This window comes from Benincasa hispida, chromosome 12 (genome assembly GCF_027475165.1).
Source record: "Benincasa hispida cultivar pf3 chromosome 12, pf3_genome.v1.1, whole genome shotgun sequence".
In the NCBI taxonomy this organism is placed as follows: domain Eukaryota; kingdom Viridiplantae; phylum Streptophyta; class Magnoliopsida; order Cucurbitales; family Cucurbitaceae; genus Benincasa; species Benincasa hispida.
This window is the reverse complement of record NC_143489.1, coordinates 10,098,561-10,170,649: the sequence shown is the minus strand read 5'-3', so window position 1 is coordinate 10,170,649 and position 72,089 is coordinate 10,098,561. Positions and strand designations below refer to the sequence as shown.

Sequence of the window (72,089 nt, the reverse complement as noted above, 5' to 3'; positions counted from 1 at the left end):
ATTTCACAGTGATCGAAACACAAATGACATATATTCAATACATACAGTTATGGATCTAAAACGCATTATCGGCATGTTAATAATACAATAATTAACAGGGAAAAAGGTTCATACCAAATGAAGACTCTCTTCGTATGTCTAAACCTTAAGCAGCGGAAAACCTCCCATAGATTTACCAGCACTCGGCGAGTATGTCGACTGCAACAGCACGATTCGAACGTACATGAACAATGCAATGGGGGCGACACCACCACAAGAGAAACCCAGGTATCCTCGGTGTCAAAAACCCAAAGAGTGGGCTTTGGTGAGTTTGGTAGAGGACGGAGGAGAAGGTGTCGTGTAGCGATAAGCAATTGGGAGATGAAACTCTACTATCATATGACAGAAATGCTTATCGTATAGTAAAGCTACACGATCATGTTGGAAAGACTGAACGATCGTTTAGGAAAAACGTATATGATTGTTTACAGAACACGTGAGGTAGACGATCGTTTAGACAGACGAGCTTCTATCCTATAGGCTCTCGTCGCTTTCATGGATCCTTTTTGGGTGCGCGATAATATGAATGCACGAAATTGATCAAAATGAAAACTATTTTCATTGTTTTAATCCGCCGAATACCATAACCATTGCAGCCCCATTTCCCACATCCGTGATAACTTATAGAAATACAAGTTATTTATGCTACCTATTCTGGATATTGCAGCCAAAAGAGAAGGAATATGCGTCGATTGTATGAAAAGTAGCTCAGAAATACAATAATTAAGAATTATCGCAATTGCACACACTAACATCATCAAGATGATAGAAGAGGATATTTTTACTATTTTGCAGGAAACCAAGTCACCGCTTGCGATCAAGGCTCAACGAGAAATTGAACAATGCATCTCTGTCACATTGCGCCCGTCAAACCACAATGAGGAAACGATTAACGCAATGACAGCTCAATGCAATAGTCGATCCAAAGCTGATTTTCAACCGCATGCGGAAATAAAAACAACACCGCATGCGAGCAATTGATCGAAAGATGTAGCTGAGCAACGCAAACGTAGAGGATTGTGACACGTGTACAACTAACCATTGTGCAGATTTGACGGTTTGATTGCATAACAGAAAGAATATTTATCCCTCCATCTTCGGAATTTCCATAACAAGAAATGGGGTCCACAAGCAAAGAGTCAAAACTTTTCACTTATAAATACCCCCATAGAATTCAGAGAAGATATACTTGATACGGGTATATTTGATAAAAGGCTAATTGATGCTAGATTATTGGGAGAAAAGCTGAGTTGAGTACTGATCGGAAGAAATCCAGGAAGAGAAGAGACAAGGCTGAGAGGTAAGTCTCAGTGCGAATTTGCTAGATCCCCGCCGTGAAGCTCTGTGCTTAGATCCCTACTACCAGTTGAGCAAGCCTGAGAGGGAAGCTCATCCATCCGTTCACTCCATCCACGCCGGCAAGCAAATCTCCATCCAGATCAGCATTAAGACATTGGCGCTTATTTGTATTTGTTTTTAACTCTGTTTCATCAAGTGTATTTCATCTTCTTAATCTCTTTATTCACAAATCATGTATCAGATGCTAAATAATTTTATTGAATGTCGCGATCATTTCCATTCCCACTTCTTTGTCTATTTTCGTTCCTCCATTAATCGTTTTCTCCATGAAGTTTTCTTAATATCTTGGTAATTAATATGGATTAAATGAGTAACTTAATCTGTGCTAAAGAGATAAATGTGTTTAGCTAAGGCATGCTAGACGACGTCTTCACATGTGAGAGCAGAAGTGAAGATGTCATTCTGATCTGTCGAGAGAAGCTTAGAAGAATGCGTTAACTAAAGCAAGTAGTACTTCCAGAGATGGAAGCAACCTTGCGTTCATTACGTTCATCCCTGTTTCAAAACAGAGATGTGGGAATGCTGTCGATCACCGAGAGATGTACGCCAAGGGAAAAGCGAAATAGTACTTATATCTTTAATGCAATTAAGGAACTTGCGCTGTTTATATTAGTTATCTTTTCTGTTTCTGCTTCGCACATAAGACTTGTCACCGCATTACACGATCTTTGCATAATCTTCACAGCCAGCCTTGACCTCAGTCTTTTGTATCATGAAACATGTATCTTGTATCATCTTAGCTTAGATTTACTTTACTGCAATTTATTTTAACGCAATTTATGTTATTATCGCATTTTTTACTTTATCACATGTTTAATTACCTGTACACAAAACTATTTTATAAATAAAAAAACCCTTGGTCTCATATATCACAAACATAACGCAATAACCTAAAATAGTCCCTGTGTTCGACCTTGAATCACATCGAGAAACTTGCGGTGAAATTATACTTGGTTTCAATGCAAGGAAACTTGTGACAACACACAACATATTACAAGAACATTCGTTAATAACGCATATCTAGAAGTAGTATCACATATCATCGCATAAAATCTATGTCAACAAGTTTATGGCATGGACTTGCATCATAGTATAAAGTCTGTGTTACAAGTTTATGGTGCCATTACCGAGGAATGGTTAACGATTTATTGTTTGAGCATGGTTTTGGTATTTTGTAGGACAGGTCTCTTTGTACTGGATGTTCAATGCGAAGAGCAGTCTGATGGCTTAAGAGTGCTGGAGTGATCCAGAAATTCTAAGTGGACCCAGAGATCAAGTGTATTATTCGCGCAAGAGTTCATCAGGGCCGAATTAAGTTGAGAAACATGGCTAATAATAATGAGGCTCGTACAGGGAATCAAAGGGAAAATAGGCCAGCACAAGGCTCCATATTTCTTACTACTGATCATGAAGTCCTAATGAGAGACCATGTGGCGCCAGATTTCAATAACTTCTCACCAAGAATCACAAGACAAACGGTTGAGGAGAATGTAAGCATTGAAATAAAACCAATTATGCTCCAGATGATTCAGAATATGGGTCAATTTAGAGGATTACAAGGAGAAGACCCACATGCACATTTAACGAAGTTTGTAGACATGTGCAGCGCATTCTCCATGGATGATGTGACTCAAGAAAGACTTAGGTTATATCTTTTCCTGTACACACTGCGGGATGAAGCAAAGAGAGGGGTCAGTCATTAGAGCCGAATGAGATTAAAGAATGGGAACAATTGGTTGATAGGTTCATGAACAGATTCTTCCTTCCAGCCGTCAACGCAAGGAGACGGAGGGATGTGCTGAATTTTGAGCAAAAGTGTTATGAAACCTTGAGCACCGCATGGGTACGATTCCGAGAGTTAGTGAAGAGTTGTCCGCATATCGGGATTCCCGATAGTATTTTGATGAAAGCCTTTTATAATGGCTTAGATCAATCAACGCAAGCAGTTGCCGATGCCGTCGCAGAAGGAGGATTAATGAACAGATCATATACGAAAGCAAAGAATATCTTAGATCGCATCTCGCGAAGTTCGGATGAGTGGATTGATACCGGGCTTAAGGTAAGAGGTCTAGAGCAAGAAATAGTAGAAAGTGTCGATGTGTCAACTGATACAATGAGTTCACTGGTCGATCAAATGATCACCGTGACCTCACTCCTCCAGATGATGGCTAACCAACAGAGAACTCTCTCTCAAGGATCAGCGCAAGTTAATGCGGTGACTCACATGGCTGCAATGAATTACATCCAAGGTGGAGAGGGACATCAAGTAGAAGTCTGCCCAGGGAATCAACAACCGGTATATTCTGTCTACGATGAATCGGTTGGCAACATCTGCAACCTTAGTTGGTGGGATCACCCAACTTCAAGTTAGGACGGGAATCACAACCAAGGGGGCCATAGTTTCTATCAGAACAATTATCAAGGGAATAGAGGCAACCCTCTAGTCTTCATTACTTCGGACTGTAACCGAGGTAATTCTTAAGGTATACCACCCTATGACCAACCGTTTTTATATGATACCTCTTGCGGCACCTCGTCTCTGAAGACATCGTTAAAAAAACACATTGAAAAGAGCGAGGCAATGAGACAAGTGCAAGCTGACTCCTTTAAAGAACTAGAAGAGCAGATAGATCAACTTACGAAGGAATTAAAAAAGAAAATTCCTAGTACGCGGAACAGCAACTCAGAAGCATCAAGGTAGCGAGGTAAAGAACAATGTCATGCAGTGACATGGAGAAGTAGCAAAATAGCAGCCTCTATGCCATCAGTACCAGATGCGACAACAAAACCAGTAGATTTGACTGTTGATGATGATCAATCAATTAATGGTGGAAAAATTACCAGTTAAGAAGCAAGTTCACCTACAAAAGATGAAGCTCTTCAAGGCTTGAATTCTCAATCAAAACAACCTTTAGATAATGAAACACAGCAAGAACATGACCTCAACAAACAACCAACGCAACAAAAAGTAAGGCAGGATCCTCCACCTTTCCCATCCAGGCTGAAGAAAAAAGATGATAGTAAGCAATTTCAGAAGTTCTTGGATGTTCTCCGACAGTGAACTTGTAGAAATACAAGTTATTTTTGCTCTCAAGTTGGAACAACTAAGGTTTTTAATGATAAATTCTCCTCATTTCTAGTAGAAACAAATGGAATTATTCAAACATTAGCAAACTCATACAAAAGAAGTTTTATTACTAAATATCGCAGCACTAACGCATTGTACTGCAGGATTTCAACACGAGAATTAACGCTAACGCATTAGAGAAGTGCAATAGGGAAAGCTCTAACGCATGGGCCATGCGTCGGAGGGAGTTCAACGCAGAGAAGATTCATTGATCCAGGCTGATTGAGTCATATCACCACTTGCAAGTATGAGCACCTGCAGCAGACAGCGTCTGAAAAGCTTCCAAGCAATAGGCGGCATCTGAAAATCTTCCGAGAGTCAAGCGGCTGATCGGGGCATGAACTTTAATGCTGACCAGGATATGAACTTTAATGCTACCCATTCATCAAGTGGACATGATTAATGCCTATAAATAGATGAAGTCCCTCTAGAGTTTGCAGTTAGAAAAATTATTCAGTTCAGAAATTATCAAGATTCTTACTCTGTGTAATTAGTGTAGTCGTAGTTTAAGCTGTGTTGTGGTGCTAAGACGATCAGAAGGTTTGAGAACCACCACCACTGCCGGTCAGGGAGCGGAGAAAGCCAAGCTTGAGGAAGACACTTCGTCCTCTTCCTATACAAGTGATTGTACACAACAAAATTGAGCCAAAGAGATACAAGAGATTGTACTCTGCGGCTTGACTCAGTTTTCTTCATCTCATTATCACTTTCATTTCACTTGATTGAATATTGTTTTTGTAAAGACAATTTGCTTCTTCATAAAATTCATGTATTTGATCCGTCACATTTTTTTGCCATTGTTTGTTTCTTGTTCATGTTGAATGCATTTATACTTTATGCAAAATCTCATTTCAAACGCTTAAGCCGACTTGATCAATTGGTAAAAGCATCTTTAACTTAGATTGTTTGAGAGAATAACTAAGCTGCATCAAGTAGGATGCCTAGTAAAGCTGGAGATAGCTTACTGGTGTTTATTGCATTATGTGTTAGACGCATGCATCCTAGAGATAGGCTTTGTATGTTATTCAGATTAAGAAATGTTGAGTAAAGTCTAACGCATGAAAAAAAGATAAGCAAATCATCCCATCTCATCCACATCACATTTTTGTTTGTGTACACTCATCTTAGAATGACGCATCCACTTACATTAAACTCCATTTTCGCATGACCCATCACTCACCACTCAACTCCTTTGTATCTTCTTGCACAAGCACATCACTTTAGTGTAAATAACACATTTCTCTTCATATATTTAGGAAAACCCATACAATAGATACAACGCAAGGTCTGCATTTGTTTAACTGGATCCCTAAGTTCGACCCTTGACTTGCCAGGAACCTAAATTAGATTTATACTTAGGTCTGATTTAGGAAAACTTGAACGTCATTAATAGGAGTGTCATGCATTCTGATTGCATATCTCTAACGCATCAATGCATTATAACTACTTAAATGCATCACAACATCAACGCACCATTTATACTTAGAATTTATTTTTCCGATCTGTTTTACACAATACATTCCCTGCTCGAATCATGTTAGCAACAAACAGACAGCTACACATTAACATTCCCTTAATAGAAGCACTAGAGAAAATGTCGAGTTATGTAAAATTTCTCAAGGATATCCTTGCCAATAAAAGAAAGATCGAGGAAAATGAAATAGTTGCGCTAACATATGAATGCAGCGCACTATTTCAAAACAATATCCCCATTAAAATGAAGGACCTTGGTGGTTTTACATTGCCCTACACGATAGGAGGGAAGATGGTCGGGAATGCGCTGTGCGATTTAAGGGCAAGCATAAATCTAATACCCTTGTCGATTTTTAAAAAGCTGGATATCGGCAACGCAAGACCAACCATGATCACATTACAGTTGGCCGATAGATCAATAAAGTATCTTGAGGGCAAGATAGAGGATGTACTCATGCAAGTGGACAAGTTTATCTTTCCAGTAGATTTTTTCATATTGGATTACGAAGCTGACAGAGAAGTCCCTATCATCTTGGGTCGCCCATTTCTCGCAACAGGGCGAGCACTGATCGATGTACAAAAAGGGGAATTGACCATCAGGGTCAATGATCAGGAAGTAAAATTCAACGTGTTCAATGCGTTGAAGTACCTAGGTGACATGGAAAACTGCCAATATATTGAGAAACTGTGGGAAGAACATTGGCACAAAACCCTGAAGGAGCTGGAGGAAGAAGATCTTGAAATCAGCGCAATATTGAATGAGAACTGCGCCACAATTCACACTGAATCAAATTTTGAACCACTCAAGATATCTGAACGGACATCACAACGCATTAAGCCATCTTTGGAAGAACCACCTGTGCTAGAGTTAAAGCTGTTGCCCGTGCACTGTAAGTATGCATACTTAGGAAGTAACAACACGCTGTCGGTTATCATTTCCGCATCACTGAGTAAGGAGAAAGAAGAGGCGCTCATACAGATCCTAAGAAATAATGCAAAGGGCTTAGGATGGACCTTAGCGAACATTCAAGGAATCAGTCCCTCATATTGTATGCACAAGATTCGTTTGGAAGAAGGAAAGACAGGATCGGTAGAAAGGCAACGCCGCTTGAATCTGGCTATGAGGGAGGTCATAAAAAAGGAAATAGTGAAGTGGCTGGATGCATGAGTCATCTACCCGATATTTGATAGTAGCTGGGTGAGCCTAGTGCAGCGTGCTCCAAAGAAGGGGGGATGACAGTTGTCATTAATGACAAGAACGAATTAATTCTCACAAAAACGACTACCGGGTGGAAAATTTGCATGGATAATCGCAAGTTAAACTTGGCCACTAAAAAGGACACTTTCCACTCCCGTTCATTGATCAGATGCTAGACAGACTTACAGGAAATGAATTTTTCTATTTTCTTAACGATTATTCAGGGTACAATCAAATTGCGATTGCACCGGAAGATCAAGATAAGACAACATTCACGTGCCCATTTGGTATGTTTGTATTCCGACGTATGGCATTTAGACTCTATAATGCGTCAGGCACTTTCCAACAATGCATGATGGCAATATTCTCAGATTACTTGGAGGAATCAGTCAAGGTATTCATGGATGATTTTTTAGTCTTCAGCAATAATTACACTCTTATTTATCTTACCTGGAAAAGGTCTTGAGGAGATGCATGGCAATAAATCTTGTTTTGAACTGGGAAAAATGCCACTTTATGGTGGAAGAAGGAATAGTTCTGAGTCACAAAATCTCTAAAGCAGGATTGGAAGTTGATCAGGCAAAAATTGACGCAATTTCCAAGTTACCCCCATTAGTGAACGTGAAAACACTTAGGAGCTTTCTGGGACACGCTGGATTTTATAGAAGATTTATTCGCAACTTCTCCCAGATCGCAAGGCCCCTAAGTGCACTCCTTGGAGCTGACCAAGAATATAATTTTGATGATGCATGCACCAAAGCATTCAACACATTAAAAGATGCGCTCGTCACCGCACCCATTCTGGTGGCACTGGACTAAACGCAACCATTTGCATTGATGTGCGACGCTAGAGGGTATGTTGTGGGCACAGTATTAAGCCAGCGCAAGGACAAGGTATTGCATCCTATTTATTATGCAAGGAAAACATTGAATGATGCGCAGGAGAACTATATAACCACTGAGAAGGAAATGCTCGCAGTGGTATTTACACTGGAAAAATACCGACAATATTTAATCGGAACGAACGTTGTGGTGTATACAGATCACTCTGTGATCAAGTATTTGATGACAAAGAAGGATGCAAAACCAAGGCTTATACGGTGGGTATTGCTACTACAAGAGTTTGATTTAGAGATCAAAGACCGGAAGGGCACCGAGAACTAAGTTGCGGATCATTTGTCAAGATTGGAGAATTGTGAGGTTCAAGGTAAAGGAAAAGATATTGAAGAAAGATTCCCCGATGAGCTGCTGATGTCAATAGGTATTAATGTTCCCTGGTATGCAGACATCGTGAATTTCATTGTTTGTGGTCAAATACCAGATGACTATACTTATCAGCAGAAGAAGAAGCTAAGACCTCAAATTTTATTTCTGGGATGACCCATTCCTATACCGACTCAGTCCTGATCATATATTACGTTGATGCGTTCCTGAGCACGAAGTCAAGCACATTCTGGAGATGTGTCATGAGTCCTCTTACGGAGGACACTTTGGGGGGCAGCGGACTGCCGCAAAGGTTCTACAGTGTGGCTATTTCTGGCTAACTCTGTTCAAGGATGCCCAAACTCACGTTGTGCAATGCGATAGATGTCAGAGAATGGGGAATATATCAAAGAGAAATGAAATGCCATTGACATCAATCTTGGAAGTAGAATTATTTGATGTTTGGGGAATTGACTTATGGGCCCATTTCCACCATCAGAAGGTCATCACTATATCCTGGTTGCGGTTGATTATGTATCAAAATGGGTTGAGGCTATCACATGTGCCAAGAATGATGCGGCTACAGTGGCGAAGTTTCTTGAGAAGAATATTTTTGCTCGATATGGGATGCCATGGGCCTTAATCAGCGATGAGGGCTCTCACTTTATCAACCGCATAATTGCCAACTTGTTGACTAAATTTAATGTCAGCCATCAAGTTTCAACTGCTTATCACCCGCAGACTAATGGGCATGCAGAGATTTCTAACCGAGAGATCAAAACTATCTTGGAGAAGGTAGTCAATACTTCCAGGAAGGATTGGCCACCCAAGCTTGATGAAGCACTGTGTGCATACAAGATCGCCTATAAAACACAAATTGGCATGTCTCCGTACGCCCTGGTCTTTGGAAAAGCTTGTCATCTGCCGCTCGAGTTGGAGCATAAGACGATGTGGGCATGCAAGAAGCTGAAGTTTGATTTAGCAAGTGCGGAGAAAGTTCGGAAGTTGCAACTGAATCAGTTGGTCGAATGAGGAAGGGACGCCTATGAAAATGCCAAGATCTATAAGGAGAAAACCAAAAAGTGGCATGATGACCGCATAAATGACCAGACATTCACTGAAGGTCAACAGGTATTACTATTTAACGCTCATTTCCGGTTGTTCCTAGGAAAGTTGAAATCTCGCTGGTCTGGGCCGTTCAAAATCAAGACTATCTTTCCTCACGGCGCAGTGGAACTAACAACTTTAGATGGGAACAACGCGTTAGTCAATGGTCAATGAACTAAACCGTACTACGGAGGCGACTTCAAGCGACGCATGGATACCATTGACTTAGGCAAGCAGGATTAAACCGCTTGCAGGGGAAGCGATTGCAGTAATTTTGAGAACTTCTTTAAATCAGCATCCCTATTTATGTTTACGTGCTTTCTTTACAGTTTTCTTTTACTGCTTTCTAAATCTTGTTATTTACTGCTTTTTAGGAGTAGCATTTAATGCTTTATGTAATTCTCTTCAATTTAATTTTTTTATGTGATGTTTAAATTCCTTTAATTTGTATACATTAGTAGCACTATTCTTTAATTTCTGTGAACGATTGGATGAAACATTAGACATCGCAAAGTCTTTTTGACTTGCGTTTTTCATAACTTAAAAAGAAGAAAAATTGGTATATAATGCGATGATGGGTGCATTGTGTATTAACAAGAGACACCTTGCATCCATTACACCCAAATGCAGTGCGTTGAGGGGTGTGTTGCGCACGTATGTGTTCTTTGCCCATCCTTAGTGAAAAGGCACTATGTTAAGGTAGTGATGCACTGGTAGAAATGTCGTGCACCTGATCCTCCAGAAATGAGTTGAATTAAGGGGTGTGTTGTGGGAGTGCATGCATTGTTGCCCATCCTCAGCAAAAAAATGTATTTGCATTATTAGAAGCGCGGTGTTAATTTTTAGTGTGCACCCATCTGAATCAAATTAAAAAAGATAACAACTCCATTCTTTGATTCTTTGTATAGGCAACAATTTTTGTATTGCATTAATTTTTAATTATTTGTATACTTTGTTAATATTCAATACAAGCGAAGTAAATATTCTCTTCTTTTTGCTTGTGCCTTTTCCTTTATCATCCTGTGTCAATATTTGCGATGTTCTGATCTTTTACTTTTGCGTTATTCATTGCGCTGCCATGGTGTAATATATGTTTATACTTAGAAACATTTCCCATACTTTATAAATTATGACCAACATTTAGTTAATTCTTAGTTTAGCAGTACTTTATCTTTTATCTTTCACAGTTCTGCTCAAACCTTCTTCTTGAAATTTTTATTCTAAGTGTTTGTCTAGTCTATCCAAATAATGCAATGAGGACCTTGCTCATCTTTAAATTTGGGGGTGGGGACGGTCTGAGCAGATAAGACCAAGAATATGCGATCTTCAAGAAAATGCGTTCATTTCATTTCCAAAAAAAAAATTTATATATATACAAAACTCCAATGTCAGCGCAAGGGAAAACTTCAAAAATGTTCCCAACCTGATAAGAGTTTAGTTGTGAAAGGAGCCTGCTCATAGTTGGATGTTCGTATGATACCCGTAGGAGAAAGCCAAAACGAAGGTGGGTTTCTGAGAACAACGCAATATGAAAGAAAATAAAAGAGTGTAAGAGACAACTCTTCTGATTATCATGAGTTAAAGTTGAAATTGGCACACAACCGTAGTTGGATGTTCGTATGACACTCGTGGGAACAAACCAAAACGAAGAGTGTAACCATGACCAACAGTCTCTAATAAATAATGCAAAGTTTGACCACCGCATATAGATATATCAAGTTGTTTTGACAACGAAGAGATAAACATTCTATTTTAAAAACTAGAAAAGCATCTTTGAGCAGAATTTTGTTATATAGAAGAATAAAGTAGGGCTTTATTAAGAATTAGCAAGGATAGAAGGAAATTGCGTTGTTAAGAAATGTGCCTAAGTGTAACATTCGGAGTAGCCAATCGACGCAAAAATATAGGAGAAGTATTTAACTTTATTACCTTTGTAGAAGATATGCTTGAGGACAATCATATATCTAAATTTGGGGTATGATAACTTGTAGAAATACAAGTTATTTATACTGCCTATTCTGGATATTGTGGCCAAAAGAGAAGGAATATGTGTCGATTGTATGAAAAGTAGCTCAGAAATACAATAATTATGAATTATCGAAATTACACCCACTAACATCGTCAAGATGGTAGAAAAGGATATTTTTACTCTGTTTTGTAGGAAACCAAGTCACCGCTTGCGATCAAAGCTCAACGAGAAATTAAACAATGCATCTCTGTCACATTGCGCCCGTCAAACCACAATGAGGAGACGATTAACGCAATGATGGCACAATGCAACAGTCAATCCAGAGCTGATTTTAAACCGCATGTGGTAATAAAAACAACACCGCATGCGAGCAACCGATCGAAAGATGCAACTGAGCAATGCAAATGTGGAAGATTGTGACACATGTACAACTAATCGTTGTGCAGATTTGATGGTCTGATTGAATAACAGAAAGAATATTTATTCCTCCATCTTCGGAATTTCCATAATAAGATGTGGGGTCCACAAGCCAAGAGTCAAAGCTTTTCACCTATAAATATCCCCATAGAATTTAGAAAATATATACTTGATACGGGTATATTTGATACGAGGGCTAATTGATGCTAGATTATTGGGACAAAGGTTGAGCTGAGTATTGATCGGAAGAAATCCGGGAAGAGCAGAGACAAGGCCGAGAGATGAGTCTCAGTGTGAATTTGCCAGATCCCCGCCATGAAGCTCTGTGCTTAGATCCCTACTATCGGTTGAGCAAGCCTGAGAGAGAAGCTCATCCATCCGTTCACTCCATCCACACCGGCAAGCAAATCGCCATCCAGATCGGCGCTAAGATGTTGGCACTTATTTGTATTTGTTTCTAACTCTATTTCATCAAGTGTATTTGATCTTCTTAATCTCTTCATTCACAAATCATGTATCAGACGCTAAATAGTTTTATTGAATGTCTCAATCATTTTCATTCCCACTTCTCTGTCTATTTCCGTTCCTCCATTAATCGTTTTCTCCATGAAGTTTTCTTAATACCTTGGTAATTAATGTGGATTAAATGAGTAACTTAATCTGTGCTAAAGAGATAAATGCGTTTAGCTAAGGCATTCTAGACGACTTCTTCACCTGTGAGAGTAGAAGTGAAGATGTCATTCTAATCTGTCGAGAGAAGGTTAGAAGAATGCGTTAACTAAAGCGAGTAGTACTTCTAGAGATGGAAGCAACCTTCCATTCGTTACGTTCATCCCTGTTTCACCACAGAGATGTGGGAACATGGCCGATCACCAAGAGGTGTACACCAAGGGAAAAGCGGAATAGTACTTATATCTTTAATACAATTAAGGAACTTGCGTTGTTTATATTAGTTATCTTTTCCGTTTCTGTTTCGCACATAAGACTTGTCACCACATTACATGATCTTTGCATAATCTTCATAGCCAGCCTTGACCTCAGTATCTCGTATCATGAAACCTATATCTTGTATCATCTTAGCTTAGATTTACTGTATTGCAATTTACTTTAATGTAATTTATGATATTATTGTATTTTTACCGCTTACTTTTATGTTATTATCGCATTTTTACCGCTTACTTTACTTTATCGTATGTTTAATTACTTGTACACAAAACTCTTTTATAAATAATAAAAAAAAACCCTATTCGCATATATCACAAACATAACGCAATAACCTAAAATAGTCCCTGTGTTCAACCTCGGATCACACCGAGAAACTTGCGGTGAAATTATACTTGGTTTCAAGCAAGGAAACTTGTGACAACGCACAACATACTACAAGAACATGTGTTAATAACGCATATCTAGAAGTAGTATCACATATCATCGCATAAAATCTATGTCAACAAGTTTATGGCATGGACTTGCATCATAGTACAAAGTCTGCGTTACAGTCCGAACGTGGATAAATCCGTTAATTATTAAATAATTAATCAATTAATTTAATTAATAAATATAATCATATTATATTTATATCCTATATTTGATATCATATATTTACTATAGTATTTTCTCCTCTACTTGATATAAATCATATTTATATCTAATTTCCTCCAAAATAATGTACCTCATACATTTAGCCAATTATATCATATATAATTAACCATTCCAATTATATCATATATAATTTAACTTCCTCTTGTCAATTTGAACACTTCAAATTAAGCCAAACACTAGTTCTCAACTTTATCCAAGCTACCCAGTTGACCTAATGGACTTGTGGCTCGAAGCTTCAACGGTACGTGAATAGCTGACTAAACTCTTTAGCCACGAGATCCACCATTCGTTAATGTCAGTGATTCCACTAAAGACCAACAATTGAACTCTTCTTACCACAGATATATTTCTGTGTCCATCGGATATAACCAATCATGAGAACGATGACCCTTCACAAATGCTCGTAAGTACAACTGGGCCAATTTACCGTTTTGCCCCTGTAGTTATATCTCACTTCTTAAGTGCCACTACTTCCTCTAATGAACAATACAACATAGTCCAACTATGTGTGAACACCTCTCGGGCCAAGAGAATGTGTGTGGCGCCACATCGTTCAAGCCCCAGAATCAACTCTTAAGGGAGCCATCTATCTACTTACCTCTGCCTCTGGGAAGGGGTGAATTACATCTTGTGTAGCTGAGTTCCCAGCACCCAAATCAAACGAATTCCTAAAATGGTAGGTTTGAATCGGCGACCTGACCACTCGCACCCATACAAATAAAAGACCACCCTCAATGGCAAGAGTTCTCAACTCATTCAGAATTAAGGTCATGTTACCTATGGTCATCCTAGTGAAGTGAAGTCTCTGTCATGAACGGTATTATATAAAGAGACATTAACACTTCGTGGTCAGGTCTTATACAAACTCTTTATATAGGACGCCCCCACTCGCATGTCCCCAACACGAACGATCAGGATCAGACCATCTGTGACAAGTCACAACACTTGTGACCATTCCACAAAGCGGGCCACGTCCGTAGCGTTACCAAGATAAAGTTTCCTTCCTTTATCTATTTACTACAGACTATTTTGGTTATCACTCAAGACATGATCCACTTGTATGTCATCACATACATGCTTGAGTCACATACAAATAACTAGTGATTTTATGTTTATTAGTTTGTGGTAACGCAAATAAAAAAAATAACCGAGAAAATCAACAAGATGTGAAGTAAATATCATATATTAACAATCACAGGTGATTGTATATACTGTATACAAACTACACGACACGAGACTTTAGAACATCAACCCCAACAGTCACAATGCTCCTAGACAGAGAAGAAGCATGTTTGCATGATGGTTTAGTTTGATTTGGAGTTGGTTCGGGTCCAGTTCATTTGGTTCGAGCGGTTCAAGGGAAGTTCAGTTGCTAGATGGTTCGAGCTGTTTCAAGACCCGATTCACTTGTTTCGAATCGGTTGAACTATTTATTAATGTAATAGGTAGTTTTTTTTATTAATTAAATTAATTTAAACGTTAATTTAATTAATAATTTTACGAGTCCAATCCCGATCCATAATTATTGTTTAAATTATGCATATGATGTATGATTTAATTATGTTATATATGCCATAAAGTATGTCATATAGTAAAATTCTACCATAAACGCTATCTTCGGATTATGTCATATATGCTATATATTCTATAAGCATTATGTTACATATGTTGTCTTCAAATTCAACATCAGACAAAGATAAAACATACCCTTACTCTATTTCTTCCAAAAGTTAGGACATTCAGCCTGAATATGACCATAATCTCTCTGTATTTGATATACTTTTCGTTTTTAGGCACGAAAGTAGCTGACTTGTCAACTTCCTTCTTGCTATTATGAGGTTTGAATTGTTTGGGCAGGGGGTGAACAAGGGAAGGAGAGAAGCACCAAACTTATAGTTGTTATAAGTGGTAGACTTCTTACCAAACTATTTGAGAACATGGTTAAACTGTTTTGAAAGTAATGGTATAAAATCAGCAAGGGAATCTTCTGACTCTCTCAGGATCAACAAGCTCCTCTTTAACTAAGGATTGAACATCAGTAAGCTTATTCCTATTCTTGATCTTTCCGTCTAGGGGCATCTCAAATGTAAGCAAGGAACCAAATAATTCATCTACTCTCAACATTGTTGTGTCTTGAGCTTCCTCAATGGTAGTAACTTTCATATCAGATCTCTTAGGTAGTAACCTAAGCACCTTTCAGACACGTTTTTCTTCTGAAATTTTTTCTCTAAGAGCAAAGACTCATTTGCAATATCTAACAGCCAACATTGAAATCAACAATGGATTATTCGTCATGAATTCTAAGGTTTCTCAAACTTCGATGTCAATAATTGCAGCCTCGACATCTTGACTTTAGAAGTTCCCTCATGGGCAAAAATAAGGTATCCCAATTTTCCTTAGCAGAGACACAAATATTAATTAGTCTGAATATGTTGTGGTCTACACCATTAAATATGGTATTCAAGGCACGAAAATTCTCCAACGAAGTTTCATCTTCTTCTCCAAAGCATTGAGATTATGGCTTCAAGATTTATTTTCCATCATTAGTTTTGATTTTGGCATGAGACCACCCAGCTACAACGACCTTCCAAGTTTTACTATCAATTGACTTAAAAAAGGTAGTCATTCGAGCTTTACAATATGAATAGTTTGTTCCATCTAAAGCCGGAGGACGAGTTGTAGAGCCACCTTCTTTGATCCTATCCATGATCAAAACACCTAAGGTAAAGGTAACTCACTCTGATACTAATTGAAAAAGTGCTAAGAGGACTCGCCACTCGATATACAGATATTAAATAGAAAGCATTGACAATCTTTATAACAACAAAAATACTAATAACAAGTAAACAAGTAGAGATACACAGAAGTTGGTATCCCAGTTTGGTGATAATCCCCCAACATCTGGGGGTAGTGTACCCAGGAAAGATAATCCACTAATATTAAAGAGTTAAGCAGTTTACAACATAATACTTATCTATAATACACGATCACTATAGTGACTTATGTAGAGCTCAACTCACTAACCACCTAGGCTCCCTCTAGATGTGAGACTCTCTATCAAGTGTACTTATGCTCCCTTAAGTTTGATAATATTAGTGGTAGACACTTCGACTTCCAACAGTGTGTGAGACTCCTCTCATTGAGATATCTTCCCCTTAGTCAACGAACTCCCTTCACTGATGAATCTTAACATCCCCTTAAGATGGAGAACTCTTTCTTCGAAGCTGAGTCTTAGGCTCCCCTTAAGACTGACAATCTCTTCTCTGTTAGCAATGACTTAGGCTCCCCTTAAGACCGTGATTTACTTCAAAGTGTTGAACTTCAACGGATGAAGAACTGCATAGAAAAATAACGAGCAACGAGCAAGAACACAATGTAGAACAATTTGGCCATCAAATAGAAATCTTCTTGCTCAATAAAATAAAATACAGCTAACCTAAAAGGAAAACATAATTCTGTTTTAAATGATTGAATCTAAGAGAGGAAACAAATCCCCATCTATAATAGAAAGGTCGCACTTCAACAAAGGAAAATATTGGACGAAATATTGCAGCCGAATATTTTCAGATAAGGAAAATATTTTGCAGGAAGATACTATGTTATCACAAATAAATGTTAAGACTTTATTTGAGATATTTGTAGAAACCACTGCCTTAGAAAAATATAAAGTCAACTAAACAAATTTTTAAAAGGATTTAACCTCTAAGCTCTTTTTTTTTTTTTTTTTAATTTTAAATAAAGTTTCTAATAAAGCTAAAAGCTTGTGGGTTTTGGCTGCTTTATGAAATCGAGATGCTATATTATCACTTTGAAACTATTGAACATAGTAAAGTCATGTATATCCCATATAAGCTAAATGGAGACTTTAAGTAGACGAAATAAGGTGTTCCTCAATGATAAGAAAGTATATTGAGGTTTTCACGTTGCGATATACACATATTTTTCTATGGGTAATACTTAGATACATCCCATGATGCACCCATCTTTTTGCATCTCTTTCCACTACTATCATAAAAAAATTGGAATATTTAAAAAAAAAAATTAGATAGGATGCACAAAGATAGATATTACCCCTAATGTACTTAAGTAATTTTCTTTTTCTATTCATATTTGTGTTAAGATAACAAATAAATTAGGTAGTAAGATTTTCAGCCTCGTGGTTAATTACTCTTGTCCATTACTAATCATGTCTTTCTTTTAATCCTTTCAATATACACACTATCATTATATTCAATTTTCATTGATACATAATATTTCTATTGATATTTTCACATATCCATAAGTTCGATATTGACATAAAAGATGAGTCGATATTTTCATTATATTGTAAAAAATTCATGAAACGAAAAAAAAAATATTACAAATGTAAATATAACATAAATAATAGGGTTGTCTTTAAATATAGAAAAATGGACTAAAATATTTTTAAAATATAGCAAAATTTTAAAACTATCAATGATAGATGTTGATAGACATTGATAAACTTCTATCAGTGTCTATCAATGTCAGTGATAGACACTGATAGAAGTCTATTAGTGTCTATCAATATCTATCATTGATAGTTTTAAAATTTTGCTATATATTGTAAATATTTTTAACAGTTTTATCATTTGAAATAATTTTCCTAAATAATAGGTCTTTTAACTGGTTTAAATAATGAAAATTGTTATTTATTAAATTTAATATATATAATTTTAAATTTTTTGTTTATAATTTTTTTTAAAAAAATTTTCATCAGTATCAATACGTTCGTCGACAAAAATAATGTTGCTAGGTTAAGAAGATAATTTTAAACATAATTTAAAATTATGTTTACAACTATCTCATATCACTTCTTTTTATAAACTACCAGTTAACTCACCTAGAAATCATCCATAGCTATTTCTCAAACTTTAAGGCTTAAAAGTATTTTCTTTTTAAACTTCAAAGATCAACTTAAATCGATTACAAATATAAGAAGATCAAGGGTATACATAATTTACGTAAATCATTATTTGTACATCCTACGATTGCCTTTATATTTTGATCATGACAAGTCGAAGTCCCATCCCAATGCCAACATAAATAATTTATCCTTTTTATAAGAATCCACCCGCATATTTTTTCTCTAGATGTCTCTGTCTAACAAAAGAAACACATGTACGAAATGTCATAAAATTATTAAAAAGTGATTTCGATTATATTTTGACTAAATTTACTCATCTTTTTTTTTTTTTTTTTCCAGCTCAACTGAACTAATACGCAATATAGGAATATAAAAATATATAAGTTAAAAGAATAAAGAAAAAATTGGTACATAAGAAGCTCTGATTAGATAATTAAGTTGATGGAAAAAAAAAAGATAGATGGAATATATTTTGTTTTATTTCTATTTTAAAAACAATGAAAATTTTACTTTTATCGTTTTCAAATTATTACATGGTGATGATTGGACAAAAAGCATACATTTTTGTGATTTGATGGAAAGGTATAGATAAATGCCAATTCACGAGAATTGCTATTTTATTAGTATTTATTTATTTTCAAAGCGTGTATATTGTTATTGGAGTAATTGTTTTAGATTTAAAAAAATATTTTGTTATATTGGTAAATGAATTGACTCATTTTATTATATTTCATAATAGAAAAATGTATTTTTGCTTCATAAGTTTTAGATTTAGCTTCTATTTAGTGATTAGGTTTCGAAATATTATATGTAGTTTTGAAATTTTGAGTTTGATTTTCAATTTTGTTCCTAGATTTCAAAATGTGCAATTTAATTCGTAAAATTTAAATTTTATTTCAATTTGATTTATAGACTTATAGATTTAAACTTTTAACCTCCATTTTATATTAACTATTGTTAATATTTATTGTTTAATTTAAAATAATTATGTAGTGAAATTTAAATTTTAAAATTTTAATAATGATAAAAAATAGTAACATTTAATTAATTATATATTTTTCTAAAAATTTATTTAATAGACATTGACATTAATAACAAAAAGACACTCTTTAGTAAAAAAATCAAAGTTAAAAAATGAAATCTTGAAATCTATGAGCCAAATTGAAATAAAAACTCGAATATGAAAGGTAAATTTGTATCATTTTAAAACTTATGAACTAAATCAAAATCAAACTCAAAACATAAGGATCAAATATATAACCTTTTAAATTTAGGGACTAAATAAAAATTAGATCCAAAATCTAAGGAAAAAAAAGATATTTTTCTCCACTAAGCACTTGATTTGACACTGGCCATGAGTTCATGGTGTATTATATATAATTTCGTGACCAAATAGATAGTTTTGGTTGCTTTCTAATATATTTATACATATACACTTTTAATTTGATTTTTAATGCATTTTTTTAAAAAAATCATTCCTTCTGTTTAATTATGTTTGGAATGCATTTTTAAGTGTTGAATTTTCAAAATAAGTTATTTTGAAAAAAATTGAAATGTTTGGCAACTATTCAAAATAATTTTGAAATGTATTTTCAACAATTTTTGTTAAAAATGTCTAAATAAAAATGAGTTTTTTCAAAAATACTTTTTTTCTCAAGTTAATCTAAACAGACCTTTAGTTTTTAGAAATAATTTTTTTCTCTAAAAATCTTTAAGGCCCATTTGAATTTGTAGATATTGTTTCATGGTACAGATATTAAATATTTTGGAATTTGAATGTCTCCACTTTAAATGTCTAAAATAATTAAGTATATGTTTGGATATGAAGAACCGTTAATATAAAAAATTTAAATTTAAAAGATATGTGTTCAGTATACTAAATAGAAACCAAAATTAAATAATGACTTAATTAAATTGAAGAGCAATTAAAGTAAATTAATTAGAATACTAGTAACTAATAATAATAATTTATAGGCTAAATTATAAAAAATGCCCTAAGACTTTGTAATTTATGTCAAAAAATATCCTTAGACTTTCAAAAATGGTTTAAAAAAAATGTCATTATCGTTAGTTTTGGATGGAAATCGTTAAAGTTTTATTTTAAAACTGTCCATGAACTTTCAAAAGTTTCAAAAATACTCTTAATACTAAAAAAATTAAGAAACTACCTTTCTCATTAGTATATAAAGAAAAATCGTTAATACCTCGTTACAAAAATCATTTTAAAATAAAAAAAAAAGAGTTTAAAAATGTTTCTATCGTATTTTGGTGATCAATTTGTTTAAAGTTTTCTTAAGTTTAAAAATAACTAAATTTAAAATAAACTATACAGATATCCTCATTTTTTATATAATACTTTAATTTTTATTTTAATTTTTCAATTCTTGATTTACACCAATTTTTCCAGCAACAAAAACTTTAAGTTCAAACATAAAATTCTACAAATTTTCAAAATTAAAATCTCCCCTCAAAACAAACCAAAACGATAAAGAGTCCAACAAAAAAGTGTATTTAGCTATATACACACTCAACTACTAACATATAATTTAAAAAAAAAAAAAATATTTAAGTCCTAAAATCTCTTGGTGTTTCTTTTATTCTCTTTTTTCTTATTATAGTCCATATATCTTAATTAAAGTGTGCAATTTTATTTATTTACTCATTTTAGATAAACAAACACAAATGGTTAATAAAAAGGAAGTAAGAGTATATTGAAGAAGGGATGAGAGGAACCAACAGATGGAAAATAGAAAAGTAAAACAATATTAACCGTTTTTTTTTTTCATATGGCAGTAAATGTATTTTTTAATTTTTTTTTTTTTTAAGTTTAAGGGTGTTTTTGAAACTTTTGAATGTTCATAGATATTTTTTATACAAAAAACTAATGATTTCCATCTAAAGCTAATAGTAAGAATACATTTTTTTAAAATTCATTTTAGAAGTATAAGGATATTTTTGAAACTTTTGAAAGTTCAAATGTATTTTTGACATAAAGTACAAAGTTTAGAGGTATTTTGTATAATTTAGCCTAATTTATATTAAATAGCTAAGATAGCATAAGATATAATTATAAAGGTATTAACTGAAATTTATTAAGTCTAAATAATATATTTATATTTAGTAATGAATTGAAATTAATAGTAATGAATAATTGATAATCATTTATTAATTAATTATGCTATATTTTTATGGTTTATCTTCTAAGTATAAAAATTCTACCACTATGTTAAGGTATTAAAAAACTTATGTCAGATGAGTTTTAAAGATGGATATTTAGATTTTAAAAAGTAAAATTCTGTGGAACAAATAATAATATTAAATATCTGTCGTTGGAAAAAATCTACAAAACAAACAGGTTTAAACGAAAATATTTGACATACATGATTATTTTTCCTTATAATTCAACATTTTTTCAAATAAAAGTTTATTTCACCTTCTATTTATTTGCATCCATTCTTTTATGAGTTCAATAAAATCTAGGGTGGGGATTCTGATCAAAGTTATATGTTTTAATTATTTGAGTGGTTTCACGTTCACTAACTTTTTCATTTTTATTTAATTATTAAAGGCAAGAAATTTGAGTAACCCCAATTTTGAGTTCTTCATTGTCAGAGGTGATTTTAGACCATGGACAGAAAATAGGGACAAAATCAATCTGACTAAAAAAATAATAAGGTATAGGTCAAAAATAGCACTAGGTCCATGGAGAGAGTTAACTCGAGAGAAGCCCAATTTGATGGGACGTGTCTCGTGTCTGTTTTGGCCCAAAGCATTATCCTAGAACCAAAATGGGTTTAAGGAAAAGTTGTTCAACCTTGGCCAATTATTGAAACTTGTGTGGCAAACACCACATCGGATAAGATACAATTTATGCAATATGAATTTTTGCATCAACATACCTCAGTCATCTAAATAATGTATTTGTTGTGTGTATCTCAGTCACCTCAGCTATAGTTATAAAGGAATATTACATGTTAATAAAATGAATAATGAATCTTCTTTCCCTAAAATCTTAAATTTCAAGTGCAAGCTAAGACTCAAAGTAGAAAAATGATTTCTACATACTAGTTTTTGTATCTTTATAGTGATTTTATCATAAAAAAAGTTAAAAGCTACTTTTTATTTTCCTTTTAGATTTTGAAACTTAGCTTGAAGTTAAAAACATAACTCTAATAGATATATAAAAAAAAAAAAAAAAAACCCATAAAAATGTTTATGATAAATGGATTCTAACAAATTCTCTGATCAAGTTACACTACAAGAAACAACGGATACGATAGCTAACGAAAAAGATTATAGAAGACCTTTTATAACTTTTTTCGAAGGTCCTGATAATCCTTATTATTAAAAGTCTGAGACTTTTTATATCGTTTTTATATAGTCATATTGGATGCTATAATAAAATATGAGGGTATAGCTTATTTACATTGCTATAAAAATATTTAATAACGTCTTTTTATTAAAGCTATAATATGTTTATATAACTTTGCTCATGACTATAAAAGGTACAATTTTTTTTCTTAACAAGAATGGTTTCTATATCATTCTTCATATTTGTGGTTAATAAACTCATGACTTGAACTCAACCCACACATATTAAATACTTCATAACACATTAAATACCATGATTTTCATTCATAATTGAAATTTTATACCAAAAAAAAAGAAAAGTAGTGTAATCATTTCCTAGAACAAAGTATACAAATGATACAAATAAAGTAACGTATCTTTCATTTTTATTTTTGCAAGTAAATAAAATATTTTACAAACTTTCTCTGTTCACTTATAATTCCTAAGATTCTCTTGATCTCCCAATGAACATTTCTTTTGAAAATTGATTTGTACCTTTTGATGGACACTTATTAAACAAAAAAATATAGACACATATTAAATAAACAAACATAACAAAAGAAACCTATTGAATTAATAGCACAAGTCATTTAGAAATCTACTGACACAAAACCAAAAGAACAAATTACAATTCTCTAAGAAACTCTATTTTAGCAATTCTCTAAGAAAAATACATTGATCACCACAGGCCGTAGAGAAGAGGTCCATCACATATACTAGCTTACTTCATTGACCAAATAGTTCATCTCCAGGTATCTAAAATGAAAAAGAGAGAGAGATAAAATCTTACATCAAACTAAATCAAAACTTGTTTATAGAAGAAATATTACCAATTGAATTGAAAACGTCTTCTAAAAATAGATTTTTATGGCCACTATGCATAAATAAGAAATAGCATCAAGATTCCATCACACACAATTTGTTTAAATAGACATAGCCTAGTTAACAGAAGTTTTCAGTCATAAGTGAGTTTACAATGATCACAATAATGAAAGGATTTTGAATTCACTCCTGAAATGATTTTCCCCAAAGTACTTTTTTTTCAGCCAAATAGATAACTCTGAAAATGCTAAGAAATCAACCATCAAAGAAAACTTAAATTGGTTTGAAGAAAAAACTTGTCTTTTTTCCCCTTTCTTTGGTTTCTCAAAAGCCAAACAGGACACACATAGAGAGAAAGATGAATCATTGAGACTTGGGCTTCATTTTATTTTGCTTGTAAAATAATGGGTTTTTTTTATTCTCCATGAAAAAGAAGGGAAAAGAACAAATTTCTATTGATTTGGAGAAAAACAGAGTATTTCTCCAAAACAAAATAAATTTCTATTGTTTTTCAAGGAACGAATGAATCAGAACATGAAATTTTGATCTGGACAAAAATTTTCAATGATATATTTTTATTTCCTCAGTTTTCTCAGAAGCCAAACAAAAGAGAAAGGATAGAAAATTAAAAGAAAATTAAAATTGAATACCTGATAGGCTAGACACAACACTCACAGCTTTTTGCTTAGATTTCTTATTAGAAACATCCAATTTCACAATCACTTTCTCCACAAAAATGAAACAAAAAAACAAGTATCATAAAAACTGAATCCAGAAATGGGAGGAAAAAAACCATCAAATCCATGAAAGAGAAAGAAATCGACATGTCGTACGTACCTTCATTGATGTAAAGATTAAAACACAGAATCAAAGAGAGTTTCAGAGAATTTAGAGATTCGAGAAAAGTGATGAAATGTTTGGACATGAAAAGACTTAGAATGAACCAAATTTATAGTGAAGAAAATATGTGGAGAAAGAGAAAGGGCAGAGGAGGGTGACGACCAAGTCATGATGAAAGGTCTCAAATGAAGAGTCAAGGAAATGAGCAAAGCAAAGAAAAAGAGAGAGGGATCAAAAAGAGGAACATGTTTTGTTTCAAACTAAGTTGTTTTGTCTTTTTCTTCCCGTTGATGTCGTAAACGTAGGAACCCTACAGCTATAATAACTGATTGAGTAAGACTAAATCCTGTAGGGAAGGAGGATCCTAATAGTATTGCCAGGTGATATAATGTTGAAAAGTGCCCAATGTATTATACCTCAGATTTTTTGTATAGTGTTTCAGGTTAGAAAGAATATCTCAAATTCTACCTAAATAAAGCAAGGACACCTAACTTATGCCCTTCTTTCATAAACCATGATGAAAACATTATGAAATATTAAAAACATCAACTTATTTCACTCTTCAAACACTTCTTTGTCAATTATATGTTTTTCTCTACCAACATTCTTTCCCAATTTTCATATATTTCCTTCTCAAACCACATTTTTAATGTACTTGATCTTGAACAACTTGTTGAAGTATAAGTCACACTAACTATTCTGCTAGCTTCTTGAAGTATCTACATAAATAGCTTAAGTGTAAATATTACAAAAATTGTTTCCAACTAGATAAGATATTGCCTAAAAACAATTACAAAAAGTCTCCGGAACCGAAACCTAAAGACCTTTTCTTTTCTAAAAAGGACAGGTAAAACTAGAAACTGCAGTTGATTTGAGATGGTCCTAAAATATGTGCATTATGTATCACTCTGAAGAGAACAGTTGGATACTAAAACAAAAATGACACATTCAAATGCTACTGGTACAAGCCCTAGCCCATAGTACGTCTATCGGAGGTGCAAACCCACGAAGATAAAAGCTGGGTAAAACAAAGAAGGAACCAGAACCAGAATAGCAGTGAGATAATCAAGATTAATATCACATGGATATATAACCAGAAGTCCTTAATAAATTATATTGTCTTCTTATCTTATAATTGTCTTCAGTAATGCAGTATCCCAAGGAGGCAACTAACTCTTTTGAAGTTCAGTAAGGCAGTGAATTATGATCTTGTTCAAATAATAAGTTCCCAGTTACAAATGCATAAACCTATACATAGGAACAAATAACTACCAGTTGAGAAGCGAATAATGTAGCAGGGGAAAAAAATTTGTAGTTGAACAATCATATGGAAAATCTGCATGATTACTGATGCACATTGAAAAAAAAATCATGCTATTTAACTGCAGGAAACTTACTCTTTTTTTTACTCGAAGTCATTTACATCCTATATTTGCAAAGAACCATCCTTCGTGTTCGGTAATTTCAAAATTGTCTCTTCAGTTTAATTTTTAGTTACACTCTCCACAATTCAATGATCCATATCTATGTCTTTTATTATTCTTCGAATCGTGTACAAATCTAGAATGCCAAAAAGATGAACATTAGTTTCAAATACTAGATACTTCCATAAGGCTACTTTCTCATACTGTCATACAACAATTTTCTAATTTTCATCCTACCCCTTGGCTTTAGTTTATCCTGGCACTAAGTTTATGACTTTCAAATGGTTCCAGATGTATTAAGGATTGCAAATGAGAATCCATCCCTTGAAAATTTACAGTATAGTCATAATTTCCAAAAACAACTCTAGACTCGGTGGTGGTATCTAATATCTAGTGGTAGCAACTCTAAGTGTCAACTATAACTAAATAATTGGTTGAAACATCAATATTAGCAAACAATAATTTGTAATTAGATTGGATGTTTTGATATAATCTAAGTATCTACACTTCTATATGAAGAATACTATTATCACTTAGTTCATCCACCATACACTTAGGCTATCTTCAAAGGCTATAAAAAGGCATATTTGTTGTAGTGTTATGAGTTTGTTATCTAAAGTGCTAACTTTTAACTTTTTTAGTTCCTCATACCTCTTCAATATTTATAAGAATTGCATGCATAGAAAGCCATCAACCCGTAGATATTAGAGTTTATAAAATAAGGGAAAAATAATCGCAAGTATAGTAAAATTTAGGGCCAAATATCTGAAAAGACCGAAAAAGACATTCACGGTCTGGCCCATTTTTAAGAGGAGCTCATTTCATGCAATCAATAAATGCCCACAATCATTGATAGCCATTGAAATCGTGCGACTGTTCTTTTTCCCTTCAATTTCGCTCCAAAATTCAGAAGGTACACCTTTTCTCTTCTTCGACTCTTCTTCGATTCTTCGTCTCTTCTTCACTGAAAGCCATCCTTTGAAACCGTCTCACTAATTTAGGGCATCGTTCTTCTTCCGTTGATATAGGTGGTTTCGATTCTTTGGCCATCATCTAATCCTGGCGATTCCTCTTCCAAAATCCTAAAATCAGTGTGAATAGTTCTGATTTCGATTTCAAATGATATTTGTTGATATATCGTTGATAGTTCATTGATTTCCTTCGAATTTGTGCTACATGCATTCTCCATCTTTTTTAGGGGGTTATTAGATATTCATTTTGTATTAAGTCAATTAGTTGGCGAGATGCAGAAAACACTAATTCTTATTCTACCAAACTTTCAATTTTAATCACAATCCATGATTTTATTGCTTCAATTTCAATTTACTTCCGCTCGGTTTGTTTTATTTGATGATTCTTTTCACACTTTAATTGTTTCACAAGTTTTATTCCACATTTTGGTCACTGTGGTAGCTTTTCTTTCTGAACAAAAATTATGTGAAATTCTTTGTACCGTGTTTGGTTGCTAATTTTGTTTGCAAGTAATCACAACTATGTTTTTTTATGTGTGTTGTTCCTATCGATTGTAATAGTAGTATGTTGGTAGTTTGTTGATAGCATGCTATTTTAGGCTTTCTGGTATTTAATATATTGCATGCAAACTGGAAAAACTTGATAGCAACATAGGTGATAGCCTTATACATTGATAGAAACATAAGTGATAATAGCCTTATACATTGATAGCAACATTAGTGATAGCATTTTACATTGCTATCAACGTTGAAGGATATCATTGATAGATCTATCACTGAAATCTACTATGTTTATTTCCTATCTAAAGTTTGTTGATGGGTTTATCTCTGTTTCCTATAGTATGAAGGTAATAAGTATGCTTTCTATACTACAACTTGATATCATTAGTTGGATATCAATAGTGATTCATTGATATCATTAATTTGTTTATTATTTAATTAAAGCTATAATTGGCATTACTTATAGCATCTGTGATTTGTTTTTTTTTTTATTATGCTATAAATTTATATTTTTATAGCTATTATTAGTGATACTCTTTTATTGCTATCATTAGTGGCATCTATCAGTGGTAGTATCACTAAAAGTATATAACATTAGAAGGATATCATTGATACCATCTTTAAGTGATATCCCTAGGATACTATCAATGAAAGATTATGGACCTTGAGCTTCTTAGGCTTTTTTCCAATTGTTGATGTTGATCCTTCTAATAATTCTCTTTCCTTTCTCCATTTAGCAAGTCAACCGCAAAGTTCTTCTCCTAGATTTCTCAAGAATACTTCGTTCAAATCCTATATACCAGAATTTCCTGAAGTCTTATTCAAGTCTCTTCTTAAAATATTTCTAAGACCTAGGGACTGCAAGCTTATCTTTCAAAAGAACTTTACTAAATTCTGGAATATTGCATGATTTATTTTGAAAAGAAAATTTTCTACCGGGGTGTCAAATGATTTTATCCTTGCACAAAAAAATTTCTTCATTGCTATTATATTTTTTTTCTCTGACCTTGCGCTGATCTGAATGCCTTGCCTTCGTTTTGGCTTGCCCCCACATGTGTCATGCAGACATCCAACTACGAGCAATGCACTCTTTCTCAGATTAAACTCATACCGATTTGGCAGTGGAGTTGCAGTCATTGATTTATGCGTTGATCTTGGTGACATACTTTCGTTTTGGCTTGCCCCCATGTGTTTCATGCGAACATCCAACTACGGGTAAGTGCCGTTCACAACTTAACTCTTATCAACATGGGTTTCCCATTGCGTTGACAGTAGAGTTGTTATTCTCAATTTTTTTTTAACATAGCAAGGTCGAAAATAAATACCTCAACCCCAAATTTAAAATGCAGCAATGTCCTCATTGCCAAAAGATTAAAATAAGTCATGAGATTGTCATAGAATGTGTTGTAAGGAAAGTTTGAAAGAAAGCTAGCAAACCCCTAACTTCTAGAAATATTTCATGAGGTGACTATCTTAAGACTAAGTTGACTATAGTATATACGAAAGAAATAGAAGCATATTTTTAATCATTGAAATCATACTTGGCAAAAAGACAACATGCGGTAACCTACTAAATTTATCAATGTCAAATGATTGCGGTGATCAAAGTGGATGCGGTGATAAAACTTTGAAGACTAAAATGCAATGTGATAGCGCAAAATTTAAAATAAAGATAAGGAAGAGTACACCCCCAAATTTTGCATTGTCGCCCACATTGTGTATTGGCGCATCCATCCTTGCGGCGATCTATCTTCTGTGGATTGCGGTGATCGAGTGAGATCATTTACTTCTTCATGTGTCATCTTTGCAAGCATATGCCTTAATCGTTGTAAACAGAAAAAGAGAGGGTCAAAGGATTTAAAACAAAACAACAAGTTTTTCAACTTCACGGGGACTTTCTCTGGCTGGAAATCACCTCCACAATATGCTTTAATTCGTTGTCCATTAACCTTAAATGTTCGGCTGCCATCCTCAGTGATCAGCTCCACCGCACCATGTGGAAATATTTCTTTAATGATGAAGGGACCGGACCATTGTGATTTTAATTTTCTCGGGAAAAGCCACAGTCTTGAATTGAAGAGTAAGACCTTTTGCCCGACTTGGAGGTTTTTAGCGCATATGCGTTTGTCATGCCAGGACATAGTGCACTCTTTATAAATCTTCGCATTCTCATATGCGTTGATCCTCCATTCTTCTAGCTCGACTAGCTGCATTTTTCGCGCATCTCCTACTTTCTTTAAATCAAAATCCAGCTTCTTGACCGCCCACATTGCCTTATACTCCAGCTCCAAAGGCAAATGACACGCCTTGCCAAATACCAACGCATAGGAGGACATACCTATTGGTGTTTTGAATGCAGTCCGGTATGCCCACAACGCATCGTCAAGCTTCGTTGCCCAATCTTTCCGTGAAGGCTTTGCTACCTTCTCAAGTATCAACTTAATTTCACGATTGGACACTTCAGCCTGACCATTCGTTTGTGGATGGTATGTGGTGGCCACTTTGTGGAGGATGTTGTACGTGCGCATCAGCTCTTTGATATTATGATTGACAAAGTGGGATCCTTCATCACTTATGATGGCACGAGGAGTGCAAAAACGAGTGAAAATATTTTTCTTCAGGAACTGAGAGACTACCGTCACATCATTTGTGGTGTATGCTATTGCCTCTACCCACTTGGAGACATAATCGATGGCAAATAAACTGTAATGCTTGCCATGCGAAGGAGGGAATGGTTCCATGAAATCAATCCCCCATACGTCGAATAATTCTAGCTCCAAGATAGTGTTCATTGGCATTGCGTGTTTCCATGAAATGTTGCCCGTGTGTTGGCATCAATCACATTTCATTGCGTAGTCAGCTGCATCCCTAAATAATGTAGGCCAAAAGAATGCACTTTGCAAAACTTTGGCTGCGGTGCGTTGCTCTCCAAAGTGCCCACCATATGGTGAGTCGTGGCATTGTGACAATATGCGTTGTTGAGTAGCATTCGGTACGCATAATCGAATAACTTGGTCTGCACCTCTTTTATACAGATTTGGCTCATCCCAATAATAATGTTTATATTCGTGCTTGAGCCTTTTCTATTGGTGATAGGTGTAATCTTCAGGAAGTTGCTCACAAACCAAATAATTAATGATGTCCGCATACCAAGACAATTCTTCTATGTGGAACAGCTGCTCATTCGGGAATACGACACTCACCTCAGATTCATTGCGGTCAACCTCGGGATTTTCCAGTCTGGACAAGTGATCTGCAACTTGATTCTCTGTCCCCTTCTAATCAATTATTTCGATATCAAATTCTTGGAGGAGGAGAACCCATCTGATCAACCTCAACTTTACGTCCTTCTTTGTCATTAAGTATTTGATCACCGAGTGATTGGTGTGGATGAGTACCTTGGTTCCCAACAGATATGCCCGAAATTTTTCCAATGTAAAAATCACAGCCAGGAGTTCTTTTTCTGTGGTGGTATAATTTATTTGAGTAGGGTTTAAAGTTTTACTTGCATATGCGATGAGATGCAAAATTGTTTTTCTCTTTTGCGCTAAAGCTGCTCCCATTGCATACCCGCTTGCATTGCATATGATTTCAAAAGCAATGTCCAGTCTGGCGCAATCAAGACGAGTGCAGTAATCAGCGCATCTTTCAAGACTCTGAATGCGTTGAGGCAATTGTTGTCAAACTCAAATTTTCTGTCCGCCTCTAACAACACACTCAATGGTTGTGTTATCTTAGAAAAGTCATTGACAAATCATTTATAGAATCCAGCAAGCCCCAAGAAGCTTCGCACAGCCTTCACACTGGTTGGAGGTGGAAGTTTTTCAATTGCTTCAATCTTTACTTTGTCCACCTCCAATCCATCCCTGGAAATCTTATGTCCCAACATTCTGCCCTCCTTAACCATGAAATTACATTTTTCTCAATTGAGCACCAGATTCGTCTCTTCACATCTTTTCATAATCTTTTCCATGTTGGCTAAGTAGACTTCATAAGTGTTCCCATAAACGGAGAAGTCATCCATAAATATTTCTACAGAGTCCTTGAGATAATCTGAAAAGATCGCCATCATGCACCTTTGGAATGTGCTTGGCACATTGCAGAGGCCAAAGGCGTGGTCCAAGAGAAGGAGATGACAATAATAGTGCGGCGAAAAGCAAACGTCCCATATGGATAGGTGAAAGTGGTCTTATCTTGATCTTCAGGAGCTATCATGATTTGATTGTATCCGGCATACCCATCCAAGAAGTAGTAAAAATCATTCCCTGCTAGTCTGTCTAGCATTTGATTGATGAATGGAAGAGGGAAATGATCTTTCTTTGTGGCCGCATTCAACTTGCGGTAGTCCATGCATATACGCCATCTAGTGATGGTCTTTTGCAGTATTAATTCGTTGTTCTCATTTGGGACTACCGTCATTCCGCCCTTCTTTGGCACACATTGCACGGGGCTGACCCATGTACTATCTGCTATAGGATAGATAATGCTCGCATCCAACCATTTGATAATTTCCTTCTTGACGACTTTCTTCATCGCAGGGTTGAGTCTGCGTTGATGTTCAATTATTGCTTTGTGGTCGTCTTCAAGACGAATGAGGTGCATGTAGTACGTAGGGCTAATTCCTCTGATGTCGGCGAGCGTCTGCCAATTGCTCGCACATGTTTTCTGAGAATGCTCATCAACACATTCTTCTGATCTTCGTTGAGCGTAGAGGAGATAATAACTGGCAGCTTTTCATTCTTCCCCAAAAATGCGTACTTTAGATGGGTAGGTAGGGTCTTCAATTCAAGTGTTGGTGGCTCCACTAGGGAAGGTTGCGTTGTTTATCTTTCTTTTGTTGGCTCTACTTCTTGCTTTGCGATCATTTCTTCTTCCTTGTTTTTTTTTGTTGTGATTGCATTGTAGGCAGCAACGGATGTGTTGGCATCCTCTTCTTCACACTCTTCATTAGACTTTTCTTCAATCAAATTCAGGTCATCATCAGAATCTTGCAGGTCTTCTTCATCCGGAAACTTCATGACACGAATTATATTAAAATTGAGCTTCTGTTCCTTGATACTCAAAGTGATTCTCCTTTATACACATCAATTTGAGCATGACCCATTGATATAAAAGGTTATTCCAAAATGATGGGCACATCTTTGTCGGCCTCATAGTCTAAAATGATGAAGTCAGCTGGCAGGATAAATTTGTCAATTGTTATCAGCACATCTTTCACCTTCCTTCTGGATGAACCAGAGATCTGTCGGCCAGTTGGAGAGTCACTGATGTGGGCACAAGTTGCCCCATATTTAATTGTCTAAAAATTGACAGAGGCATCAAATTTATGTTGGCTCCCAAGTCACACAGGGCTTGCCCAATAGAAAGTCCTCCTATAGAGCAAGTAATGGTAAAGCTCCCAGAATCGCTCATCTTCGGTGGGATAATTGATTTTAAACTTTGCGTTAATGCCATCGTGGAAAATTTTCCAGCTCCCCTCTTCTTAGTTACCATATCCTTCAGAAACATGGCATATGCAAGCATTTCCTCAATCGCTTCACTAAAAGGAATATTAACATGTAATTGCTTTAACATAGATAAGAAGCATTGGTACTGTACCTCTTCGTTTTTCTTCTTCCTTAGTCTCTGAGAGAAAGGTGGTAACTAAACTTTCACGGTTCCCGTTTCATTTGGCTTCAAAGTCAATGCAACCTCAGGTTCTACTGCTTCATTTTCTCTTTCTTCTTCTTACGTTACCGCAATCTCAGGTTCAGCTGCAATGGAAGATGTTTTACTAAGCTCCTTCTTTTCTCCCTCCATAGTTTTCCCACTGCGTAATGTCACAACCTGACATTTCTCTTTACCTGATCCCCTCGGGTTGCGTGGAAGTTCAGTTGAACTTGGCAGTGCCCCTTGCGATCTACTTTTCAGCTCACTTGCAATTTGTCCCATTTGCAATTCGAGGTTGCGGATGGACGTAGCCTGACTTTGAAGCACTGTCTTGTTTTTCTCTATGTATTGCTTCAATAAGCTCTCCAGAGAAGAGGATTGCGGTGGTTGTTGGAGCTACTTGCTTGGTTGCTCTATTGATCGTTGTTGCGTTGATAGAATCCTGGTGGCCCTTCTTTTTGCGCCATAGGTTGGAAATTTTGTTGTTGATTCTTCCAAGCAAAATTGGGGTGGTTTCTCCACCCGGGTTGTAAGTGGTTGAAAAGGGATTATTCTTTACAAAGTATACAGATTGTGGATTTTGCGGGCAATCTTCCATCGCATGCCCATCACCGCAAGTCGCACACCTTGCGGTGTTTTGTCTGATTGTGTTGGGCTGTTGATCGCCATTCCTTGGATCAAGTTCATCATTTTGGTCATTTGGTTTTGTAATGAAACAATAGCGAAGTAGGATTCAAACCATCATAGAAAATCCTCATTTGAAGGCAGTCTGGTAACCCATTATGTGGACAATTCCGGACCAACCTTTTAAACCTCGCCCAAGCATCACTGAGTGATTCGTCCATGTCTTGTTCAAAATTAGTAATAAGCTTCCTTCGTCTTGCATTCTCGATAGGTGGAAAATACTTCTTCATAAACTTCTCCACTACCTACTCCCAGGAAGTGATCTCTTCTGGTTCGAGCGAATATGCCCATTTCCTAGCCTGATCACAGAGAGAAAATGGGAACAACGTTAGTCGAACTTCTTCATCAGAGATGTTCGGGAACACAAAAGTGTTGCAGATTTCAATAAAACTTCGGAGGTAAGCATGCGGGTCCTCGCCACGCCTTCCCCCAAATGGACCTGCATTTTGGATCATCTGCAGCATCACCGGTTTCATTTCGAATCTGCTTTCGTCGAGGGCAGGCCTTATGATTCCCAGAGAGAAATCATAGAGGTTTGGCAATGCATAGTCCCTAATGGCTCTATTGCGATCGTTTGCCAACAGAATTGGATTCGCCATGACATTATTATCATTTGGTGCTCCATTTCCAGGCTGCTCTGCCATCTCTTCTTTGTCGGATTGTGGTTGCTGTTGGCAGTCTCTCAATCTCCTTATGAAGTGGAAATATGGATGCTATGCGTTGATGGAATTGCATTGTGCACTCAAGTTTCCCCAGCGGAATTCAAGTGTAAATTCCTCTAAGTTTCCTAGTAAGTCCAGGGTCAAACACAGGGACTTGTGAAAATAGATTGCGTTGGTAATTTTTATAAAGACTTTGTGGTAACCGGGTAAATAAATAAGGTGTTGCATTTGTTGTTTGCGTCGATGAAAAAGAAATAAATAAAGATGGTGGATTTGAGAAAAGACAGTTGCATTGATAGATGCAATGAGCATGCGATGAACGGGTTGAGAAGATCTTTAGCTAGCGTTTCTCAGGAATGCGTCCTTCAGAAAAGGGGTTCACTAGTTCACCATTCTTTAGTTCGAAGTTTCATACGTCCTTGTTCATAGTTTTCTTTCATTTTAAGGCAAACGCAAGAGAGGAGGTTGTGTCGACAGATCATTCCAGTAATCTTGGGAGATCGTCGAAAGCTTCAAGGACAAAGAGAGGGTCGACGCCTGCGGAAACGAGAAGATCTTTAAAACCGAATAGATATTACAGTGTAAAAGCCTCGGTCAGCAAGGAATTGCTACCAGGCTCTCTACCTTTAACTTCCATTGTTATTTTGTACTCCACTCATTTATCGAAATGGAATTTATTTCTCTATATCTGTTCACTCTCTGTTATTTATGCATGAGTAGCTAAATCAGTTGAATGGGTTAAGAAGCATTTAGCTAGCAAAACTAGGGAATCTTCATTTTATGCGATTATCTTGTATTATGTATGCTTCATCTGTCCATTAGAGATACTCGGGAGGATAGTCTAAGGATAGAATCTAGGCTTGGAAAGGTCAGGTTAGAATCTAGGCTCAGGAGAGTCAGATTAGATCATATAAACAAGAGATAGGAGCTTAGGAATAAACACTATTTGTTATCAACGCATCGCATGCACCTTAGAGATAGGATATGATTATATGCGGTCACCTTCTTTTATGCATTTTGCATCATCGCATAGGACAAGAGTAGAGACTTAAAGATAAGCTCTATGGATACTTTTGCATTCAACACATGCGTCCTAGACTTAGGAGCATCGCATTTGCATTGGAAATTGACTTGTTGTGCATGGTGGTAGCATGATCGTATAGTTTGACACATACTTAGTTCATCTATCACACAACTGACTTTTCTCAAATCCACCGCATTAGTTTAATTTATTTTTCATCAATGAAATCAACAACAAACCAACAATTTATTTAATTGGCCACCGCAAAGTTTTCATAAAAATTACCAACGCAACCTGTTTTCACAAGTCCCTGTGTTCGACCCTGGACTTACCAGAAAACTCAGTGGAATTTACACTTGGATTCTGCTGAGGAAACTTGAATGCACAATGCAATTTCACCATTGCATATGTAACGACCTGACCCCCTAGGACTTAGGTTAGATCATTACTAAAATAAATGCATGCATAAAATTTAAAACGACGCTCAATTATGTTGAAATAAATGTTAATTAAACAAGAGAAGTTCAAAAGAAATTTATTAAATGCAATTGTTAAAACAATAATAGGGTACCCATAATACGTAAAGACTATTAAAAGTATATAAAAGAAATAATCCGTAATAATAAGTTTAAGACAGTAAAACTAAACATTAAGGAAAAAAATAAGGACTCTAAAGGTCATGATGCAGAAGTGTAAAAACTAGTCCCAGTGGCACAATCACGAATTTCGCTGCGCCATCGCTGGTGCATCTCTACCCTTACCTGAAACATCAACATAAGAAAGAATGAGCATGAAATACCTAGTAAGTAATCCCACCACTGGGGTCAGGCTAGGCATATGTGTTCTTTAGTTACCCACCTACGACACATAAACAAATGGAATAAACGAGAGACTGAGCCCTATCCTATTATAGTTAAGTATGCCCACAAAACTGGTGAACCATGAAAGGAACACAAAACTGGTGAATCCCGAAGGAAGCACAAACTGGTGAATCCCGAAGGAAACAAAAACTGGTGAGCGTCTAACTAATCAATGAGGATAGTCACACAGTCTCAATGTTCTAAGAATCAACATTGTACAATTCTAGAACATACAGGAAAACCCTTGATACCATGGCTCCATCACATACACATGATTATTGACAACATATCATACTACATTCATGTATACCTTACATCATAATCCCACAGCATGCAAGTATGCCTCAACACTAGTAGATCAGATATCAACATATGAAAACACATACCATCATATACTAACGATCAAGTGCCTAGGTGTATCTTTAAACAAAACAGAACCCGTGCCAGAACATACTTGATTCAGGTCATACTATCAGTCAACATGCTAATATTTACCATAACATACACTTATCATGCGAGCATATAAATAAAACTTGGCCCGTGGGCAGTTCCAATGGTAAGATTACTTACCTTAATCGAAATTCCACAGATAAACTCCGATAACGAAACGATGACCGCGATTTGAAGAAACGACCCTACCATACGAATACAACCATAAAATTTCAGTCCAATAATAATTGCCACACCTCAGATTCAAAACCACAACACCCCAAAAACTTACCCAAGGAACTTGATTTTCCAACAGATTTTAACTCCCAATGGAGGACAGCTTGGAACCTTAAAGATACAAGGGTTAAGTCAACTTAATTCAGTAATCAAAGCGTGCCCACAAACCAACAATAAGGACCATAACTCTTACCAAAACTCTTGTCGAATGATCGTGAATCCGCTGGACAGTTGCTGCTATAATTTCCCAAGCTAAAATCTAAAATCAAGATAATGCGACTAATTTAATCTTTAATCCAACTTAGTGGGCATCCAAAATCTTTCAAGAAACCTAACCACAAAATAGATCTTACCAAAATCTAAGAGTCCGACGAAGACCACACAACAGAAGATAGGCAGCGCGGCGATAGACGATGGAGGAACCGACTAGAGGCGACAGCGGCTCAAGCTGATGGGAGGCAGCGACGGAGTACGATAGTTAGAGGTTAGAGCGGCGGCGGCGATTCAGACCGACTGGGCAAGATCCAGTGGTGCAACCGGCGGCACGCAGGTCCGGTGGCTTGTGCGGTGAAGGGAGAAAGTGAGGGAGCTGTGATGGTCGACGACAGGTTTGGCTCGAGTGGTGGGCAACGGCACGTCTGCCGGATTTGGTGAGGAGGGTTCGCCTACTGGATTTGGGGAGGAGGGTGCGCCTGCCGGATCTGAAGAGGAGGATGAGTCTGGGTTGTGAGGAGCGGGCGCTCGAGCGAGAGAGACACATGAAGGAGATTGGGGGGGTGCCCTTTTTATTTTTATTTTTTTTAAAAAAAACTAATAATAATAATAATAATAAAGGAAAATAGTATAACTCTAATTAAATCATTTCCTTAACCCACTTTATACTATTTAATTCCTTTCCTTTTTCCAAAAATAATTAATTCCTGCCATAACTTTTCAAATTGAATTTGAAAATCGAATAATTTTTTAGTAATTTCCATGACAACACTTAAATCCTCGCACTTATACTTTAAATTAAAAATTCCAAACATGCCCTTCAACTAAGGACAATTACTGAAAAAGGAAAAGTTTTACATTATTAATAAATAAATAAAAAGGTGTGGGATGTTACAGCATATCACTCACATTTCCACTTCATAAAATCGAGCTCCAAACGGACACCACAATAGTTCTTCACACTCTTCTCTTTGGCAAAAACGCACTATTTAGGTCTGAAAATTAGGGATTAGGGTTTAGAGTTTAGGGTATAGGATTTAGGGACTAGGGTTTAGAGTTTAGGGTATAGGATTTAGGGTTTAAGATTTAGGGTTTAGGATTTACAATTTAGGGTTTACAGTTTAGAGACTCCCAAATATCTAGAGGATGAGAAATTTGGAATAAAATCCTTGTCAAAATTAGTAGATTTTTAAAATATGGAAAGCCAGCATTGCTACACTCAAACACAACATAACTATGCTCGTTTGATTTTGCTACAGTGTGACGCTACGCTTCTTGTAGTAGCTATGTTGTCTCCTCAAGCATGGCTATTGCATTGCAGCGTAAAGGGTTGAGCGTCGCTACTCCAACAGACGTTCCCTCAGATGCGCATGATCACACTCCGTCATGCGTCATAGCGTTGAAAACTACCAACATTGCTATGCTCCAATTAGCATAACTACTACCTTATACCCTGCCCTTTAACTTCCTTGGCATTTTTCCTCTCTTTTCTTCACTTCCTTTGGTCCACTGGTCGGTTTTGATTTCATTAAACCTAGTTTGATCATTTTTGGCTTATTTTGAGTATAATTCACTTCTCAATCATAAATTTTAGAAATCACTAGCAAACACGTCAAATTTGATAAAAACACATTAAAAACCATCCTTAATCTAAGGCAAATAATGCACATTTTGTGTACATATCAATTATCTTGAACCTCCCATAGAAGATACCTTAGTAGAACCCTAGAAATCTGAATGAACATAATCTAAAATACCATTGATAGTATGCTTCCTTTTCCCAAACTTCACTCTAGTAGACTTTCCCATTATGCAATGTTCACAAAATGGGAGCTCAATGTCTTTCACATCTCCAAGTAAGCCTTGTTGTGAAATAGCTTGTAGACCTCTTTCACTCACATGAGCTAGCCTTTTATGCCACAACATAGACGTACCAGCCTTTTACCAGTTGCAATAACAACACTACCTGAAACTGCAATACCCTCCAACACATATAAGACATTCCTCAAGGTTCCTTTTAGTTTAACTAAAGAATCCTTGGTAACCTTCAGAAATCCCTTCTCAGGTTTATAAGAATAACCCGTAGTATCTAGTTCTCTAAGAGAAATTAGAATTTGTTGAGTTATGGAACATATCTTAAATCTGTAAGCATTTGATCAGCCCATCATGTGTTGTTGTTCGAACTGATCCAATTCCTTTTACATTATATGTACCATTATCACCAAGCAAATCTTTTTTTCCCATCATTTTTTTGAAAGTCGATCATAAAAGATCTTGATTGTAAGTCATGTGATACGTGCATCCTGAATCCGTTTGATAGCACTGAAAATGTGTTAGCTTGCTCCACTTAATTTAGGATTGTTCTTGGATTATTCAAGTTTTTTTGGCTATTTTCTAGGCTTCGAGCACCTAAGGGGTAGAACAGGGCGTTAGTGATGAAATGGAGCTAAAATAGGACAAAATAGAGCTTAATTGCATCAATTGGGAAAAAGACGGCCAAAATGACAAGTTTTGCCCACGATGATGTGTAGGCAATATTCGTGAAAAGCGCATAGTGCCACGATGCTGCCTTAGAGCACAACGATGCTGCGCCGATTTTATAAATACTAATTTTAACCATATAGTTAGATACTCTCTGTGATTGGAAGTCGATCTCTCTCTATTCTTTTCTTCTTTCTGTCTAGTACATGCATCAAAACTCACCATATTGATCAGCATGTTGATTATGGGCTAAGGTAATCGTTTTCTAGCTTAGGTATTGAGTAGATTTCCCTGTTTTTGGTACTCTTTGCTGGGATTGGTGTCCTAAATCTCATGGTTCTCATAGTTTGTACACTTGTATAAACAATTTTTTATTAATAAAATTAGAGTTATTTTATTTGTGCATTAACTTAATCTAATAAACTAAAAGCCAAGGCTTATGTAACTTAAACATGTATGTGTGGATCAAGTTTAAGTAATAACCTAAATGGTTTGTAGTATATGGATAAGGTTGGGTGCCTTATCCTAATGACACTATCGATACGAGCTACTTTGTAATTGTTACAATAGTTGTAAAGTGTTACAAATGATTTGATCCTAATCATTCATGTGGAGACATGTGAGTAGAAGTATCCTATACAAAAAGTTTGTATAAGACCAAACCGCGAAATGATTTAGTCTCTCTTTTTAATTTCGTTTCTTAAAGAGGTTAACATTTCACTAGGATTACCATAAGTGACTTGACCTTAATTCTGAGTGAGTTGGGAACTTCTCTCTATGAGAGCAACCCTTCGATTTGTATTGGTAAGAGTGGCCAGATTCATCGACTCGAAAAGCCTACCATTTTGGGGATTAGTCAAAGTAGGGAGTTGGGAACAAAACTACACAAGATAAAATTCACTCTTTCCTCTCTTGAAGGTAAGTAAATGAATTGCTCCTTTAAGGACTGATTTCCGTTCTTGAACAATGAGGCACCTTAGCTTCTCACTAGCCAGAGAAAGGTTTAGTTTATAGTTGGACTAAAACTAATTGTTCATTAGAGGGGTCGATGGTATAAAATAAGTTAGATGTAATTAAAGGGATAAAATGGTAATTTGACCCAACTGTAGTTTCAAGCAATTCGTGAAGGGTCAACTTACTGTTGATTGGTTATATCCATGGACACGAAAAAATATCTATAGTGTAAAGAATGCAGCTGTCGGTCTTTAGTGAAGTAACCGACAGTTAATGAATGTTGATTAATTTAATTAAAAAGTTTAATTAATTAATTTCACATCATTGAAGCTTCTAATCTGTAGGTCCATGACGTCCTCTTGCTAGCTCACTAAGGATAAAACAAGAGATAAATGATTTTGGAATAATTTGAATTCTTCAAATTATTTAAGGAAAATTTTACTCGACAACCAAAATCCTGTGGACGCGGTATGCGATGTATGTTCCAAAGATATGTGTTGATAGTCATGCGTCGATTGTCATGCGTTGGACTGATAATGCGTTAATGAATGTATGTGATGACCATGCGTCCTGCCACAAGTTTTCTTGTGCTCATGCCAAGTATAACGTGAATGCAAGTTTCTCGGGTAATCCGAGATCGAACACAGGGACTTGTAGTGGCATTAACGCAAAGTTCAAAATCCATAATTCCACCAAAAATGAGCGATCCTGGGAGTTTTACCATTCCTTCCTCCATAGGAAGACTGTACATTGGGCAAGTGATAACGGGCAGAAATGCACGTTATCATAGTGCTAAGTTCTTAGACAATGTTGGATTGCATTGATGAAATATGTTAAATTGTGTCCAATAAGCATAAATTCTATAATATTGCGGTTGCATACATCCAACGCATTAGAGCAGTTGATTTTTATATTTTTGTGCAGAATATGTGTTAATGCAATGCAAAGATTGCAATCATAGGAATTCATTGGTCGAGCGCAACTTCACTGCAAGGCTTTGCGTTGATCGTGCTCACACACATTCGCCCGAGAAGGATCGTCGTAACTTGGTCAGCGCAACATGGTGGCCGCATTTGGGTGAAAGGATAATTAAGAGTGATGGGACAAAAAGCTGATGACAGATGTTGATAACTTGTAGAAATTCAAGTTATTAATACAACTTTATTTGTTACAACCATGCACATCAAGTCATTTTCTAATGTAAATGCGATGCTCCTAAGTCTAGGACGCATGTGTTGAATGCAAAAGTGTCCATAGAGCTTATCCCTAAGTCTCTACTCTTGTCCTATGCGATGATGCAAAATGCATGAAAGCAAGGTGACCGCATACAATCATATCCTATCTCTAGGATGCATGCGATGCGTCGATAACAAATAGTACCATTCCTAAGTGCCTATCTCTCGTTTATGCATTCTAATTTGGCTTTTCCGAGTCTAGATTCTAACCTGACCTTCTCAAGTCTAGATCTTGTCCTTAAACTACCCTCCCGAGTATCTCTAATGGACGAATGAAGGATACATAAACAAGATAATCACAAAGAATGAAGATTCCCTAGTTGTGCTAGCTAAATGCTTCTCAACCCATTCAACTAATTTAGCTACTCATGCATGAATAACAGAGAGTGAACAGATATAGAGAAAAAAAATCCATTCTTATAAATGAGTTGAATACAAAATGTCAATGGAAGTTAAAGGTAGAGAGCCTGGTAGCAATTCCTTGCTGACCGAGGATTTTTATACTGAAATCTCTATTTTGATCTAAAGATGATCCCGCTTCCACAGGCGTCGGCCCTCTCTCTGTCCTTGGAGCTTCCGACACTCTCCTAAGCTTACTGGAACAATCTAACGGCACAACTTTCTCCCTCGCGTCCGCCTTAAAATGAAAGAAAACTAAGAACAAAGACATGCAAACTGATCAACTGGTTAACCCCTTCTCTGAAGAATTCCCTTGGTATTTATAGAACATCCATGTTGAAAGGCGACTTCTCTCTCCTGGTTGTATAAATGGGACAACTTTAATTCCTGACTGATGTGCCAAATAATTGTCATCGATAAAGCTGAATTACTTTGTGATCGTTATCGGCTGTCAACTTAATTTGGATTCGACTGTCATCAGCTTTCTGCCCCATCGCTCTTAATTATCCTTTCACCCGGATGCACCCACCATGTTGCGCCGACCAAGTTGCGGCGATCCTTCTCGAGCGAATGTTTGCGAGCACGATCAACGCAAAGCTTTGCGGTGAAGTTGCGATCGACCAATGATTTCCTATGATTGCAATCTCGCAATGCGTTAACACATATTCTGCCCAAAAATACAAAGATCAACTGTTCTAATGCGTTAAACGCATGCGACTGCAATATTATAGAATTTATGCTTAATGGACGCAATTTAACATATTTCATCAACGTAATCCAAGATTGTTTAAGAACTTAGCACTATGATAACGTGCATTTTTTCCCATTATCAACTTCTTAGGCATGAAAATGAAAAGGGTGCCCATCCAACTCATATCACATCTGATTAGAAGGCATTGCACGACTAAAAAATAAAACATCTCGACCTTTAATATAGAAGGACACATTTTAGAATTTGGCCTAAAAGAATTTTGTTTAATGTCAAGTTTGAATTGTGATGACTACCCTATAAATGGTTTTTATAGTGAAAAAGAATCGATGGACAACACATTTAGGAACTTCTTCTTCATGACAAATATGAAAATTGTAAGGATAGAGCTTTAACCTATCTTTAATTTGTTACATTCATGATGCCAATATACCCATTGATTTAAAAGTCATTCTTGCCAACTTGTATTTTTTCAAGAACATCCTAGTTCCTTGAAGCATCTAAAGATGTTGGATGATGAAAAAAAATTTAGACCTTATCCATGGGGGAGGGTGCCTTTTGAACTTCTATAGAACTTTTTAAGAAGGGTGTTCTCATCAAACCATCTTCAATTTTCCTCCAAGGATTTCCACTTGGCTTGGTTTATTGGGCTTTTGAGGTGATACCAAGAGTACCCAACCCTACTATTGGATTTTCAAGAAGAATAAAAAGTGATGGGCCAAGAATTACTCGATGGGAATCTCAAGAACCTAATGTTGGCAACACATCATTCAGAGCCACTGGTGTAAGTCTTTTGTCATTGTTATTTCCTTTATTTATTTATTATTAGCATTCTATTACTACTACAAAATCTACATTACTTGACATTTATAGTTTTTAATTACTTGACGTTTCTGTGGAAAAAAAGTCAAGTATATGATTTTGGACAAAAAAATGTCAAATAAAAGGGTTAAAAAAGCGGAGATTGACTGAATATTTCAGATATTTTCACGCGAACCTTTACTTGAAACGATTTTCGTGTCAAGTAATATAAGGTCTTACGTGACACGTTTCACGTGTCAAATATAAGAAGCTCTTACTTGACATTTTTTTCGTATCAAGTAAAATATAAAAAAAATTACCTAATAATATTTTTTTTCTTACTTTAATGGAAAGCCCTAAATTTATAATTTCATTTTCTCCATTTCTCTCCTACCCCAAACCCTTGGTCGTCCGCATTTCTCTAGTTTCTATCGCCTGCATTTCTCTAGTCCATCAGTGTTGCCGTCCATGGTCGTCTGCTGCCGCTGAGATCCACTGGCGGTGGTGTCGTCCGGTGGGTCGTCCGCTGTTGCTGAGATCCGTTGTCGGTGGTGTCGGCTGGTCGGTCGTCTACTCTCACTAAGATCTGTTGCCGGTGGTGTTGTTTTCTGCCGCTGAGGTCCACTGCCGGTGGTGTCGTCTGGTGGGTCGTCCGCTACCGGTGGTGTTGTCCGATGCAAGAAGATGTGATAGAGTTTTGTAGCATGCAAAAAGTGAAGACTTTATCCATGGTGGCTTATATCGCATAAGTAAATGTTATTTGTTTATGATATATTATCACTTTATTAATTAGTAGTAAGTTAATATATTCGATCTATTATCGTAGGTACCTACACTAGTTCATTGTTGATTCAAATAAAGGGTCAAAGTATATTTTTGTAGATCCATCTCTTATATCCATAGGACAAAATACTTGAGAAGTTAGAGCTCAGAACCTAAGTGGTAGATTAATGGCTTCTGAACACGGTCAATTAGTTATTGATCCTTATATTCCCAGGTAAGTATAATTAGTTTTACTCATGTTCAGAACCATATACTCATGTTCTACCTTTTCCTGTTGTGTTTCAATGTAAAATTGTGTTGGGATCATTGTACTTGAAAGCTTTTTGTACTCTGTTCTACCTTAATGTAATGAGCTACCTTCATGTTCCATACTAATTAGTTATGTATTTTATTTAGTGATCATTAGTCGTTAATTGTTATCAATGCGTATGATGATGTGGTGTACTATCTTGACTCATTGAGAACAAGTTCACGAGAAGATATCAAATACATAACAAATATGTAAGCTAACTTTGCTTGAGTTTTTTTTTTGGTGTAAAGTTTATTTCATTATGAATATTATACTATATTCTTTGACAAATGTAGGGCAATGACCATTTTCCAGTCTCAAAAAAATTTGCAAAGGACTCGAAAAAACACATTTTGGAAAACAGTAAAGGTAAATATAAGAGCATTGAAAAAATTAATAGAATGATGTTTATTTAATGCATCTGTATGATATGTGTATTAATTATTGGCTTTGTATAGTAGTGTCCTTTTCAAGTGGGAACTGTCGAATATGGGTATTATGTTATGAGATATATGCGAGAAATTGTGACTAAAGAGAAGAATATTATAACAGATGTGGTATGTCTTTAAACTACTTATATATATTGTAACATTATAGATAATGTAAATAGTAAATAAATATGTATATCTCACTTTCTATGTTTTATAGATTGATACGAAGAGCTCGTACTCGCAACTTGAATTGGAGGAAGTACGCGTGAAATGGGCTAAATATTTAGGTCGCTATATCTGATGGACTTCCTATAAATTGTGTATGTGGCTACATGGGAATGCCCAAAACGTTTTTTGTGTAACTGTTTTGTTCAACCATTATAGGTTATATACTTCAAAGAAATGTGTGGTGGAGGATAGAATTTTAGTCTTGTGATTTTTGGAATACATAGAACATATAGTTTTGTCTTACAATTGTGGAATTATCATATATTGGGGTGGGTTGATAGAGTAATATAAATTTTTGGAATTATCGTACTGTTGCACAATTCGTTTTGTAAATTTTGGAACCGTTCATGTAGACATAAGTAATAGAAGAATGGAATTGTTAATTTTAGTATTCTCAATTGTTACGTTGGATGTATTGGGTTGATATGCAGACTTGAAATATATGTGCAATTATTTAGTTGATGGAATTTTCTTACTGGAACAAATGTAATGCAGGAAATGAGAAATGAAAATTAAATTTGAATGTTTAATTTGGAAAAAAAAAAGCATAGATGACATTGGAAATGTTTCAAGAATTAGATTACCTGACCATTATTTCGTGTCAAGATAAAAATATATTTGACAAATAAAAAATTTCAATTGTAATAACAATAATAAATGTCAAAAATTAATACACTTGACATGTCATTAGTGTCAAGTGTATTATATTTTTTGACACGAAAATTGTGTCAAGAATTATTTCTCTTGACGTTTTTACAGTATCAAGTTATGACATTATACTTGACAGTCGAGTAGACGACACTTTTATTAGCGTCAAGTATACCCTCTACTTGACATTGGAAAAACGTCAAGTAATCCAATTTTTATAGTAGTGTGGCCAATCAACATAAATTAAGATCATTAGCATTAAAAGACAAAGATTTATAAAATTTAATAAAATTCCTAAGTATTAGTTCAACTCCATATGCAAATCCAACAACACCCTAAAACAAAGAGTCTAGCCACTCATGGTTCTCAAAAACATATTTGATACACAATTCATAGCATCAAGTAGAGAAAAATAAATAACCAGAGAATATCCCATTGAGAATGCTCCTCTTTTGATAGAAATCACCATTCTTCTCTTTGTTAATATGTCGGAAATTGGAACGGTGATAACGGGCAGAAATGCACATTATCATAGTGCTAAGTTCTTAAACAATGTTGGATTGCGTTGATAAAACATATTAAATTGCGTCCATCAAGCATCAATTTCATAATATTGCGGTTGCATGCATTCTCGCATAGGAATAGTTGATTTTAGTGTTTTTTATGTAGAATATGCGTTGACGCAATGCAAAAATTGTGATCATAGAAAATCATTGGTTGAGCGCAACTTCACCGCAAGGCATTGCGATGATTGTGTTCGTAAACATTCGCCCGAGAAGGATTGCCGCAACTTGGTCAGCACAACATGGTGGGTGCATCTGGGTAAAAGGCTAATTAATCAGGATGGGACAGAAAGCTGATGACAGTCGAATCCGAATTAAGTTGACAGCCGATAACGATCACAAGTACATTCTGCTTTTCGATGACAAATATTCGGCGCATCATATTAACTCCACCATTTTCGGAATTACCATAACAATAAAGTGGGGTCCACACTACAGAGAGTCAAAGCTGAGCCTATAAATAGCCTCTGAAATTCTATTGGAAGATATACTTGATACAGGCATATTTTGATATTTGTATATTGAGAAAGAGAGACTTGTCTGAAGAGCCTGGTCAGAGAAGATCCAGGAAGATTTAAGAGACAAGGCCGAGAGCTGAGTCTCAGGACAAATCCTTTCAATCCCCGTCATTGAAGCTTTATACCAAGGTCACTTCTATCGGACGAGCAAGCCTGAGAGGGAAGGTCTTCTCTTCATCCACTCCATCCGCCGGGAAGAAATCCACCATCCAGATCTTTGTCCAGACGTTGGGACTTTTCTGTATTTGTTTATATCTCTTTATCGTCAATTGTATTCATCTTTTAATCTCTATCATTCACACCATGTATCAGATGCTAAATATTAATATTAAATGTCATGATCATTTTCATCTCCATCATTCTGTCTATTTCCGTTCCTCCATTAATTGCTTTCTCCATGATGTTTTCTTAATCCCTTGGTAATTAGCATGAATCTAACAAGTACATTAATCTGGGTTAAGGAAATACATATGTTTAGCTAAAGCATGCTAGACGGCATCTTCACCTGTGAGAGTAGAAGTGAAGATGCCATTCCTCCTTTCGAGAGAAGGTTGGAAGAATGCGTTAAATAAAACGAGAAGTACTTCCAAATATGGAAGCAGCCTTGCGTTCATTACGTTCATCCCTGTTTCACCATAGAGATGTGGGAACGCGGCTGATCACCGAGAGGTTTACGCCAAGGGAAAGCAGAACCGTAGTTATATATTTAACGCAATTAATAAACTTGCGATGTTTATATTAATTACCCTTTCTGTTTCTGTTTCATACATAAAGACTTGCCACCGCATAACACGACCCTTTGTATAATCTTCACAATCAGTCTCAAACTCAATATCATGTATCAGTATCCTGTATCTTATATCATAATAGCTTAGGTTTACTTTTATGCACTTTCATTTTATTATTGCAACTTTACTTTACCGCAATTTTAGATACCTGTACACACACACTTTTTATTAATTGAAAAACCCTCGGTCGCATATATCACGAACGTAACGCATTGACTACGCAATCCCTGTGTTCGACCTCAGATCACTCCGAGAAACTTGCGGTGGAATTATACTTCGTTTCAATGCAAGGAAACTTGTGACAACGCATAACATACTACAAGAATTTCATTAATAACGCATACATCTACAAGTAGTATCGCATAAAAGTTTTAATAAGCATAACACATCTGTTGGATTTTATGTCATAAAACTCGTAGTTTGTAAATTAATAAACATATTCTGTTTTGTTTTTCAATAAAGTTGTTATTGAATTTGTAATCTTGAATCTAATAAACTAAGGTCCTGGGGCTATTTAATGTAGTTTGAACTTTATATAGTGACATAAATGTGGATCAAGTTCAAACATATAGCCAAAATGGTCTATAGTATATGAATAAGGTTGGGCATCTTATTCTTGGGACACTATGGATGCAACCCACTTTGTAGTTAGTACAAACGATGTGATCCTGAATCGTTCATATAGATATATGTGAGTGGGGGCATCCTATGTAAAGAGTTTACATAAGACCAAACCATGAAATAGTCACATTTTACGTTCTAAATGTCGTTTTATGTTAAATCGGATTATTTGTTAATTGATGACCTAGGTAACTTAATCTTAATCCTGAGCTAACTCTGAATTCCTGTTCACTCGAAATTATCCTTAGATCTGCATAGGTGATGGCAACTCAATATTGCTGGCCCAATAAGCCTCCCATTTCAGGGGTAAGATCAGGTGGATAGCTGGGAACATAGGGTGCAAGACAAAATTCACTCCTATCCGTTATAGGGATAGTAGATAGGTTGTACCCTTTAGTACTGAATCCAGGTCTTGAACAAGGGTCCCCACCCTCTCCTTGGCCCGAGAGGATTTGGTTTATACGTTGGACTTTAAACCAATTGTTCATTAGAGGATCAGTGGAACTTAAGGAATAAGATGTAGTTTCGAGGGTAAAACGATTTTTATGACCTAGCCGAGATTACGAACAACCTGTGAAGGATTAGCTTACTAATCATGGTTATATCAAATGGACACAAATATATCTATAGTGAGGGGAGTGCAACTACGGGACTCTAGTGGAATGACCCGTTAGTTAACGAATGTTGATTAGCTTCGTCTAAAGAGTTTAGCTAGCTAATCGCGAATCGTTAGAGCCCATGATCTATAGGTCCATTAGGTTCCCCTACTAGCTCATATGGAATAAACATAGAACAGTATGATAGAATAATTCAAATTGTTCGAATTAAGTGAAGGAGAGAAACCGACAACTATATGTGATGTAGCGATCGGGTTTTCAGTTTAGAGATACATATTTAATATTTAAATTTGATTTAAATATCAATAATATGAATAAGTTCATATTTGGAAGCTCGGAAATAATGGAAATGGTCAAAGATGTAAAAAGTCAAAGAGTTGACTTTTGACTTTGAAAAGTCAAACTTTGACCGACCTTATATTCAAATGTGATTTGAATTTTGAGAAAATGAATGCGGATTCATGCTCGGGAGGTCAAAATTAGTCAACACGAAAAAAATCATAAAAATACAAAACGTTGACTTTTTGGTCAAAGTCAATGACTATTTTGCCTTTTGACTATCGTTAGTGGGAAAATCCAAACTTTTGTTGGATAATTTCATTAGCAAAATAGTGAGCTAGACGTTGGCTTATAGTGGAGACATTAAGCTCACTAAGATAGTGGATTATAGGTGTTGGGTTTTTATGGATTTGGTTCATGCAATTGTTGCATGGTTTTTTCTATAAAATGGGCTTTTGAATTTAAATTAAATAATTTGACAATTTGCCATTTTTTTTTAAATTTAGGCTGGAAAAAACCTCTTTTCTTTGTGTGAAGTTCAAAAAGAAATCCCGAACCAAAACCCAAATTCATTCCTTTTTTCCATCTCTTTTCTCTCTCTCGGGGTTCTTCATCCACCGGGTTCCACAACCCGGTTTGAGTCCAGTGGATAGTAGGTCAACTCTAGTGGTGGTCCGAAAGAGTTCGGGTCGAGATTCGACGAGAAAAATTGTTGTTCGGGAGCTACAAAGGTTGTATCTCATCCCTTTTAAATTACTGTTTTTCCTTCAATTGCATGCATAATTTCCTTTTAATTAAAAGCAATTAGAGTGTTATTAGATCTTAATTCCACTACGTATGTCTTGACTTCCATCATGTGGTATCAAAGCATGCTAGAATTATGCTCAATTGCTTTTGGTGGGTGTTTTTTTCCTATCTATTCAAGTGTTGAATGAAATGTGGACTAATGTGAATTTATTATGATTTTGGCATTGTTTTTCTCTAAATTTCTTGTGGAAATTTGTAATTGCTAACATGTTTATGAGCATTAATGTGTGAAAAAGGGTCTGTAAATTTGTTGGAGTCATTAGAGTTGAAATTAGGCTGTAATTGCTTGATTCCGGGAGAGAGGACAGCAGCAAGTTTGGAGAAAAATTACTTATAGACCCGTTTTTTGCCTCTAGACCCGAGAATGACTCCCAGACCTGGCCCAAGTAGCCGTCTGACCTGGTTTGAAGCTGTCTCCCACGCCTGCCCTGCCCAGATCCGACCCGCGCATGCCAACTGTTGACAAAATTTTCTGACCCGTTCTGCGATCCGACCCAGCTCGAAGCCTGCTCCGCTCGTGACCCGCGCGTTCCGTCGACCCGACCCGACCCGTGCCTCCATTGACCGCACCAACGAGCGTTGACCAGCCGGTCCACACGGTTTGTAAATTAATAAACATATTCTGTTTTTTTTTTCGATAAAGTTGTTACTGAATTTGTAATCTTAAATCCAATAAACTAAGGTCCTGGGGCTATTTAATGTAGTTTGAACTTTATGTAGTGACATAAATGTGGATCAAGTTCAAATATATAGCCAAAATGGTCTATAGTATATAAATAAGGTTGGGCGCCTTATTGTGGGGACACTATGGATGCGGCCCACTTTGTAGTTAGTACAAACGATGTGATCCTGAATCGTTCATATAGAGAAATGTGAGTGGGGGCATCCTATGTAAACAGTTTACATAAGACTGAACCACAAAATAGTCACTTTTTACGTTCTAAATGTCGTTTTATGTATAAAACTGACTATTTTGTTAATTGATGACCTAGGTAACTTAATCTTAATCCTCAGATAATTGTGAACTCCTGTTCACTCAGAATTATCCTTAGATCTGCATAGGTGAGGGCAGCTCAATATCGCTTGCCAAATAAGCCTCCCATTTCAGGGGTAAGATCGGGTGGATAGCTGGGAACATAGGGTGCAAGACGGAATTTAGTCCTACCCGTTATAGGGATAGTAGATAGGTTGTTCCCTTTAGTACTGGATTCAGGTCTTGGAAAAGGGGCCCCACCCTCTCCTTGGCTCAAGAGGGTTTCGGTTTATAGGTTGGACCTTAAACCAATTGTTCATTAGAGAATCAGTGAAACTTAAGGAATAAGATATAGTCTTGGAGGTAAAAAGGTTTTTATAACCTAGCCGAGATTACAAACAACCTTTGAAGGATTAGCTTACTAATCATGGTTATATAAAATGGACACAAATATATCTATAGTGAGAGGAGTGCAACTACAAGACTCTAGTGGAATGACCTGTTAGTTAACGAATGTTGATTAGCTCCTCTAAAGAGTTTAGCTAGCTAATCTCGGATCGTTGGAGCCCATGATCTATAGGTCCATTAGGTTCCCCTACTAGCTCATATGGAATAAACTTAGAACAGTATGATAGAATAATTCGAATTGTTCAAATTAAGTGAAGAGAGAGAAACTGACAAGTATATGTGATATAGTGGTCGGGTTTTCAGTTTAGAGATACATATTTAATATTTAAATGTGATTTAAATATCAATAATATGAATACGTTCATATTCGGAAGCTCAGAAATAATGGAAATGGTCAAAGATGTAAAAAGTCAAAGAGTTGACTTTTGACTTTGAAAAGTCAAACTTTGATCGACCTTATATTCAAATGTGATTTGAATTTTGAGAAAATGAATGCAGATTCATGCTCGGGAGGTCAAAATTAGTCAACACGAAAAAAATCATAAAAAGTCAAAATGTTGACTTTTTGGTCAAAGTTTGACTTTGACCAAATGACTGTTTTGCCCTTTGACTATAGTTAGTGGGAAAATCCAAACTTTTGTTGGATAATTCCACTAACAAAATAGTGGGCTAGGTGTTAGCTTATAGTAGAGACATTAAGCCCACTAAGATAGTGGATTATAGGTGTTGGTATTTTATGGATTTAGTTCATGCAATTGTTGCATGGTTTTTTCTATAAAATGGGCTTTTGAATTTAAATTAAAGATTTTTGAAAATTTTCCATTTTTTTTTAATTTGGGTTGGAAAAGACCTTTTTTCTTTGTGTGAAGTTCAAAAAGAAAACTCGAACCAAAACCCAAATTCATTCCTTTTTTCCATCTATTTTTCCTCTCTCGAGGTTCTTCATCCACCGGGTCCCACAACCCTGTTCTGAGTTCAGAGGATAGTAGGTCAACTCTAGTGGTGGTTCGAAAGAGTTCGAGTCGAGATTCGGCGAGGAATCTTATAATTTACGATCACGTCTAAGACCAATAGTTCTAGCGGTCGACTCGCTTCTTTCAAATTGTTTGTCATTATTAAGAAAAGGTAACAAAGATAAAATATGAGCTGGTTTTATAACAATAGTAATTAAGCGTTGCTGTTTTAAGGTCAATCTATTTACCCGTCTTTCATTTTTATTTAACCTTATAGAATTGCTCATTTTAATCGTTGTTCGGGAGCTACAAAGGTTGTATCTCATCCCTTTTTAATTACTATTTTTCCTTTAATTGCATGCATAATTTCCTTTTAATTAAAAGCAATTAGAGTGTAATTAGAGCCTAATTCCATTGCGTATGTCTCGAGTTCCATCATGTGGTATCAGAGCATGCTAGAATTACGCTCAATTGCTTTTGGTGGGTGTTTTTTTTCCTATCCATTCAAGTGTTGAATGAAATGTTGACTAAAGTTGATTTATTATGATTTTGGCATTGTTTTTCTCTAAATTTCTTGTGGAAATTTGTAATTGCTCACATGTTTATGAGCATTGATGCGTGAAAAGGGTCTGTAAATTTGTTGGAGTCATTAGAGTTGAAATTAGGCTGTAATTGTTTGATTCCAGGAGAGAGGACTGTTGTAAAAACGTTGATGTGTATGATTGATGATGTTCTATGCTTGAAATGTAGCGATACTACTTCTAGATATGCATTAATTATGAATGTTCACGTAGTATGTCATACGTTGTCACAAGTTTCCTTATAATGGAACCAAGTGTAATTCCACCGCAAGTTTCTCGTTATGATCCAAGGTCGAACACAGGGACTGTTTAAGGTTATTGTGGTATGTTCGTGACATATACGACCAGGTTTTTCAGTCTTTAAAAATGGGTTTGTACAAGTTTATAAATTGCAGTAAAATAAAGTAAGCAGTAAAAATGCGATAATAAAATAAAATACATTAAACCTAAGCTAGTTGATACAAGATACAGGCTCATGATACAAAATGCTAGGGTCAAGGCTGGCTACGAAGGTTATGCAAAGAACGTGGAATGCGGCGGCAAGTCTTATGAACAGAATAGAAAGAAAAAAATAAATAATATAAACAGCGCAAGTTCTCAATTGCGTTGAAGCTAGAAATACTGTTCCGCTCTCCTCTTGGCGTAAACCTTTCAGTGATCGGCCACACTCCCACATGTCTGTGGTGAAATAGAGAATAACGTAATGAACGCAAGGTTGTTTCCATGTCTCGAAGTACTACTCGCTTTAGTTAACGCATTCTTCTAATCTTCTCTCGATAGATTAGAATAGCATCTTCACTTCTACTCTCATAGGTGAAGATGTCGTCTAGCATGCCTTAGTTAATGCATTTTGTACCTTTAACACAGATTAAGTACTTGTTTGATTCATATTAACTATCAGGGGATTAAGAAGACATCATGGGGAAAGTGATTAATGGGGGAACAGAAATAGACAGAGAAAGGTATATGAAAGCTATCGAAACATTTAATATGTCTATTAAGCATTTGATACATGGTGTGTGAATGAAGAGATAAAGAGAAAGTGAAATACAACGATGAAAGAGACAGAACGGATACAAATAATTGCCAATATCTTGGCACCAATTCGATGGAGATCTGCTTGCCGGATAGGATGGATCTGATGGTAGGAAGAGCTTCCCTCTCAGGCTTGCTTCACTGGTAGCAGGTTCTGTACATAGAGCTTCAGATTTGGTATTTGGCAGATTAGATCTGAGACTCACCTCTCGGCCTTGTCTCGTCTTCTTCTCGAATTTCTTCACTTAAGCGCTCAGCTCAGCCTTTTCTCTCAACACTTTAGTAGCAATTAGCCATGTATCAAGTAGCATGAGTTTTCTCAGAAATCTATGGGGTTATTTATAGGTGTAGATCTTTGACTCCAACCTTCTGGTCCCTACTGATTGTTATGGTAATTCCGAAGATGGAGGGATATTATTCCTTCTGTTATGAAATCAGACCGTCAATTCTGCACAACTGTTAGTTGTACACGTGTCTCAATCCTCCTCTTTTGCGTTGCTCAGCTGCATCTTTCGATCGTGAGTTCGTATGCGGTGTTGTTTTTATTACCGCATGCGGTTGAAAGTCAGCTCTGGATCGACTGTCGCATTGTGCCATCATTGCGGTAATCGTCTATTCATTGTTGATTGACGGGCACAATGTGACAGAGATGCATTGATCAGCTTTTCGTGAGCCTTGAGCGCAAGCAGTGACTTGGTTTCCTACAAAACAGAGTAAAATTCGGCTTATCTTCCATCTTTATGGTGTTAGTGGGTGTAGTTGCGATCATTTATAATTATTTTAATTGTAAGCTAATTTTCATACAATTGGCGCATATTCACCAACTTTTGGCCGCAATATCTAGATAAGGTTGCATAAATAACTTGTATTTCTACAAGTTATCACACCCCCAAATTTAGATATATGCTTGTCCTCAAGCATATGTTCTACTCAGGCAATCATGCTCAATTTCTATCCTATATTTTTGCGATGATTGGTTGCTCCGAATGTTATACTTAGACATCGCAATTTTCTTCTAACTTTGCTAATTCTTAGCAACCCTACTTTATTCTTCTATATGACAAAATTTTACTCAAAGATGCTTGTCTAGTTTTCGAAATAGAATGTGCATCTCTTCTATGTCAAAACAACTTGATGTATCTATATGCGGTGAGCAAAACTTTGCGTCATTTATTTACTTAGAGACTGTTGGTCATGGTTACACTCTTCGTTTTGGCTTATCCCCACGGGTGTCATGCGAACATCCAACTATGGTTGTTTGCCAATTTCAACTTTAACTCATGACATTTAGAGGAGTTGTCTCTTGCATTCTTTTATTTTTCTTTCCATATTGCCTTGTTCTTGGAAACCCACCTTCGTTTTGGCTTGCTCCTACGGGTGTCATACGAACATCCAACTACGAGCAGGCTTCTTTCATAACTAAACTCCTATCAGGTTAGGACAGTTTTGAGGTTTTCCCTTGCGCTGACATTGGAGTTTTGCATAATTTTTTTTTTTTTTTTTGCATTTTCTTAAATACCGCATATTCTTAATCTTATCTGCTCAGACCTTCCACACCCCCAAATTTAAAGATGAGCAAGGTCTTCATCGTGTTGTTTGGATAGATTAGACAAGCACTTAGAAGAAAATTTCAAAAAGAAGATTTGAGCAGAACTTTGAAAGATAAAAGGTAAAGTGCTGCTAAACTAAGAATTAACTAAATGTTAGTCAGAATTTACTAAGTATCGGAAATTTTTCTAAGTATAAACACATAATACATCATAGCAACGCAATGAAGAACATAAAAGTAAAAGATTGAGAATATTGCAAATATTAACAAAGGAAGATAAGGAAAAAGAAGCATAGGCAAAAAGTAGAGTGAATCATGTATTCTAATTGTATTGAATATTAACAAAGTGTACAAATAAGTATAATTGAACGCAATACAAAAATTTATGCTTGTACAAGAATCAAAGAATTTGATTAACTTACAAAGAATAAAGAATTGAATACAAAATAAAGAATGGCCGCATAAAAGAAATAACATTGGAAGAAAGTGTAAACATTAAGGTTGAGGAGTAGGGGGATCTGGCGGAGGATGTTGAGGTGGTGCAGACTAAGCGCCATCAAACAATAAGTGCTTCCTTAGATGCAAAGGCACCATCAGACCATGCAGATATGCGGTGAGAAAATTAAAATACTCTTGATTATGCTCCGCTGTCTGTCTTTGGTACAGGAAGATCCTATGCATACTACACTGCATACTGATGAACGCCTCCCTTGAAGTTGCAGCACTGCATTGAATATCATCAATGCGCCCCATTACTACATCAAATCGCTGATTGAAGAAGTGTTGCTATTACGAGACAAGCTCCTGCTGTTGAGAGAAGAGGGTTCTCATTTCAACTAACTCAGTAGCTATGGAGGTGAAGGATGGTTGTGCCTGCGATGTCTCGCCAGCATCATTTTGGGGTTGGGCAGGGGTGCCTTCACCAAAATCGTGTGGGTCATCAACATACGCGGTGGAATGGTGGGTTGCGGTGATGAAGCTGATGGTGAAATGGGGGCTGTTGGATAAATAATAGGAGATTTGGGGACAAGAAGGGGTTTATAAAATGTTCGTGTAAAGGGGAAGAGGGTTGCGTTGGCGGGCTCGGAGGGCTTGGAGGCCGGATAACTAAGGGAAGAGTGTCCATAGTTTCTGGATTTTGCATTGGTGACTCCTGGACCTTCTCTTTTCCCTTATCTTCTCTTCACTGTCTTTTGGGCCTTGGTTCTTGAGGCGCATTCAAATCGATCGCAGGCCTCTTTGCTGGCAGCTCGGGGCAGTGTAGGGAATCTTTGAGGAGCATCCTCAAGATTTTTATAAAAACAATTCAACTTCAACTGCATGTTGTAATAAAAAAATAACACCGCATGCAGGCACAGGATCGAAAATGCAAAAGAGCAACGAAATTGCGGAGGATTCTAACACGTGTACAAGGGAATCTTCATTCTTTGCGATTATCTTGTTTATGTGTGCTTCATTCATCCATTAGAGATACTTAGGACGGTAGTCCAAGGACAGGATCTAAACTTGGGAAGGTTAGGTTAGAATCTAGACTCGAAAGAGCTAGATTAGGACGCATAAACGAGAGATAGGCGCTTAGGAATGAGCACTATTTGTCATCAACGTATCGCATGCATCCTAGAGATAGGATATGATTATACGCGGTCACCTTGCTTTCATGTATTTTGCATCGTCGCATAGGACAAGAGTAGATACTTAGGGATAAGCTCTATGGATACTTTTGCATTCAACATATGCGTCCTAGATTTAGGACCATCACATTTACATTGAAAAATGTTTTGTTGTGCATGGTTGTAACATGATCGCATGGTCCAATGCATTCCAGAGTAATGCTAGCTAAAGATCTTCTCAACCCGTTCATTGCATACTCATTGCATCTATCAACGCAACTGTCTTTTCTCAAATCCGCCACCTTTATTTATTTCTTTTTTCATCAATGCAAACAACAACCCAACACTTATTTATTTACCAGGTTACCGCAAAACTTTCATAAAAATCACCAACGCAATCTATTTTCACAAGTCCCTGTGTTCGACCCTGGACTTACTAGGAAACTCAGAGAAACTTACACTTGAATTCCGCTGGGGAAACTTGAGTGCACAACACAAATCCATCAATGCATATCATCCACATTTCCACTTCATAAAATACAAGCATCAAGTTTTTGACGCCGTTGTCGAGGACTTCAGTAAGATAGTTTACTAATGGTAATTTTTTTATTTCATTGTAGAACTCTCAATCTCTGGCGAATTACGACCCGGAGATTGAGAGGACTTTTAGACGAAGATTGAGAGACCACCAATAGCAACACGATCAAACAAAGAAGAGAAGGCGGAGTAACCTGGAAATGGAGCTCCAAATGATAATAATGTCATGGCGAATCCAATTCTGTTGGCAAAAGATCGCAATAGGCCCATTAGGGATTATGCATCACCAAACCTCTATGATTTCTCTCTGGGAATCATGAGGCCTGCCCTCGACGGAAGCAGATTCGAAATGAAACCGGTGATGCTGCAGATGATCCAGACTGAGGTCAATTCAGAGGAAGGCATGGCGAGGACCCGCATGCTCACCTCCGAAGTTTTATTGAAATCTGCAATACTTTTGTGTTCCCGAACATCTTTGCTGAAGAAGTTCGACTAACGTTATTACCATTTTCTCTCTGTGATCAGGCTAGGAAATGGGCATATTCTCTCAAGCTGGGAGAGATCACTTCTTGGGAACAGGTGGTGGAGAAATTTATGAAGAAGTTATTTCCACCTACTGACAATGCAAGATGAAGGAAACTGATTACAAATGTTGAACAAGACATAGACGAATCGCTCAGAGATGCTTGGGCTAGGTTTAAAAGGTTGGTCTGGGATTGTTCGCATAATGGGTTACCAGACTGCCTTCAAATGGAGATTTTCGATCATGGTTTGAATCCCGTTTCGCAGACCGCTGCCAATGCGGCAGCCGTTGGTGGTCTGCTCGACAAAACATATGATGAGACGAAGAATATCTAACGAAGAATATCTTAGATCGCATCTCTAAGAACCATGAAGATTAAAAAGAGAGTGACCAGAGATTGAGACTAAAAGACTCTAACGCAAACAACGGTGCTATTGTTTCATTACAAAACCAAATGACCGCAATGATAAATTTGATCCAAGGAATGGCGATCAGTAGCCCAACACCGCAAGGTGGGAAAATCAACGCAATCAGTCAAAACACCGCAAGGTGTATGACTTGCGGTGATGGGCATGCGATGGAAGATTACCCACAAAATCCACAATCTGTATACTTCATAAAGAATAATCCCTTTTCAAACACCTACAACCTCGGGTGCAGAAACCACCCCAATTTTGCTTGGAAGAATCAACAACAAAATTTTCAACCTGTGGTGCAAAAAGAAGGGCCACCAGGATTCTTCCCTTGCAACAGCAATCAAGCAAATAGCTCACAACAACCACCGTAATCCTCTTATTTGGAGAGCTATTGAAGCAATATAAAAAAAAATGAATCCGTGCTTCAAAGTCAGGCCACGTCCATCTATAATCTCGAATTACAGATGAGCCAGATTGCGAGTGAGCTAAAAAGTAGACCGCAAAGGGCTCTGCCAAGTTCAACTAAACTTCCACGCAACCCGGGGGGATCAAGTAAAGAGTAATGTCAAGTTGTGACATTGCTCAGTAGGAAGACTGTGGAGGTAGAAAAGAAGGAGCTAAGCAGAACAACTTCCATTGCGGCTGAATCTGAGATTATGGTGACACGAGAAGAGGAAAGAGAAAATGAAGCAGTAGAACTGGAGGTTACGTCGACATCGAAGCCAACTGAAACGGGAATCGTGAAAGTTCAGTTACCCTCTTTCTCACAGAGACTAAGGAAGAAGAAAAACGAAGAGGTACAGTACCAACGCTTCTTATCTATGTTAAAGCAATTACATGTTAATATTTGTTTCAGTGAAGCGATTGAGGAAATTCCTACATATGCCAAGTTTCTGAAGGATATAGTAACTAAGAAGAGGGGCGCTGGAAAATTTTCCATGGTGGCGTTAACGCAAAGTTAAAAATCCATAATTTCACTGAAAATGAGCAATCCTGGGAGCTTTACCAATCCTTGCTCCATAAGAGGACTGTACATTGGGCAACTGATAACGGGCATAAGTGCACATTATCATAGTGCTATATTCTTAAACAATGTTGGATTGCGTTGATGAAATATTTTAAATTGCATCCATTAAGCATAAATTCTATAATATTACGGTCGCATGCATCCAACGCATTAGAGCAGTTGATCTTTATATTTTTGTGCAAAATATGCGTTAACGCAATGCAAAGATTGCGATCATCGGAATTCATTGGTTGAGCGCAAATTCACTGCAAGGCTTTGCATTGATCGTGCCCGCACACATTCGCCCGAGAAGGATCGCCGAAACTTGGTCAATGCAACATGGTGGGCGCATCCGGGTGAAACGATAATTAAGAGCATTGGACAAAAGGCTGTTGACAGTCGGATCAAAATTAAGTTGACAGCTGATAACGGTCACAAAATACATTCAGTTTTATCAGTGACAATTATCCAACACATCAGTCAGGAATTAAAGTTGTCCCATTTATACAACTAGGAGAGAGAAGTCGCCTTTCACCATGGATGCTCTATAAATACCAAAGGAATTCTTCAGAGAAGGGGTTAAGCAGTCGATTGATTCCCCACTTTTACAAGTTCACGCCTCTGTTCATAGTTTTCTTTCATTTTAAGGCGGACGCGAGGAAGAAAGTTGTGCCGATAGATCGTTCTGGTAAGCTTAGGAAAGCGCCAGATGCTTCAAAGACAGAGAGAGGTCCGACGCCTGCGGAAGGAGAACATCTTTAGATCAGAATAGAGATTCAATGTAAAAAGCCTCGGTCAGAAGGGAATTGCTACCAGGCTCTCTACCTTTACTTTCTATTGTCATTTTGTACTTAACTCGTTTATAAGAATGAATTTCTTTCTCTATATCTGTTCACTCTCTGTTATTCACGCATGAGTAGCTAAATAAGTTGAATGGGTAGAGAAGCATTTAGCTAGCACAACTAGGGAATCTTCATTCTTTGCTATTATCTCGTTTATGTATGCTTCATTCGTCCATTAGAGATACTCGGATGGTAGTCTAAGGACAGGATCTAGAGTTGGGAAGGTCAGGTTAGAATCTAGGTTTGGAAGAACTAGATTAGAACGCATAAACGAGAGATAGGCACTTAGGAATGAGCACTATTTGTTATTAACACATCACATGCATCTTAGAGATAAAATATGATTGTATGCGGTCACCTTTATTTCATGCATTTTGCATCAACGCTTAGGACAAGAGTAGAGACGTAGGGATAAGCATTATGGGCACTTTGCATTCAACACATGTGTCCTAGACTTAGGACCATCGCATTTACATTAGAAAATGACTTGCTGTGCATGGTTGTAACATAATCGCATAGTCTAATGCCTTCCCAAGTTATGCTAGCTAAAGATCTTCTCAACCCGTTCATCACATACTAATTACATCTATCAATGCAACTGACTTTCTCAAATCTGCCGCCTTAATTTATTTCTATTTCATCAATGCAACAACACACCCAACACCTTATTTATTTACTTGGTTACCACAAGGTTTTCATAAAAATTACCAATGCAATCTACTTTGACAAGTCCCTGTGTTCGACCATGGACTTACCAGGAAACTCAGAGGAATTTACACTTGAATTCTGCTGGGGAAACTTGAGTGCACAATGCATATCATCCATATTTCCACCCCATAATTCCAAGCATCAAGTTTTTGGTGCCATTGTTGGGGACTTCGGCAAGATAATTTGTAAAAGGTAATTTTTGTGATCTCTTTGCAGATTCTCAATCTCTGGTGAACTACAACCCAGAGATTGAGAGAACGTTTCAAAGGAGACTAAGAGACTGCCAACAACAACCACAAAGAAGAGATGGCGGAGCAGCCTAGAAATGGAGCACCAAACGATAATAATGTCATGGTGAATCCGATTCTATTGGCAAACGATCGCAATAGACCCATCAAGGACTATGCATCGCCAAACCTCTATGATTTCTCTCCAGGAATCATGAGGCCTGCCCTCGACGGAAGTAGGTTCGAGATGAAACCGGTGATGTTACAGATGATTTAGATTGCAGGTTAATTCGGATTAAGGCGTGGCGAGGATCCGCACGCCCATCTATCGAGAACGTAGGACCCGCACGTCAATTCGGATCCAGACTGCAGTTATATTGAAATATACAACACTTTTGTGTTCCCAAACATCTCTGCTGAAGAAGTTCGACTAACGTTGTTCCCATTTTCTCTCTGTGATCAGGCTAGGAAATGGGCATATTCACTCGAACCAGGAGAGATCACTTATTGGGAATAGGTGGTGACAAAATTCATGAACAAGTATTTTCCACCTACTGAGAATGCAAGACGAAGGAAGCTTATAACCAATTTTGAACAAGATATGGACGAATCGCTCAACATGCTTGGGTGAGATTTAAAAGGTTGGCCCAGGATTGTCCACATAATAGGTTACCAGACTGCCTTCAAATGGAAATTTTGTATCATGGTTTGAATCCCGCTTTGCAGACCGCTGCCAATGCGGAAGTCGTTGGTGGTCTGCTCGACAAAACATACGATGAGGCGAAGAATATCTTAGACCGCATCTCCAAGAACCATGAAGACTGAAGAGAGAGTGACTAGAGATTCAGACTTAAAGATTCTGATGCAAACAACGGTGCTATTGTTTCATTACAAAACCAAATGACCGCAATGATGAATTTGATTCAAGGAATGTCGATCAGCAGCCCAACACCGCAAGGTGGGCAAATCAATGCAATAAGTCAAAACACCACAAGGTGTACGACTTGCGGTGATGGGCATGCGATGGAAGATTGCTCGCAAAATCCACAGTCTGTATATTTTATAAAGAATAATCCCTTTTCAAACACTTCCAACCCCGGGTGGAGAAACCACCCAAATTTTTCCTGGAAGAATCAACAACAAAATTTTCAATCTGTGACGCAAAAAGAAGGGCCACCAGGATTCTTCCAACGCAACAACGATCAACAAAGCAACCACGCAAGTAGCTCACAACAACCACAACAATCCTCTTCTCTGGAGAGCCTATTGAAGCAATATATAGAGAAAAACAAGACAGTGCTTCAAAGTCAGGCTACGTCCATCTGCAACCTCGAATTACAAATGGGCCAGATTGCGAGTGAGCTAAAAAGTAGACCGGAAGGGGCGTTGCTAAGTTCAACCGAACTTCCACGCAACCTAACGGATCAGGTAAGGAGCAATCTCAGGTTATGACATTGCACAATGGAAATATTGTGGAAGGAGAAAAGAAGGAGCAGGGTAGAACAACTTCTATAGCAACTGAGCCTGAGATTGCTGTAACGCAAGAAGAAGAAAGAGAAAATGAAGCAGTAGAACCTGAGGTTGCGTCGACCTTGAAGTCAAATGAAATGGGAACTGTGAAAGTTTAGTTACCACCCTTCCCTCAGAGGCTACAGAAGAAGAAAAACTAAGAGGTACAGTACCAACGCTTCTTATCTATGTTAAAGCAATTACATGTTAATATTCCTTTCAGTGAAGCAATTAAGGAAATGCCTGCCTATGCCAAGTTTCTAAAGGACATGGTAACTAAAAAGAAAGGCGCTGGAAAATTTTCCACGTGGCATTAACACAAAGCTCAAAATCCATAATGCCACCGAAGATGAGCGATCCTTGGAGCTTTAATATTCCTTGCTCCATAAAAGGACTCTATATTGGGCAAGCCCTGTGTGACTTGGGGGCCAGCATAAATTTGATGCCGCTATCAATTTTTAGACAATTAAATGTGGGGCAACTTGTGCTCACATCAGTGACTATCCAATTGGCTGACAGATCTCTGGTTCATCCAGAAGGTAAGGTGAAAGATGTGTTGATCACGATTGATAAATTTATTTTGCTAGCTGGCTTCATCATTCTAGACTATGAGGTCGACAAAGATGTGCCCATCATTTTGGGGTGACCTTTTCTATCAACGGGTCGTGCTCAAATTGATGTGTACAATGGAGAAATCACTTTGAGTATAAACGAACAGAAGCTCATTTAATATAATTCGTGCAATGAAATTTTCGGATGAAGAAGACCTGCAAGATTCTGATGATGACCTAAATTTGATTGAAGAAGAAAAGTCTGATGAAGAGTGTGAAGAAGAGGATGCCAACGCATCCGTAACTGCCTGCAATGTGATCGTAGCAAAAACAAACAAAGAAGAAGAAATGATTGCAACCTAAGAAGAAGAACCAAAAGAAGAAAGAAAAACAACACAACCTTCCCTGGTGGAACCACCAACACTTGAACTGAAGCCCCTACCAACCCATTTGAAGTACGCATTTTTTGGGCAGAATGAAAAGCTGCCAGTGATAGTTTCCTCTACGCTCAACAAAGATCAAGAGAATGCGTTGATGAGCATTCTCAAGAAACATGTGTGAGCAATTGGCTGGACGCTCGCTGACATCAGAAAAATTAGCCCCGCATACTGCATGCACCACATTCGTCTTCAGGACGACCACAAGGCAACAATTGAAAATCAACGCAGACTTAGCCCTGCGATGAAGGAGGTCGTCAAAAAGGAGATTATCAAGTAGCTGGATGCGGGTATTATCTATCCCATAGCAGATAGCACGTGGGTCAGCCCCGTGCAATGTGTGCCAAAAAGGGCGGAATGACGGTTGTCCCAAATGAGAACAATGAATTAATACCGTAAAGAACCATCACTGAATGGTGCATATGCATGGACTACTGCAAGTTGAATGCGGCCACAAAGAAAGATCACTTCCCTCTGCCATTCATCGATGAAATGCTAGACAAACTAGCAGGGAATGATTTTTACTGCTTCTTGGATGGGTATGCCGGATAAAATCAAATCATGATAGCTCTTGAGGATCAAGACAAGACCACATTCACCTGCCCATATGGGACATTCGCTTTTTGCCACATGCCGTTTGGCCTCTGCAATGGGCCGATCACATTCCAAAGGTGCATGATGGCGATCTTTTCAGATTATCTCGAGGACTCAGTGGAAATATTTATGGATTACTTTTCCATTTATGGGAACACTTATGAAGTCTGCCTAGCCAATTTGGAGAAAATTCTGAAGAGATATGAGACGAGTTTGGTGCTCAACTGAGAAAAATGTCATTTCATGGTGAAAGAGGGTATAGTGTTGGGACATAAGGTCTCCCGGAAAGGGTTGGAGGTGGACAAAGAAAAGATTGAAGCAATTGAAAAACTTCCACCTCTAACCAGCGTGAAGGCTGTGTGAAGCTTCTTGGGGCATGCTGGATTCTATAGATGATTTATCCAGGACTTTTCTAAGATTGCATGACCACTGCGTGCGTTGTTAGAGGTGGATAAAAAGTTTGAGTTTGACAACAACTGCCTCAACCCATTCAATGTTTTAAAAGATGTGCTGATTACCGTGCCCGTACTAATTGCGCCAGATTGGACAATGCCATTTGAAATCATGTGCGACGCAAGCGGGTATGCGATTGGGGTAGCCTTAGCACAAAAGAAGAAAACAATTTTGCATCCCATTGCATGTGTAAGTAAAACTTTATACCCTACTCAGATAAATTATACCACTATAGAGAAAGAACTTCTGGCTGTGATTTTTGCGTTGGAGAAATTCAGGGCATATCTGTTGGGAACCAAGGTACTCATTCACACTGATTACTCGACAATCAAATATTTAATGACAAAGAAGGACGCAAAGCCGAGGTTGATCAGATGGGTTCTCCTTTTTCAAGAATTTGATATCGAGATAATTGATCGGAAGGGAACAGAGAATCAAGTTGCGAATCACTTGTCCAGATTGGAAAATCCTGAGGTTGACCACAATGAATCTGAAGTGAGTGTCGTGTTCTCGAATGAGTAGCTGTTCCAGATAGAAGAATTTCCCTGGTATGCGGACGTCGTTAATTATTTGGTTTGTGAACAATTTCGTGAAGATTACAAGTACCATCAACAGAAGAAGCTCAAGCATGAATGCAAACATTATTATTTGGATGAGTTGAATCTGTATAAAAGAGGTGCAGATCAAATCATTCAATTATGTATACCAAATGATGCTCAACAACGCATATTGTCACAATACCACGACTCAGCATATGGTGGGCACTTTGGAGGGCAACGCAGTGCAGCCAAAGTTCTGCGAAGTGGATTCTTTTGGCCTTCATTATTCAAGGATGCGGCTGACTACGCAATGAAATGTGATCAGTGTCAACGCACAGGGAACATTTCATGGAAGAACGCAATTCAATGAACACTATCTTGGAGTTGGAATTATTCCACGTATGGGGGATTGATTTCATGGGGCCATTCCCTCCTTCGCATGGCAAGCACTATATTTTATTAGTCGTCGATTATGTCTCCAAGTGGGAAGAGGCAATAGCATGCGCCGCAAGTGATGCGACGGTAGTCTCCCAGTTCCTCAAGAAATATTTTCACATTTTGTGATGAAGTGATGAAGGATCACATTTTGTCGATCACAATATTAAGGAGCTCCTGCGCAAGTACGATATCCTTCACAAAGTGGCCACCACATATCATCTGCAAACAAATGGCTAGGTAGAAGTGTCCAATCGAGAAATTAAGTTGATACTTGAGAAGTTAGTAAAACCTTCACAAAAAGATCGGGCAATGAAACTTGATGATGCATTGTGGGCATATCGGACCACATTTAAAACTCCAATAGATATGTCCCCCTATGCATTGGTATTTGGCAAGGCATGTCATTTGCCATTGGAGCTGGAGTATAAAGCATTGTGGGCGGTCAAGAAGCTGAATTTGGATTTGAAGAAGGCAGGGGAAACGCGAAGAATGCAGCTGGTCGAGCTAGAAGAATGGAGGATCAACGCATATGAAAATGCAAAGATTTATAAGGAGCGCACCAAGCCCTGGCATGACAAACGCATATGCGCTAGAAACCTCCAAGTCGGGAAAAAGGTCTTACTCTTCAATTCAAGATTGCTGCTCTTCTCGTGAAAATTAAAATCACGCTGGTCTGGTCCCTTCATCATTAGAGAAATATTTCCACATGGTGCGGTGGAACTGATCACCGAGGATGGCAGTCGAACATTTAAAGTTAATGGATAACGAATCAAGGCATATTAGGAGGAGATTTCCAGCCAGAAACAGCTCCGCAAAGTTGAAAAATCCAGACTACCCTCTTACATGACTCTTCAACTCTTATCCCTTCGTCACTTTACTTTTATCTGAGCTATCGGTATCTTACTCATTTTTCTTTCTCTAAAAAATACTTGTTGTTTTATTTTAAAATCATTTGACCCTCTTTTTGTCTGTTTACAATGATTAAGGCACAGGATTGCAGAGATATTACAAGAAGAAGCAAATGATCTCATTCCATCACCGCAATCCAAATAAACAAAGATCGCCGCAAGGATGGATGCATCAATACACAATGCGGGCGACAGCGCAAAATTTGGGGGTGTACTCTTCCTTATCTTTGTTTCTAATTTTGCACTATCACATTGCATTTTACTTTTCAAAATTTTATCACCGCATCCTCCTTGATTACCGCAATCATTTAACAAGTAGATAAATTTAGTAGTTTACCGCATTCTGTTTCTTTGCCAAGTATGATTTCAATGATGAAAAATATGCTTCTATCTCTTTCGTATATATTAGAGTCAACTTAGTCTTAAGAGAGTCACTCACGAAATATTTCAAGAAGTTAGGGGTTTGCTAGCTTTCTTTCAAACTCTCTTTACAATGCATTCTATGACCATCGCATGACTTATTTTAATCTTTTGGCAATGAGGACATTGCCGCATTTTAAATTTGTGGGAGGGGTATTTTTCCAACCTTGCGATTAGAATTTAAAAAAAAATTGAGAATAACAACTCCACTGTCAATGTAATGGGAAACCCATGTTGATAAGAGTTAAGTTATGAAAGGCACTTACTCGTAGTTGGATATCCGCATGACACACGTGGACATGGAGGCAAGCCAAAACGAAAGTAAGTCACCAAGATCAATGCATAAATCAATGACCGCAACTCCACTGCCAAATCGATATGAGTTTAGTCTGAGAAAGAGTGCATTGCTTGTAGTTGGATGTCCGAATGACACACGTGGGGGCAAGCCAAAACGAAGTCAAGGAACTCGGATCAGCGCAAGGTCAGAAAAAATAGCAATGAAGAAAATTTTTGTGCAAGGATAAATAATTTGACACCCCGGTGGAAAATTTTCTTTTTGAAATAAATCATGCGATGTTCCAAAATTTAGTAAAGTCCTTTTTAAAGTTAACCTTGCATTTCCTAGGTCTTAGAAATTCATTGGTTGAGCGCAACTTCACCGCAAGGCTTTGCATTGATCGTGCTCGCACACATTCGCCCGAGAAGGATCGCCGCAACTTGGTCAGCGCAACATGGTGGGCGCATCCAGGTTAAAGGATAATTAAGAGCGATGGGACAGAAAGTTGATGACAGTCGGATCTAAATTAAGTTGGCAACCGATAACGGTCATAAAGTACATTCAGCTTTATCGGTGACAATTATCCGGCGCATCAGTCAGGAATTAAAGCTATCCCATCTGTACAACCAGGAGAGAGAAGCCACCTTTCACCATGGATACTCTATAAATACCAAGGGCATTCTTCAGAGAAGGGGTTAAGCAGTCGATTGATTCCCCACTTTTACAAGTTCATGCCTTTGTGCATAGTTTTCTTTCATTTTAAGGCAGACACGAGGAAGAAAGTTGTGCCGGTAGATTGTTCCGGTAAGCTTGGGAAAATGCTGTATACTTTAAAGATAGAGAGAGGGCCGACATCTACGGAAGCAGGAACATCTTTAGATCAGAATAGAGATTCAGTGTAAAAAGCCTTGGTCAGCAAGGAATTGCTACCAGACTCTCTACCTTTACTTTCTATTGTCATTTTGTACTTAACTCATTTATAAGAATGGAATTTCTTTCTCTATATCTGTTCACTCTCTGTTATTCATGCATGAGTAGCTAAATTAGTTGAATTGGTTGAAAAGCATTTAGCTAGCACAATTATGGAATCTTCATTCTTTGCGATTATCTTATTTATGTATGCTTCATTTTTCAATTAGAGATACTCAGGAGGGTAGTCTAAGGATAGGATCTAGACTTTGGAAGGTCAGGTTAGAATCTAGGTTTGGAAGAACTAGATTAGAACGCATAAACGAGAGATAGGCGCTTAGGAATGACCACTATTAGTTGTTAACACATCTTATGCATCTTAGAGATAAGATATGATTGTATGTGGTCACCTTACTTTGATGCATTTTGCATCAATGCATAGGACAAGAGCAAGGACTTAGGGATAAGCTCTATGGACACTTTGCATTCAACACATGCGTCCTAGACTTAGGAGTATCGCATTTACATTGGAAAATGACTTTCTATGCATGGTTGTCACATGATGGCATAGTCTGACGCATTCCCGAGTAACGCTAGCTAAAAATCTTTTCAACCCATTCATCGCATACTCATTGCATCTATCAATGCAATTGACTTTCTCAAATCCGCCACCTTTATTTATTTCTTTTTCATCAATGCAACAACACACCCAACACCTTATTTATTTACTTGGTTACCATAAGGTTTTCATAAAAATTACCAATGCAATCTACTTTCACAAGTTCTTGTGTTCGACCCTGGACTTACCAGGAAACTCAAAGGAATTTACACTTGAATTCCGTTGGGGAAACTTGATTGCACAATGGAAATCCATCAACGCATATCATCCATATTTTCACCACATAATTCCAAGCATCAGCAAGCCCTGTGTGACTTGTGGGCCAGCATAAATTTGATGCCTTTGACAATCTTTAAACAGCTAAATGTGGGGGAACTTGTGCCCACATCAGTGACTCTCCAACTTGTCAACAGATCTCTGGTTCATCCAAAAGGTAAGGTGAAGGATGTGTTGATAACAATTGATAAATTTATTCTGCCAACTGACTTCATCATTTTAGACTATGAGGCCGAGAAAGATATGCGCATCATTTTGGCGCGACCTTTTCTATCAACGAGTCGTGCTTAAATTGATGTGCATAAAGGATAAATCACTTTAAGTATCAATAGACAGAAGCTCAAATTCAATATAATTCGTGCCATGAAGTTTCCGGATGAAGAAGACTTGCAAGATTCTGATGATGACCTGAATTTGATTGAAGAAGAAAAGTTTGATGAAGAGTATGAAGAAGAAGATGCTAGCGCATCCGTCGCTGCCTACAATGCGATCACAACAACAACAAGGAAGAAGAAATAATCGAAAAGCAAGAAGTAGAGCCAACAGAAGAAAGAAAAACAACGCAACCGTCCCTAGTGGACCCACCAACACTTGAATTGAAGACCTTACCTACCCATCTAAAGTACGCATTTTTGGGGCAGAATGAAAAGCTGCCAGTTATTATCTCCTCTGTGCTCAACGAAGATCAGGAGAATGCATTGATTTGCATTCTCAGAAAACATGTGTGAGCAATTGGCTGGACGCTCGCTGACATCAGAGGAATTAGCCCTGCGTACTGCATACACCGCATTAATCTTGAAAATGACCACAAAGAAACAATTGAACATCAACACAGACTAAACCCTGCGATGAAGGAGGTCATTAAGAAGGAGATTATCAAATGGCTAGAAACGGGCATTATCTATCCCATAGCAGATAGCACTGGGTCAACCCCGTGCAATGTGTGTCAAAGAAGGGCGGAATGACGATAGTCCCAAATGAGAGCAACGAATTAATACCGCAAAGGATCGTCACTAGATTGTGCATATGCATGGACTACCGCAAGTTGAATGAGGCAACAAAGAAAAATCATTTCCCTCTGTCATTCATCGATCAAATGCTAGACAGACTAGCAGGGAATGATCTTTACTGCTTTCTAGATGGGTATGCAGGATACAATCAAATCATGATAGCTCCTGAAGATCAAGACAAGACCATATTCACCTGTCCATATGGGAGATTTTCTTTTCACCGCATGTTGTTTGGCCTCTGTAATGCACCAAGCACATTCCAAAGGTGCATGATGGCAATCTTTTCAGATTATCTCGAGGACTCTGTGGAAATATTTATGGATGACTTCTCCGTTTATAGGAACACTTATGAAATCTGCCTAGCCAACTTAGAGAAGATTCTGAAAAGATGTGAAGAGACGAATCTGGTGCTCAACTGGGAGAAAATTCATTTCATGCTAAAGGAGGGCATAGTGTTGGGACATAAGGTCTCCAAGGATGGATTGGAGGTGGACAGAGCAAAGATTGAAGCAATTGAAAAACTTCTACCTCCAACCAGCGTGAAGGATGTGCAAAGCTTCTTGGGACATGTTGGATTCTATAGACAATTTGTCAAGGACTTTTCTAAGATAGCACGACCACTGAGTGCGTTGTTAGAGGCGAACAGAAAATTTGAGTTTGACAACAATTGCCTCAATGCATTAAGAGTTTTAAAAGATGTGTTGATTACTGTACCCTTGTTGATTACGCCGGATTGGACACTTCCATTTGAAATCATATGCGACGCAAGGGGGTATGCGATGGGAGCAGCTTTAGCACAAAAGAGAAAAAAAAATTTGCAATCCCATCGCATATGCGAGTAAAACATTAAACCCTGCTCAAACAAATTATACCACCACAGAGAAAGAACTCCTGGCTGTGATTTTTGCATTGGAAAAATTTCGGGCATATCTGTTGGGAACCAAGGTTCTCATCCACACCGATCACTCGGCGATCAAATACTTAATGCAAAGAAGGACGCAAAGACGAGGTTGATCATATGGGTTCTCCTCATCCAAGAATTTGATATTGACATAATTGATCGGAAGGGGACAGAGAATCAAGTTGCGGATCACTTGTCCAGACTGGAAAATCCCGAGGTTGGCCGTAATGAATCTGAGGTGAGTGTCGTATTCCTGGATGAGTAGCTGTTCCACATAGAAGAATTTCCCTTATATGTGGACATCGTTAATTATTTGGTTTGTGAGCAAATTCCTGAAGATTACACCTATCACCAACAGAAGAAGCTTAAGCACGAATGCAAACATTATTATTGGGATGAGCCAAATCTATTTAAAAGAGATGTAGACCAGATTATTTGATTATGCGTACCCAATGCTGCTCAACAACGCATATTGTCACAATGCCACGACTCATCATATGGTGGGCACTTTGGAGGGCAGCGCACCGCAGCCAAAGTTTTGCAAAGTGGATTCTTTCGGCCTACATTATTCAAGAATGTGGCTGACTATGCAATGAAATGTGATCGGTGCCAATGCACAGGTAAAATTTCATTGAAAAATGTGATGCCACACTATCTTGGAGCTGGAATTATTCGATGTATGGGGAATTG

At 37.0% G+C, this 72,089-nt stretch overlaps 2 long non-coding RNA genes and 1 other non-coding gene across 3 annotated transcripts; 2 read left to right on the top strand and 1 right to left on the bottom strand.

Annotated features, from left to right (window-relative positions):
- Positions 1 to 23,090: 23,090 nt before the first annotated feature.
- Positions 23,091 to 24,770, bottom strand: LOC120068111 (uncharacterized). Its single transcript, XR_005479095.2, has 2 exons — positions 24,386 to 24,770; positions 23,091 to 23,482 (listed from the first exon to the last, which is right to left on the bottom strand). It is a non-coding gene; the product is annotated as an uncharacterized LOC120068111 (long non-coding RNA).
- Positions 24,771 to 33,707: 8,937 nt separating this feature from the next.
- LOC120068641 (small nucleolar RNA R71) lies at positions 33,708 to 33,814 on the top strand. The gene has a single exon (XR_005479278.1). It is a non-coding gene; the product is annotated as a small nucleolar RNA R71 (small nucleolar RNA).
- Positions 33,815 to 42,781: 8,967 nt separating this feature from the next.
- LOC150031753 (uncharacterized) lies at positions 42,782 to 45,607 on the top strand. Its single transcript, XR_016525491.1, has 4 exons — positions 42,782 to 44,902; positions 44,987 to 45,059; positions 45,152 to 45,247; positions 45,339 to 45,607. It is a non-coding gene; the product is annotated as an uncharacterized LOC150031753 (long non-coding RNA).
- The last annotated feature ends 26,482 nt before the right edge of the window (positions 45,608 to 72,089 follow it).